The 71,141-nt window shown below is 47.0% G+C and overlaps 3 protein-coding genes, 1 non-coding gene and 1 pseudogene across 4 annotated transcripts; 3 read left to right on the top strand and 2 right to left on the bottom strand.

Moving 5' to 3' along the window:
- Window positions 1-5,515: 5,515 nt before the first annotated feature.
- LOC115322419 lies at window positions 5,516-6,100 on the bottom strand (annotated as a pseudogene).
- A 38,153-nt stretch (window positions 6,101-44,253) lies between these two features.
- LOC120848322 lies at window positions 44,254-45,206 on the top strand. Its single transcript, XR_006076555.1, has 4 exons — window positions 44,254-44,317; window positions 44,539-44,632; window positions 44,745-44,924; window positions 45,037-45,206. It is a non-coding gene; the product is annotated as an uncharacterized LOC120848322 (transcript).
- A 366-nt stretch (window positions 45,207-45,572) lies between these two features.
- On the top strand, window positions 45,573-46,231 carry LOC121047983. The gene is made up of 3 exons (XM_040503761.2): window positions 45,573-45,721; window positions 45,968-46,049; window positions 46,114-46,231. The coding sequence occupies exons 1-3, from the start codon at window positions 45,586-45,588 to the stop codon at window positions 46,229-46,231; spliced, it is 336 nt and encodes a 111-aa protein (XP_040359695.1). The 5' UTR covers window positions 45,573-45,585.
- Window positions 46,124-51,249, top strand: LOC115309486. The gene is made up of 8 exons (XM_040503919.2): window positions 46,124-46,473; window positions 46,549-46,722; window positions 46,973-47,075; window positions 47,153-47,236; window positions 47,309-48,053; window positions 49,087-49,235; window positions 49,294-49,471; window positions 50,080-51,249. The coding sequence occupies exons 1-8, from the start codon at window positions 46,303-46,305 to the stop codon at window positions 50,099-50,101; spliced, it is 1,626 nt and encodes a 541-aa protein (XP_040359853.2). The 5' UTR covers window positions 46,124-46,302; the 3' UTR covers window positions 50,102-51,249.
- Window positions 51,250-53,378: 2,129 nt separating this feature from the next.
- Window positions 53,379-54,545, bottom strand: LOC115326151 (P2X purinoceptor 7). The gene is made up of 2 exons (XM_029986893.4): window positions 54,282-54,545; window positions 53,379-54,122 (listed from the first exon to the last, which is right to left on the bottom strand). The coding sequence occupies exons 1-2, from the start codon at window positions 54,536-54,538 to the stop codon at window positions 53,966-53,968; spliced, it is 414 nt and encodes a 137-aa protein (XP_029842753.3). The 5' UTR covers window positions 54,539-54,545; the 3' UTR covers window positions 53,379-53,965.
- Window positions 54,546-71,141: the final 16,596 nt, after the last annotated feature.

Here is a 71,141-nt window from a genome sequence, read left to right as displayed (position 1 = left end):
GAAGGATGCTAATTAAAAAACCGTTTACAACTCCCTGTAACACCGAATTAGAGCGCAGCTCTTGAAAAGGAGGAGGGAAGGGTACTGGGGGGGGGGGGGTTGAAGTGACCCGGGGGGGGGGTCACGTGACGATGCCGATGATGTCATCAGTGACGTCACTGATGACGTCATCAGTGACGATGACGATGCGGACTCCGATGACGTCATCACGATGATGACGAAAACGATGCGAATGCCGGTGACGCCCATCAGTGACGTCACTGATGACGTCATCAGTGATGATGACGATGACGATGCGGATGCCGGTGAGGTCATCAGTGACGTCAGTAATGACGTCATCAGTGATGATGACGATGACGATGCGGTTGCAGGTGACGTCATCAGTGACGATGACGTCATGGGGAGGTCACGGGACTTCGGCGGGGGTCACGTGACTTTGGGTGTCACGTGACCCTGGGGGAGGGGTCACGTGGCCTTGGGGGTCGCGCGACCTTGGGGTGACCTTGGTTACGCCGACGCCGACGCCCACGCCGCTCAAGCTGGGAACGGGCCCCTAAGAGCTGCGCTCTAAAAAAAAAAGAAATGTGATTTGAACTTTTCGAGTTGCCCAGCTCTTAATTACCATCACCAAACGCGGCACCGCGATACTCCTTCATACGGGCTGTTGCCTTTCTGTGGTGTCGCGGCTCTCTTGAGCGAATGAGGTTTATTTTTAGTAGTAGTACTAGTAATTTAGAACAAATATCGGTAATGTTACTTTTTACTTCGACTTCGAACTTTCGTTTTGTCTGTTCAAACGATGAAAACTACGAAGGTGCAGTGATAATCAAAATTCGAGGTTCGAAGTGTGTTGCGAAATACCTCCGACGTACACAAACCTTTCCGTAATGTCCCTGAATACCTATCATCAAACCCACATTGCACCGCGCGGCGAAGGGGGGGGGGGGCAGTGGAGCTGTTCTACTGTGCGGTTGCAAAGGCACGTATTGCTCGGTAAATTTTTTTAAAAGGTGCAATTTTTTATTTCTTACCACGTACGTTCAGAAAGACAACAATCGAAACACATCACACAACCGACACGTACCCTGGTTTGTTACCGTGCTGCCTTTAAGTTCTGAAGTCGCAAAATACTAAACAAGCACGACCAACTTCGTTTACGTTGGGTTTGTTCTTGACGCTTCGTACATCTGATTGCAGTAGAGTGCCAGAAAGAACAAATATACAAGGCCTTGCGTAATCCCCGAATGCTTACATCACTCTCGCGGATATACAAAACAAAATAGGCATATCGACCAAGCAAGAAAAGGCATAGAAACAAAAAAAACGGTTGTAAAGCCGTTATGAGTGACCTAATCAAGACTCACTTGAGAAGATCGTTCAAGTAGTCGTGCACCCTTCCCGTACGTGGGGCATATAGGCCGACTCCGAGGACGAGATACCCAGGTTGATCTTCCTTTCCGGCTCTGTTCTCTTCCTGAAGATTTCTCAGTAGCTGTGGTAGTGCAGCGACACAAGAGGACACTGATATTATCTGCACAATTTGTTCAAAGCACCTCAGATTCATGTTAAATAATCAGTTTATATTCTAACGTGTAACTGCATATCGTCACGCTAACTGTTAGAGTTAACACCATTACACACATTGCAGATTGAACACGTTTCGTGCGCAAAACAAAATTCATGTGGCAAGAATACTTTTTTTTGGCTTCCCGATTTGCGCTGTTGCGCATTGCAAAGTGGAGCGACACAAGAAAGTAGTATCTAACAGAACGTTTCAAAATGCTGCGTAGCGGCAGGCAAATCAAAAGCTAAGAAAAAAAAAATTAAAAGTCAAGTGCTTTCTTCTGCCCGTCAACGACCCGAATCAGGTTCCATGTTGGGAGACAGGATCTTCCATTTGCGCGTTGGGGAGCGAGATGACAGCAGATTAGGTTTTCGTTTTCCTAGCGCTGCGATAGTTCAATAGCCAGAGGCGAATCTTGGAAACCGCAAGAATCGCTTACAAAATCTTCAAAGTTGACGCTGTCATTGGACACTCGCATGTTGCCGTTGATTTTGCTTACTTTTGGTCAACCGCAAGCGAATGTAACACGTTATTGGTGGCTCTTTACGGCGGTCGACCCCATGTCAACGTATATGTGTGTACAAGCTTGAGGCAAACGCACTTCGCATAGCTATGCTTCAGCATGCGTCAACTGAAGGCCTCGGCGCTCAAACGCAAATGTCTGTATTGGTCACCACTAAGGTGAAACCTCATCCTGAATGCCGTCTTGCACATGTACTCAAACCGAAAAAATATGACGTTTCGGTTATGCTTACTGTCACCCTATCCTGTTGATACTGGTTTCATTGCGTTTTTTTTTTACGGTTTTACTTTTTACGGTTTCGGTTACCGGCAACACGTTCCAAAAAAAAAATTTTTTTTCGGTTTCTTTATTAATTTGTTTTAATGAAATGATAGACGGTCGTTCTATAATAAACGCTTTAATGTAGTTCTAGATATCCAACAATGGGACATTCACAGTAACGAGAACTCAAAAACGTCGTGGTACTTCTAATTGGTCAGGAGTTGCACACTTTTCTTGCTCCCACACTTCTTCGCTACATCTATTTGCATTACATAGTTTGATACCCAAGCATACGTGTTACCCCTGCTACTGAGGGATCATCGCATTTTAAATAATAAAAATACAAATACACATCTGTATTTTGTTGTTTGGCAGCGTTTGTACACAACTTAGGCAGCACCGAGTTCTGGCGCCAAAACTTGGCTTGCGTCTGGCAGTTTAGGGCATTAAAAAGCCCGAAGAAGCCAAAGTAGTGCCAAACCTGACCTCCCTTGGCAACAGTCTGGGTATCTTGGCCCTAATTCGCCAAACAAGTGCCAAATTTAGGCTTCGCTGCCGGGTAGTTCGGCTGTCGTCTGGCATCTTCGGGCCTAAATCGCCTAAAAAATGCCAGATTTAGGCCTACTGCCCGGTAGTTCGGCAGATCTTTGGCATTTTTGGGCCAAAATCGCCAAACTAATGCCAAAGTTAGGCTTGACATTTTGATAGTTCGGCTATCACCTGGCACATTCGGGCCAAAATCGCCACAGATGTGCCAGAGTTAGGCTTACTACCTTGTACACTCTCAACAAAAGGATAGTTGTAGGGTACGACCTTTGGGGTAGTAAGAGGCCGTCACAGATATCGCTACCCCCCCTTCGTTATACTAGCAACCTCAAGGGCGGTCACACGGCAAGCAATCAACAGGTAATCAAAGTGAGCACCCCCAAAAGAAACATGGCGGCTGGCAAGCGACAGGGGAGCGATACGAGTAAGGCCTAGCGAGCTGGACTGCTTTTTTTCTAAAATACGATTCTCAAGTGCGTGCGCACGTTCGCTGTCTTCCGTGCGCACTAAAGCACTCCAAAACGCGCCTCGAAGCACCGGCACCGCACTTAGTGGGGGGATTCGCGGGTTTGTCCGAGACTGCTTTCCCGCAGCCGGCTGCATTTGCTTCGCGGCCAGAAAAAATTCAAAGAAGGAATCGTATAGCGACAAATGGAATGATGTCTTTATTGAACAGAGCATCTGCTTGCTGTGCTTGCCGTAAGCGATTCGGCTTTTTCGGTTGACAGCGGCGATGCGAAGCATCACCGATTCAAGCGGCGTCGGTTCCGATCGTTCAACGCTCCTGCTCACCAGTTAGCATTCGTTATCCACTTTCAAGTCCCTGGTAATCCTCACCGCGTCTGTGCACGCACTTGGAGCTGTACACCGCACGGAACACCCGTTCAACCTGCTATGGGACTGATCAGGTGTTGGACTGATCCTACTGGGACGAGAGAGAGGCCGAGAGCCGAACCCGAGCCTCCGTAGGCTGCTCCGTGGAGCCATGGAATGCCTCCATGTTTTTCACCCAAATAAATAGACATATAAACGCGCGACTCTTTGAATTGGGCGGCGACAAGCGCTACCTGACGGATGTTTTTTTACCTAATTAATAGACAAATAAACGCGCGACTTTTTAAATTGGGCGGCGACAAGCGCCACCTAACGGACAACGCTCAAACTAACAAAAAAGAAAAAGTAGCAGTCACTGTGAGCGTTTCGCCAGACATACGCCTATTTCACACCACACTTTACACATTCGCGACATATAGTTACCATACGCATTGTGTACATGAACGCGTTTACAAACAGCACAAGGTACAAACCGTACAAACATGGGACACTGACACTTTCTATTCCTATACACACAGCAAGTTGTCACCACCAGCTTATATACTGCTGTATTTTTTGTAACCGATTAGGCTGGTGACCACTGTCATATTTTGCATAAATACAAAAAGACTGTGCAAGATTTACCCGTATATAATATTTTCCCCTACCGCCCTTAGGAAAGCGCTTTTATCTCTAATGTAATCCACTGCACAAGTGAACTGCAGGTTATAAATAAATTTGAATAGTCGCTACACGTCACGTTTTCGTCAGTTTCGTTTTCTCGCTAGCCTACACTTCAAGTATACAGAAGCCTGTTTAATTAGTTGTATTAATTATCGAAACTAATTTCGGAAATTAAAACTTTCTAGACATGCTGACGCATTTTCTTTTCTCTTTTTACATATTCCGGCTCTGACATATCCGAATGACTTTAGCGGTGGTTGAGTACACGCAAAGTAACGTTGAGTACACTGAGCACGCGGAGGTGATTCTGGCGAAGCGCGTCCACCGGTTCCCCCCGGAGCGTTGTCTGTTTTCTTCTTTTCACTACAATAGTTTCTGCTCAAGTGCGTGTCTTTCAAATGTATGTTCTATGCGCGAGCGCTCGCGCCAAGAGGACAGTGCAGAATTGCGCTTTCGGGCCCGTGCCTTCACCTAAGAACGCCGAGAACATAGTTCTCTGCGCCGCACCTGCTGGCGTCTGCAGCAGGATTTTTTTCTAAAGCAAAAATCTAAAACAAATAGCACTTGTATCTTTGCCAACGCCTTATTTTTGGAAATACACTTAGAATCTTTTATATAGATAAAACGAGCGCGTGCCGGACGGACTGAAATCCTAGTCCCCTTTGGATGACACACACATCCATTTCGGATGACCGACACTTGCCCTAGCGGCCCTGCCATTGCTTGAAGCATTTTTTAAACGCCATTTTGGAAATGGACTTTAGCTGGGCCGTCATATTCCGCATTATATCTTCTTGTGACCCACATAGGGTCCCTTTCGGCGGCATTTTTATCTTTGGGGAAGTGCCAGAAATCGCAAGGAGCGACGTCGGGAAAGTAGAGAGCCTGATGCGTGCTGTGTCTGGCCAAGAAACTCAATCAGATGCAAAGAACGAGCTGGTGCAGTCATGGTGCCACTGTCGTGTTCCAGCTACCCACAGATCCGGTGTCCCGTGCTGCACGGCATTTTAAAGAGTACTAGCAGAAGATACGTTCAGGTAGTAAGTACTCTTTGGTAATGTTTTAACCTTGTAGTGCATACTCGGGATGCATTACCCCAGCAGAGTCAAAGAAAATGGTCAACATCACTCTGATGTTGCTATGCACCTGACATGCTTGTTTTCACACTGGGATGTTGAATGTCTCCCTTGTGATGACTACATCTTGGTTTCCAGATCGTACGCGTTAACTCATGACTCATCACCAGTGATGACGGAGTTCAGGAAGCTGGAGTCGCCATTTATGGAGTCCAACATGTCTTGAGAGACCTCCAGACAGAGTTCCTTTTGCTCCATAGTGAGCAACGTCGGCACAAATGCCAGACACTCTACGTAGACCCAAATCCTCCTTCGAAATTGAATGCACTGAACTGGAACATACTCCCACCTCAGCTGTAGGTTTGTTAATGGTGCTGCGACGGTCCTGCACAAAAAGAGTCCGCACTTGGTTAATCACCTCGTTATTTCGGCTAGTTGAAGGCCTTCCGGAACGTGCGTCGCTTTCCACAGACGTGCGGCCATCTTTGATCCGGTAGTACCACTTGTTAATTTGTGCAATGTCCATGGCACTGTTGCCGAAAGCCTGCTGAATCTTTCTAATTGTTTCCACCCGAGTGTCACCAAGTTGGAACAAAATTTGAAGAAATACATATATTCAAGCCGTAGCATCATCTTAGGAAAAGAAAGAAAAAACGACGAAGACTGATTGCAATTACTCACTCGGAAGCTGACTGCCAGCGACTCATTTTCTGCGGGCCTGATAAAATTCAGTCATTTGCATTAATGCTCCCTTCACCTCTACACCAGAGGATGCTGTCCGCACTTCATTTGTTTCCACGGGACAAATTTAGGTCGGATACCTTTACACACTGCAAAACGCGGCAGGCCAAACCTGAGAGGGCACAGGCACGTAGCCAGAGGGTGCTTAGGCTCGGAGGGTGGGCGGAACGTGCTACCACAGGTTATGCCCTCTTCTTGTCAAAGTGCCTGTCAGTCAAGCGAATGACTTTCAGAATTATTTATGCTTCAAAACAGAGTTCGGAGCTCTCTTCGGCGCTTCCACGAGTTGTTCTTGATCTTCTCTCTTTAAAAGGACCATTCTGTGGTCTGGGGTGTTGCCTGTAGGGTCCAAAGATCTAGACACTGAAGCCGCACAGGGTATGTGCTTGCCTCTTTAAAGGGATACTGAACCGAAATCTGAATTCCGCAAAAAAAGGCTCTAGAAACGTTGAACAGGAGTCTACGAACTCCAAAACATTAGCTGTACATCGATATCTCAAAAGGAATGGCCGCACTTTTGGAAAAGAAGGGCGTGACCAAGCGAGGCCTCTGACATCACAGTCCTCTGGGAGAATTTGAGAATGAGGGGGAGTGGCCTCGCTTCGGTTCACCAGCTCGACGCGGGACGTAGTGAGGAGGAGAGGGAATGGGGAATAGTGACGTGCCTCGTCTTGTCGGCCTCGTCAACCGGGTTCAGTCGGGCACTTTTTTTCTAAAAATATGGGGATCCGTTAGATATCGCTGTACGAGTGATGTTTTAGGGTTTTGCATCGTCCCGCCTATCTGTCCAGCCTTGTTTTGCGAGTTCGAAAATTTGGTTCAGTATCCCTTTAAAGCTTAGTCGAAAGACATCACGTTTTACCCAGAGGCTCCACACCATACGTGTCACTCTCAAAGGTGTCATCTTTATCCAGCCCGATGATGATGGGCTGGATGTGAGCACTAGTGGCATTGCCTTGTTGAAACACTTCTTCCACCCCAACAACGTGCTTCCAAGCATTGCACAAGCTTTCAGCCATGACCAACCCAGCTTCATTGATGAGCTATTGAAATATGGCACATCTCGAGAACTCCCAAGTGACTGTGGATGTGCCTTCCAGTCAAAGTCGCGTCTGAAATTCTGCAAGCCTGCCTCTCTGCCTCTCTTCCCCCCCCCCCCCCCCCCCAATCCGCCTTTACCTACTGTTTGAACGGAATCTTATCCGATATGTTCTCGGTGTATGCCATTGAAGCCCTGAACCCACAATATGACAGACGTCGCACACGAAAAGATGCCATTCACGTGCTCCATCTCGAACCTTAACATCGAGCCATCGACCTCGTAGCTCCACGACGAGACGTGCTACCTTGAAGGGGTGTAATATTACAAGATGAAGATACTGCCTAGGAGAAGACGAGGTGGAGGACAACTAACTCGTGCAGCAAGAGTCCAGCCTTCTGCAACAATCTTCATTCCTATACAAACCACCTTTTCATAGAAACAATATTAATAGTGGAACAGCACCTGGGTCCCGGTGACAAGATGGCATTTCCGGGCTTTCAGTTATGCTGCACATAAAGAGAGCAACTTTTTTTTTATTGTGATCCCATACCTCTCAGTGTGACATAAGTGAGAACGTGAAGCATGCTTCTTAATCAATGCTTGCGGAAATGTATGAGCAAACTTTCAAAATTTCTAAAAAATACAGAAGATGATGCCTGTTCCAATAAAAACCACCACTGTTTTTAATGTGTTTATTTTCAAAATATACAGTACAAATTTAAATCACACGGCTTTCGTTTAAAAACAAATAGCATCAAGTAATGTGATTTAGGTTTAAAACGATGTTCAACTGAAAAACAAGTCTTTATAAGGCACTGCACACATGGTACACTATGAACAGCCTTTACTATAAGTTAACGAAAGCAGGTCTTGAATCACAAGCAGCTCCAGACTTGCAATGCAAGTGTGCCCATTTTTGTGTGCGAAACCCCGATGGCATGCTCAAGAAGGGTGAGTGTATTTTTGATTTCAGCAGAGTATTTGATGTTAAAAGCCCAGAACAGGCACATCAACAACGACACTGCTTGTGTAAGGCTTGCAGCATCAATGGTCAAACCTTCGACAGTGACCGCATACACTGAAGATGTGAGCACGTCCTCACCAGTGTACAGAATACTTGGGTTCATGTACTGGGCGCCCGGCTCTTGTGACAAGGACAAAGGCCATTTCGATGAAAATACCAACATGCAAATCGCTGCACAATTAAAAACTTTCTCGAGTCATTTCATTCTTATTAAAAGTAAAACTTATACTTCTTTCAATTTGGTAATGCTGTTGGGCTAACATGCTTTTAAAGTTTATCCAGACGTTTTGGGAAAAATATGCAAATCAAAACTTGCTGTTTCGGCAAGACAAATGACATTAAAACAATTCCTCAGAAGGTCTTTACAGACAACCTGGTAATTGTTCAGTATGTTATGTCGTCACATATTTTTCGCAAGAGTATAGTTTCGGAAACAGTCCCACACTGCAGTTTATTTTGAAGTAAATGATTAAGCACAAAAGGTTGTATGTATCCATATAAACTTGCTGGATTGATCCTCAACTTTCGAAAGAAAAAAAAATATTTGCAATGTCTACCGTAGTCTTAAGCAAGCGCCCACTCAAAATTCGAGGATAATCACGAAAAATTGGGGGATGGGTGCTTCTGAGGTCCTCAATATGCAAAGGACTTGCTTTTGCATATTTTCAAAATGTTACAAAATTGCGAGACACTTATTGTGGAATGGGTGGATGCTCGCATTTCGCAGTAAATAAAACCCAGTTCGTTTTAAATATTAACTACCATAATTATACAACTGATCTACCCAGTTCACTCAAGCATATCCTTTGTTTCAGGTTGGAAGCTTTTTCGGAGGGTACCTATAAATGCGAAAAAGTACCATTTCTTCAATTGTTGTAGTGTTTTACATCACAACGCTCGGGAGGAGCTCTGCATTTGTTTTTCATCCCATCCTCCCCAAACATCAGGGTTTACAATGTTAGAGATTAGCTTTTTTGTTGGTATGAGAAAGTAGGATTTCTTCTCCCCAAAATAAATATGCGCCTGGTGCGACATAATGGACCTTTTCCGAGAAGCATTCTGCGCACGTGCGAGCGCCTGATGCCAAGCAGCAAAAGACGGCACGAAAAATTGAGAAAATTCAGAAGGAGGCTGTGGATCAGCGAGTAGAACACGTAATTGCAGCATATTTATAATTGTGTTACACAGAAAAAGAAAGTGGACAGAAAGATAAACGCAACACTTGGGTGGACACCACGGATGCCCTTTAAAGTTGCGTTGGGCATGCGCCGCTGCTCAGAGAGCAAAGAAACGGGTAGCGTGGCTCCCATTATAGATTGGTAGCGCAGGTACTTCACTTCCTTGATTTTTAGTTCGTGCAGCCACCGCCTCGTGCCGTCGGTATGTGGAAAAGATCTATTGCTGCAAGCACAACAGCACCCCTGTTATGCACCTTATTCTCATTTAAGCTGACAACAAATTTTGCATTCATTATCACTTTTCACCACAGTAATTGTTCTGATTACAGCTTTCCAGTTCTGTAAGAAAAAAAAGAAAATACTGGCGCATCACTCATTCACAAACTGTCGTGCTCTGTACATTATATACCTGTGAACCCTTTTGTTATTATTTTAAATTAATAAACAAGTTTTATCACTTTCCACTTTCCCAGTTATTTGATGTTAATATCCTAATGGGCTTTTCTCTCTAATAATAAATATCTATTTTAATTGAAATAGGCATGCCGAGCAATTCATACTAGACTCTTCACGAGGTTGTTGCTTCTTTCCTTCAGCAGGCATGGCAGTAAGATCAAGGCACCGTTGGCAAGGAGAGCTGGAGAAAAAAAAAGAAAAATAACATCTTGGAAAATAATGTTTTGCAATCAAATGTTGCCATGGTTATACAATCACAATATACTATCTAGAACCTTTACCAGGTGTTCACTACATTACTTCGTTTTAGCTTTGGCATGTACACCAACTCATGTTTACAAACGAACCGGAGCGCCCCTAGCGGACGCCACTGGCGCCGCGCATGCGCGGTGGATGGTGGGTAAGAAGCCCGCCGTCGCCCATAAACAAACCATCGAATTGCGTTGTTGTCGGCGCCGGTGCGAGTCCCCGTGCTCTTTTTCGCGATAGAATTGTTATTCTACGTACTCCTAACAATGTCTGACTACTTGAGCGGCTTCAGCGAAACTAACAAGGCAAAACTTTGCGTGCATAATGTGACGTGCGGCGATTCATTTCACGTAAACGCCGCAGAATGGGCGCTAAAGCCGGACTCCCACGATGAGATTCTGCTCGCTATTTTTCAGTCGCGACGTCGCTCGGACTGCAAAAGCGTGGACCGTAGCTGAGATGGTGGACGTCGATACTGAAAACCGCAAGTAGAATCGGTCATTACAAGTCGGTGATGGCCACTGGTAACAATGATCAACATCTTCTTATCTGTTTACACTTAGCCTACTTACCCCAACCAACCTTCAAAAGTGTTTTGAGGCCTGCATTTAGTTCTTATCGCAATTACCGGGTCAACGTTTGGTTTACGGGCCGCTGTCGTTTGAACGAGCTGACGACAAAAAGCAGCCAAGTTTGAAAGAGCAGACGACAGTTCGAACACATGCGCAATGGAGTACGGGCAAGAAGCACCGCGTCCCGCGTCAACAAACCATTCGAATGTCACGTTGTCGGCGTCTGTGTGTGTCTGCATACTCTTTTTCGCATTGGAATTGTCGATTCTACGTCGTCATCGCAATGTCTTACCACTTTAATCGCCTGAGCAAAATAATCAAGGCTCGTTACGCCGCTAAACTTTCCGTAAATAATTTGACGTGCGGCGATTCATTCGCATTAACGCCGCAGAATGGACGCCAAAACCATGATGAGATTCTTCAGGCTATTTTCGGTCGCGACGTCGATACTAAAAATCGGAAGCGGGAACAGAGCAAGCGTAACAAGTCGGTGATGGCCACCGGCACCAATGATCAACATCTTGTATCTACTGTTTACACGGAGCCTATTTAAGTCTTTTGAGGCCTGCAATTACTTATTTTTGCAATCACTGGGTCAAAGTTTGGTCTACGGGCCGCTTTTGTTTGAACGAGCAGACGACAAAAAGCAGACAAGTTTGAAAGAGCAGGCGGAAGTTCGAACGATCAGTCGGCCGTGTGAATTTGAAGACTCACTGAACCCGTGGGTGGTCCGGACAACTTGGAGGTTTTCTCTCGTTCACGATGGAACAAAGCAAATACATTTGGCGACCACAAAGTATTGCCCGCACAAGCAATCGTAGTTCGACAGCGTCTGGTTTGCCCTATTCACGGCTACTATCCACGTCCTCGGACGAACGGAGGGGGCAAAAACGCATGAAAACTGATCTTCAAACCTTTCCAGACTCTCTTGGTACAGCCCCTGTCGCAACATTTTGACGAGAAGGCAGGTTTTGTGTCTCGTTTCTTCCAAAGGAACACAGGAATGCATGTCTGGCACGGCGACTTCTGCCCACCACCCCAGACCGGAAGTGCGTCCCGCGCGCCACTGCCGCGGCGTGACGTAGGAGAGTTGAGTTCGTGTATAGTATGTATTCACGCGAGTCTCGGGAACAGTGCCGCCTTTGTGTCCGCGAGAGCAGACAACCACACCGCCACACCAGCACTGCCCGGCGATTTCTCCGCCAACACCATGCACGAACGACGGACGCTTTACGCAGTTGTGTTGTTACAGTGCAGTGGATAGTTGCGGCAACATTATGATGTTGTCTTCGGAAAGTAGTTTTCCACCGTTGGGCCCTTATGGCAGACAGCCAACAGGAACATGTACACTACGAGAAGATGGAAATCTGCAGCGTGGATCCCATCGGTCTGTCGCCGAATGGCCTCATCCAAGACAACAGGTGGAAATGGCTGACATCCAGGACTTCAGTGCAACCCACTTCAAACGATAATGAGAAACTGATCATTTCCAGTCTAGTCGTATCTTAAGTGGGTAGCACTGTACTTGATGTTAACAACAAGTTTTGTTATGTGCAAGGAAGTCTTAAATGCCGGTAACTACAGGCTAATGGGTTCAGGCACTGTCGATGAAAGCAGTAATCGCGGAAAGCGCGATCGTCGTCTCGCAGGTAAGGTAGACCTACGAATATTTACTTTTACAAGTTTAATCATTCTTTGATCTGGCGAAGTAGACTGAACTCGCGGCACTTGTTTTCAAGTACGTCTGTGGCACTTCTTGTTTTTGGCAGACATTATTTCTTTTGACATGTCGACATCTCAAGAGGGCTAGGCCTATCGTGCTGGTCAAGTTCAGCCGCTATAAAGGACTCCCAAGAGAAGACCCAAACGTAAGCTTCCTATTGGAGGAGGCGGAAAATCGGCCTTGAAAGAAATTATACCATTCTTGAGCATGTTTTCGTCTTTTGAGTCGCAGCAACCTCAAAGCTTTCGGGCGCTGTTGCTTGCCAGTGACAAGCAACAGCCCGTACTCTAACCTCATGTTGCTCGCATGGCGCCAACAATTCACAGTATCACTTTACAACGTGCTGTACAGTTCTTAAGGAGAATGATTAGCCTTCTAAAAGTGAATCAAGCAAAGGTGCAGACGTGCTCCAGAATTACGCGAATATCTTAAGTCTACCTCACCTGTGAGACGACAATCGCTCTCTCTGCACTCGCTGCTTTCATCAACGGCTCCTGGACCCCTTAAAATACTCGGTTGAGCGTGACAAAATCTGTCTTCAGGAGGTAATCCGAGATGTCAGTAATTTCCCCCAGTGGCCATAGCTAAGCTCTTGGACGTGCGGCTGTGGAGCGAACGGATCCACACCGCAGATTTCCACCTTCTCCTCATAGCCTGTGCATTCTTTTCCACTGTCCACCATAGGAGCGCAGCAATGGAGAAACCCGTGCCGTAGACAGCATCGTAACATTGCCTAGACTATACACTGCACCGCACCACCGCAACTGCATAGAGCATCCGTCGCTGTCACTTGTGCGTGGTGTTGCATGCAAGAATCACTGGGCAGGGGGGCCGTACAAGCACAGTTGTCTGGTTTCGCGGACACAAAGATGGCACTGTTTGCAGAATGCATAGGTCCCAAGCTGAGCTTAAATACACCTCATTGCTGAAAAAAGTTCTGCTGGAGCCATAGGCTATAATTAGGGCTCCGTGTTTTCGGAGTTTATTTTTCGTCAAATTCGGAGGGTGTTCTTCGGAGTTTATTTTTTGCCGAAGATTCGGAGTTTATCGGAGTTTATATTTGGTTGATTCCCAATTCTCCGAAATTCAGAGTTTAATTTCGCAGTAATTCCTATTCAACATAAACATGTAAATAATAACCGGATGTAAACGTATGCCAGATAAACAATACAATGCGCTTGTACCGATTAAAATTGCTTCAGATGAATTTGACGTTCGTGCCATTGCCATTGGCAATATTAATTTGTCCCACTACAAAAGTGTTGCTTCGATAAACGTCGATACCTTAAAAATCAATAAACTCCCGGGGGCAGTCACTACGAAGCTTGTAGTCATCCCATCTTATTCCATCAATCTAGCCCACGGCCGCGCGAGGTGGAGTGGTTAAGGAGGTAATAGAAAGTTTCAACTGTTTCGTTTCTCTATTTAATAGAATCTCTATGGTGCATAGCTTTCACCGTTAGAAAAGCATACCTTATGCTTTCTCTAAGTCACAAATCGCTTGGCTCAAAATAGAAACCAAAAGATTGGGTTTTTGTCGTGACCCGAATGTATGATGACCTGATGCCCTGAATCAACCTCGACGAAAGAAGCGGCAAGACCCCTTTTGACAACGGTCTGAGATTTGGAAGATAATTATGGTGCCAGTTTCTCAGGACCATTAACTCCGTGCTGATCAAATTGTAAAAAAAAAAAATATATGTCTTTCACTTCATTTTACATTTTTTTCGCGGGGGGGGGGGGGGGGGGGGGGGAGGTGGCATGGGCACATAAACATTTGGAGTTTATCGAATAAATCCGAATAAACCAAAATTTTACCGGTGGGTGTTTTTCGGAGGTTTTCGGATTTATTCGAAAATACGAAGCCCTAGCTATAATGTAAGCAGCATCACAACAGCTGGTTCTGTTGGCACACATAGGCAAATAAGGAAGGGTAGAAAATATTTCTGCCTGTAAACAAAATTAATGCAGAGGTATAGCACTTTTTCTTCAGCTACTTACTTTTACCCTCTTCCGGGCAGTTCTCGGCGGCTTCCAATATTTGTTTTTCCTTTTGTTTTGATGATGACTTCATACGGAAAAGCACATAGAGGGCCTTGGTGCTTCTCTCAAGGAAGGCTGCAAGACCCTCCTGGGCATCTCTCCCTGTCTGGCGTCGGAACTCCTGCTGAATCTGTAATAATAAACTTTGCTCAACTTATTTAAAATATGTCAAAATCATAACAAAAACATTCATAAAGATTTTTGTCCAATAACATAGCATGACAATTAAGGCTATTCATGCTTTTTTGCTCTCGGAGATACAAGATGCGTTACCTAAATGATATATTTTAGTACTATTATTTCAACCATCTAGCTTTGACTTCTTGCAATGTTTGGAGTTCTGCATAATAGTTTCCTCAGCTGCACATTAACATTAATCATATTTCTCTGTTTGATGCCGAAACTTACATTGCTGCCGAGTTACTGGCATATGTAGACAAGTTGTGACTATACTAGCCTTTTATAAGACGTAAAACAAAATGATTAGGAATTGATGTCTCCCATTGGAATATTTTTGGATCATTCTACCTAAATGTATAAATAGCGTAAGAATCCTAAAAACAATCTGAACCGTATATTACTGTGACGGTAATCATGTTCACAGCCTCCATAATCAACCAGCCATTGAGCTGTACAGCAAGGGCATTGTGATAACTTGTCATGGTTCAAGAAAATGCTACAGCTAGTGGCAGCCAACACATCAGGTTGTGAAGTGAAGACCTCAACAGACGTGGAAGATGACTGCTACTATAGTCCGTTTCATAGTTAAGCTAAAATGCTGCCATGGCTAGTTGTGCAAGCACATGGCTTTGTCTAGTACCTCATTCGCATGCGACCACATGCAAATGAGACGCTAGACAAAGTCAAGCTCTCGTGCTACTAGCCTTGGCAACATTGTAGCTTAAGTATGAAATGGAGTGTAGTTGGTCATACAGACAAAATTCATTACAACGGACTAACATGACCTAGCGCAAAACATCCCCCCTTGTATCCAAACTATGCTGTATCCAAAACGGGGAGGTGCAGAAATGGATAATTTCTTACAGAGCAACTTCATGAAGCTTTATTTGCAAATCTTTCAGAAAGAACAGTGTGATGAGAGGCTGCTGGGATTGTCTGAGTGAACATGCAGTAACTTTTCACTGGATCTTAACTATATGCAGGAGTGTACATTTTACTTGGTTTAGCTGTGTAAACGATCCATCTTCGTACTCACTGATTATGTTTCTATCTTCGTATCTGGCCAGGATTTAAGGCAACTACTTTGTCTGCTACTCGGAGACGACTCCTTCGTTAACGATAACAGCTCTTCCGTAGATTTGCATAAAGATAACATTGTGTCGGATTTTAAACAGACCAAGTCAGCCCTCCCTGAAATTGACAAGGACAAGGCCAAAAATCACAGCAAGCTCTTCAGCACGCTTTCTCAGGAGCAATCCATTTACAGGAAATCTCAGCGCGAATGCGCCTCACAGTCACAACAAAGGGACCATCGCAACACACGGCCAGGTAGCTAGCCTCCCAGAGTCGCAAGTGTTTTCCGCAGATGTCACCAGAGACATGCTTCTGCTCGATTCCCTTGTTCTTCATAATTGTACTGATTGTTTGCTTGTACAGGGCCTTTGCGGCATCCAAATGTTTTTACCTAGATCTGCAGTGCTGGTGATTCTCACTTTATTGCCAAGAAATCAATTTTATCCTTTATGCGGACATATCAATGCCACCCTCGTCGAACATGAATAGTGCGCAGACACACAAACATAAAAAAGGGCAAATTGAGAGTTCACTGATTTGGCTAAAGTCCTCCCAAAGATGCACTACATGGTGCACTATGGAAGACTGACTGCGGCCCTTGGACCACTGCGCCAGTACTGGTGCCTTCGTTTCGAGGCGAAGCACCAGTACTTTAAGTCCATGGCTTCAAAAGTAAAAAATTTCATCAACATTTGCAAAACCCTTGCGACTCGGCACCAACTCCTGCAGAGCTACAAAATGAACTCTCCCAAGTTCCCTCTATGCCCGAGAATGCTGTGTGCCCGAGCTGTTGACAAAGCTAGCTTGCCAGCTGCTGCCCAAAGCTTGCAGTGCAAAGCAGATCTCTTGGAAGCAAAAAGCGTGTTTCTAGACGCCGGAGGCTACAGGGTAGAAGACATTCTGGTGGTAGGTACCAGAGAAGTCCCCCAGTTTGCGCAGGTATGGGACATTTATGTCTCAAAGAATGATGCTTTCCTACTGCTTGAGAGACTTGCTACAAACTGTTTTCACCAACACATCTGCGCCTATGAGGTGACCAAAACAGGGGTGCTTCAACTCTCGAAATGTGGTCCTGACAGTGCCGGCCCTACATCATCAAGCGCCCGGGGCGAACTGCGACCGTGCCCCCCCCCCCCCCCCCCAACTCCCTCTTTATACACTCCTAGCTATCGACATCACGCTGTTCGTAAACATGTGAGTATGGCCCACCGTGGTATGGCCAACACGAGCATTTTGTCAGACGAGAAACGATTCCCAAAAACGAACGACGATCGAGCATATAGCGTCCTGTCGGGCGCCATGTTCAAATAAATCAGAAAAGAAAGGTTCGAAAAAAAGGGGGGGGGGGGCGGTGGCGCCCCCCTTTTGATGGCGCCCATCCCTAAGGCCGGCCCTGGGTCCTGAACTGGAGGCCTCACATCAGCACTTGGACCTGTACAGTGGTGGACGCGTGTGTCTTCGTTATGACGTATTATTTTAAACAGCCAGTGCCCATTCAGAGCCTGTAAATATGCTTATTGTATTAGTGTTACATGGCAAAGTAAATGGTTCCTTTCGAGGTATGCTGTCCACATTTGAAATGAGACGAGCACTGCAGTATAAATAATTGCGCTAACCTGCGGTGGGAAACTCCCTTTGCCTACAGTGCCTGTACAATCTGCTGATCAAGTGGGTTAATAGTTTTGTAATTACTAGCCGCACACTGTCGCCGCGAAGCGGCGTGAACGCAGGCGGGGGGCTGGCTTAAGACGCTCCCCAGTGACACACGGGCCGTCCGAAAAGGGTGACCCAAATGGCGTGAGCATTTGGTTCACCCTTTTCCGTCGAGGTGCACGACATAGGGTACTCTTCTCAATGGAACCTCCTCGAGAAATTCGATTAATGTGCGGGGCAGACATGTGGGAGTTTCTCGTACGACCTCTTGAACGTACGACCGGTTGAACGAACATTCACGCTGGGATGTTGTTTGTCGTGCAACCGTCCCAAAACTGTGAGCACATATCAAATATGTTCGATCAAATGTGCCAAATGAGTCAGTGAAGGCGAATCCTATATCCCGAGACAGAGAAATACTGAAATACACGGACATGATCCCAGATATTTGTGTACGTTCGTCCTGTCCGGCCTCAGTCGTAGTGTTCAATGCTTCACACTTCACTGCACTTCAAGGCAAAAATAATGGGTATGACAGGCGTGGAAGTTCGGCAAAACCGAGGAGGCCATTTGCAACTTATCTGCACGCAAAACTGACCGAGCACAAGTTTAATGAGAAGACACTCTTTACTGAACCGCATAATAAAAGACGACAAGGGTATCCTTACCTCGTTCCGGCGAACATTCAAGTCAACTCACGCCCGTGCGTAGCTTCCTGTGCTTTGCTAGATATTTGGTTAAATTCCTTGAGCACGACGCCAGCTGCCAGCTGTTTTCTGTTGTAGTACGTACACGGTAAAACTGGTAAAACCGTAAAACCACTGACAAAACAAGCGTTGGGTAAAACCCGCGACGGAAGCAAGAAGAACAACCGCGAAACTTTTTATTTGTCTCGTGTTTTAGTACGTGCCTACCAAGGTTGCCTGTACTTGTTTGTTTTCTGCCAGTTTAGGCGAAGTGAGCCACACGCCTGTTTCGGCCGGTTCAAAATTGAATAAATGGGACCAACGGCACAAAGAAAACAAGTTTCAAGTACTTTTTGAGATTTTTGAAGTGACTTTTACTATTGAACGACTGCATGCACTTGAATGTTCAATTCAAGAGTTTATAAAACGTGACAACCCCAGGCTTGTCACCTGCGAACAGGGTAGTTACGCTCGATGGCTCGAGCCCAGTGGGTCGTTAAGTAAGCCTGTGGGGTCGTTACAGCCGTCAAAACGCATGATGACGACGGGGGGTGCTCACTTTTTCTTAGAGTGTAGTTCGGCAGAGCTTTGGCATTTTTGGGCCAAAATCGCCGAACTAATGCCAAAGTTAGGCTTCACTTTTTGACAGTTCGGCTGTCACCTGGCACATTCGGGCCAAAATCGCCAGAGATGTGCCAGAGTTAGGCTTACTACCTTGTAGTTCGGCAGAGCTTTGGCATTTTTGGGCCAAAATCGCCAAACTTATGCCAAAGTTAGGCTTCAATTTTTGACAGTTCGGCTGTCACCTGGCACATTCGGGCCAAAATCGCCACAAATGTGCCAGAGTTAGGCTTACTACCTTGTAGTTCGGTTGAAATCTGGCATATTTGGGCCCAAGTCGCCAAACGAGAGCCCAAGTTAGGCTTCGCTTCCCGATAGTTTGGCTGTGATCTGGCAGCTGCGGGCCAAAGTTGCCAAACAAGTGCCAGAACTAGGTTTAGTGCCTTGGAGTTCGGCTGATGAAATATTTGATGTACGCGGGTGGTCTTCATCTTAATTAAATAGAAATCAAGTTTTTTCGGCTGGAAACTTTATCCTATTTTGGGTGTCTCTTGATTTCTGCAGTCTAAAGGTTGGCTGAATGTTTTGACGCGGCTGGAGCAGGCTTTGCAAACGCAAATAAATTGTGCCAGAGGTTGCACTCGCGCGTAGGTACACAAACCAATATCGGGGCGCGCCGTGAGACTGGTTCGACATTATGGCGCGTTCACACCGGCGATGCGATCTAGTCGCGCCATAACTTTCATCGCAAAAGCGACCATCGCGGGCAAAAAGTGACGGGTTTTGAGCAGTCGCTTGCTGACCCGACTTTTTGCGATGCACTCTAGTCGCGGAGAGGCCGAGCCAACCAACGGCGTTCGGAGCGAGAGTTTTTGAGAAGCGACTCGCCAACGAAGGCGTTGGACTCGCTCATCGCGCACGCCAAATTGACAAAACTAATTACTTTTATTTATTTATCTTTTTTTTTTTTTGCGATGCGATTTAGTTGGATCGCGCGACTGCTTACATCCCCGGTGTGAATCCGCCTTTACAGAAAGTGCTGCCATTGAGCTAACACTGCGCAAGACGGATGTACGCACGTTTCCACAAGAGATATCATTATTAGGCGGCGCATTGCAAAAGCGAGCGTGGCTCTGTGCGTGTCTTGCATTGTGACTGAGCACTGTCAAATCCTAGCGATAACAAAGAGCGGAAACGACCGGGGCTCCTTGGCGCGGCTCCCGCATCACACTTGGGGAATGAAAATAAAATCCCGGAAATTGTACTATTTTAGCGTGTTGATACTTTTTCAACATTAAAAAGTGGAGGCACAAAAGGGACATTACAGACAGGACAATCTGAACTTTCAAGGCCGCTGTACAAACGGGACGTTCTACAGAGAAGAACCTTCTCTCCCGAAGCTAGGGGACGGGGAGGGAAAGGGCCATCGTTGGGTGGAAAGAGCGTCTAGAGAATGGGATTAGCCTTTGGGGCGAGCCATCCTCTCGAGAGGGAGTGGGGACGGAACAAAGCTGCCGTGGGGGTCAGATCCGAGGAAGGGCACGTTAGAGAATTTGAAAAAAAGCTGCTTGATTAGCCGGACGACCCAGTGCGGTCTACTGGTTCTAGAAGGTGACTCGGATGAAGAAAACTCGTTTTGCTCGAAAACTCTAAAAGCATTCTGGACGTTAACTCTTGCCACAAATAAAAATAGCACATGCATGAAAAACTACGAAGGCAACTAAGCTTTCTCCTATGATGGGAGAATGCGTGAGCATTACAGGCAGAGTTATCTTGGCGCAACTTGCAATAAAGAAAGAAAGAAAAAAGTTATGTTGGCGCAACGGACAGCGCGCTAGTTTCACGATCAAGCGGGCCTAGCTTCGAAACCGGGCTGGTTTTTTTTCTCGTGTTCTTTTTTTATTTCGTTTATTTTTTTATATTTTTTTTGTTTGGTCACGTAACAAGAAAAATCACATGAACAGAATTTTTTTTTTGGCCACGTCACCAGATTTTTTTCTTATTTCTCCTTTTCTTCAGTCTTTCTTTCTTTTTTTTTCCTTTTTTTCGGTTTACGCTTCCTATCGCAAAACTCTTTGCACCTTTCGCGTTAAATTGGCGTTAGCCAAATCATTTTATTTATGGCAGGGAATTCTGCCGTACGTACCTTATGTTACTATTACCAACCCTGGCTTGCGATTTCTGCTATCCAAAGGACTGGACTATGCCCTTGCTCCACGGTACGTTCCAAAACCTGACTTCATAATTAAAATTGAAGAGAAACTCAGACATGTGCACGATGTCACAGGGGTAAATCTCGCGAGAAGCCGCGTTGTCAGTGTTTCGAACAATGTGAAACCGGCCGGGTCAAATTTAGATCAACAAGAACGCATTACTCTTAATGAGTTGAAGTCAGACAGCTCCATCATGATTTTAAAGGCCGACAAAGGAAAAGGAACCGTTGTGCTTGATAGGAATGACTACATGAAGAAGATGTATGAAGTTATAAATGACAGTCGCTATTTCGTGAGGCTATCAAGAGATCCCGCTGCTAAGTCCGAAAGAGAGTTAGCTGACCACCTTCGAGAGCTGAAAAAGAAAGGACGCATCAGTGACGACCTATACCGTCGTCTCTTCTCCTTTGACGCCGCGACACCCAAGATGTATGGACTCCCCAAAATTCACAAACCGGGTTGCCCCCTACGCCCGATTGTATATGTTATTGGTTTATCCACTTACAGCCTTTCCAAATATCTGGTTATGATTCTGAGCCCTCTTACGGGAAACAATGAGTTTAGCGTCCGGAATTCCCGTGACTTTGTTGAACTTATACGCGCTCAGACCCTGCTCCCGCACGAGGCTATGGTATCCTTTGATGTGATTTCATTATTTACGAATGTCCCCAACGCCCTGGCGGTTGATGTCGCCCGTGACCGGTTGTTGGCAGACCAGTCGTTGTCCACTCGCACAACCCTCCTTGTTGATGACGTTATACTCCTTTTGCGTTTTTGTCTCAACCAGTGTAATTTTAGTTTTAATGGGGACATATATCATCAGGTCAGCGGATGCCCTATGGGGAGTCCAGTTTCCGTAACCGTCTCGAATCTCGTCATGGAATATGTTGAGGAAAAGGTAATGTCTGGCATTGATTTCCCCGTGAAGTTCTACCGTCGCTATGTCGATGACACTTTTGTGATAGTTAACAGAAAGAACGTAACCGATTTTCGCCGCAATTTGAATAGTGTCCACCCCTCAATTCAGTTCACCTGCGAACATGAAACCGATAGTACCTTGCCGTTTTTATATGTTCGTGTCCATAGAACTAGTGAATCTTTCTTTAAGATGGAGACATCCGTATATGGTAAACCATGTGACAGACAAAACTTCCTTGACTACCACTCTCATCACCCTACTCAACACAAAAGCTCAGTTGTAAGATCGTTGCCTTCATCGTTCAGAAACAGTCCCATCTAACTCAACATTTAGCGATCAAGAACTTAGCCATGTGCGGGAGGCTTTGAAGAAACGTAACTACCCCGACCGGTTTATCAATCGCGTTAAGAAACAAATGCCCCGTCGGCGCCCGGATCGAGCCGAACGAACACGTGACGTCGTGTGCATCCCGTAAGTTAAGGGGGTTTCGGAGGCATTGGGACGCGCCCTTAAGCCGTTGGGGATACGAACTGTATACAAACCCTACAGAACAATTGCCAATGTTATCTCCAAGCCAAAAGACCCGACCCCGCCAGAGGCAGAAAGGGTCGTGATCTACCAGGTGCAGTGCAAGGAATGTGACGCTTCCTACATTGGAGAGACGGAACGAAAAAGAAAAACAAGATTAAAAGAACACGCATAGGATGTCGCCAATTCCACGAACGCCACCCGCTTTAAGTCCGAACTCGTCGACCATGCATGGACGTCAGGACACCAATTTGACTTTGACAAGGCGAGGGATAAAAGGTGGGGACTGAGGAAGCTGCTGGAATCTTGGTTCATCCAGAACGACAAACGCGGAAGTGATTCATCGCTGGTAAACAGGAACCGTGGCCCCCTGCCGGACGTGTACACAAACTTTATGCCTAAATAGCCGAACTTTTTTGTGCGACTCTCACTCGCTCTGCGCTCTACTGAAGAAACGTTTAATTAAATTGTTATTTTTGTTATGTCAAGCCGTTTTTGTTATTACATTTATCATGTCTTCGCCCGGCTTCTGGAGTATTTTCGCGCTACTGATTTCACCGGTACGACAGCCATGGGAGGCCACTGCGAGCGAGTGGGGACAGAAATCAAACTTCGACGTAGTTCAACTACTCTACTCAAACTACATTAGTTTAGCTACTTTTTAGAGTAACTTGGTAACTTTCAATTACAACTTGATTTGGGTAATTAGTAGTATAATTTAACTACTTTTTTCAGGTATCTTCTACTCAAATTACTAACGACTTTCGAAATTATATAATGCTAATTTTGCCCATCACGAAAGCTTGAGCGCAGAAATGAATAAGACGCCGGCAGATGAAGTGGCATTCTCGAACAAGGGGCCCCCTTGTTCGGGAAGGCGTCCTTGGGCCAAGGTGGCGACGAGCAGCCAAAACATAACACCGGCACGCACGAACGCAGGAAGAGATGCTTGCTGAACAAGCCTTGGTCGGGTATTGACCTAATCCGGTAATGCACGCAAGCGCTGCGTTTCCAGCTGCAACCGTGAAAGACGGGGACACTCTGAGAGTTGTTGTTTTCGTGCTGTCTGTCTTTAGTGAGTTCTGACTCAAGCGGTAGGTTCCACGGGAGGCGCCACTGGAATGACCTCGCAGCTGAGCGCCTTGTCGTCAGCACATACGCCTTTGCAAAGCCGGACTCTCCCGCGCACAAACCCTGGTACGGATAATTCGTTCATGGGAGCACGTTCCCGCTTACAGCTGCAACTGTATACGAGCGACGATGCTTGTTCACGTAATCCTTCGCGTCCTTCCGACCATCCATGCCTGGGAGACCTCCTCTTTGTTAAAAATGATTCAGGCGAGTCAGAATGTTGTAGTCGCCGGTGAGGATTGCGAGTTACCCTTGGGAGATCCTTTTGTTACACCCAATTTTTTTTTTCAGTAGCGTAGCACTAGCACTACGACGTGCGCGCAGTCGTCCGGATGATCGCATCGTCGTGGCGCGAGACTTGAACCCTTGACGGTCGGGTGCAGTCTCCCAGCGCACTCTCAGAACGTCGTCGGAATGAAGAGGGGCCAGTCATAACAATCTCAACTTGACGAAGAAAAAAAAAAAAAAGGAGGAAAGTTTGTTATTAAAGACCCTCTACTCAAGGCAAACCTCACAAGTTTCGTCATGGACTCCTAAGATGCCGACCCTCGCTTACCCGACCCCGCACGGCCTGTTTCACAAATTCAACGCTGCCGTTCCATCCAGCCCGTCGGCGGAACGTCTATTATCTGGGCTGGGGACGTCTTTAGAAGGAAAAGGGGAAAACTCTCCTATCAAGAACTTTGAAAGGCAATTGCTTCTGCGAGCGAGTAAACTATTTTGGCGAAAACGCAAGCCATAAATAGACTGCATTTATTTTAGGCTCGCAGGGTTTTTCATTGATCAAAACTGCTGTTCATTTTGCTACCACAAATATATAAAAAAGTAACTTCGAAAGTAACTTCAAAGTAACTCGCTACTTTTTACAGTAGTTAGTAGTTTACTCAATTACTATTACGAATGCGTAATTTCTACTCTACTCCAATTACTTTTGGCGCCGATACTCACTAACTTAACTTAACTTCCTTTTTTGAGTAATTTGTACATGTCTGACAGAAATAATGAGGCTTATCGGATGGCGCAAGCCCGAAAAACATAACCACCCCGTCCATAGGCTTATCCAGGAGGGAGATAAACTTCCTGGGGCCAGAGCTGACGTCCCTCGTTTCCGCGGTTCCAAGCGATTAGATGTCTACCCCACGGGATCGTCCCTCATTTCCCTGGCTCTACAAACTCTCCCATGGCTTTCCCACTTTCCAGTGTAGCGTCTTTCACCCTCCCCTCCTTCACCTATATATGCAAACTTCGGGTCAATAAATGTTGTTGCTAGTTGGAAGTCTTCGTTGTCCGTCCCCCCTTTCTATGTATCTTCCTCATGTCTAATGACCCCGTCCATTTCGCTCTCAAGAAAGGAGATTATCTTTCTGAGGCCCTCAATGGAAGCCGAACGCTGACAGACTAGGCAAGGCGACAAGGTCACCGGCAGAAGCGGCCTTTCTTTTTATGCGTTGTTGATTCCCCTTTGACCTCGCCTTTTGCAAATCCTCCCCACCTGCTTTTGTGTCTTCGTGTGGCTGTCACCGAGCGCGACAGCCGCTTTAAAGGCCGACGTACAACCTCGGTTTTCTGCAGGGAAGATAATCCTGTTAGCGCTCCCCTCTCCTAATCTGCCAGGGGAGCCAAGTTGGGACAAGCTTAAAAGTGGAGAGGATATAGGAAAGGAGGGGAAGGGGAAAAGTGGAAAGCGCGAAGTGTGCGTCGGCCTTTAAGCAAATCAAAAGGGTGAAGCGAAACGCGTGACCCAGCGTGACCTCTCTACGTAGGACGCGTAGGACAAAAACGTTTGGACGAAAATTTTTCACGTGACTTTCTCTGTCACGCTGATGGGATCTCTGGGGCTGTCGTTTTCGCCGTTTGCTTAGTTATAGAAATAAGCGGGCCACGTAGGTCCGGTTTTCGAACTGCTCTTCAGTGTTCTGTTGCTTTCGTGCGCTGCAGACGCGCCTGTGTTTTTTCGTCGTATACGGTCGAAATACGTCCATGCCACTTTTTCGGTAACAGCCATTTTTTGCACCGGAGTTCGTGGAATACTTGTGATCTGTTTGTTGGACACGCTTCGACAAAAACTGCTCTTCGCCGACGACGAGACGTCAGTCCTCGAATCCTCGAATGTGTTTGTGGGGTGCCTGAGTTGGATTATGCATCTATCAAGGATTACATGATATCGCTCTTTTATTAGTAAGTGCACTACAAGCATGATTATGATAGTCGTCCTGCTTTCCTCTCAATTTCCGCGGTTTTTGTGTGATGAGTTTTGCTTGGCTTGAGGACAGCGTTAATTGCATTTTATAATTTGCTTTTCATTTTACAGAGAAGTGTGACCTTTGTAAATATGTTGAGAATACACTGTGTGCAATGATAGTTGTTTAATAAACTTCTGGGAGCGATCGAAAAAAGTGAAAGCCGTTTACAACTCCCAGTAACACCGAATTAGAGCGCAGCTCTTGAGGAGGAGGAGGGAAGGGTACTGGGGGTGAAGTGACCTGGGGGGGGGGGGTCACGTGACCCCCAGTACCCTTCCCAGTACCCTTCACTGATTACGTCATCCGTGATGATGACGATGACGATGCGGATGCCGGTGACGTCATCAGTGACGTCACTGATGACGTCATCAGTGATGGTGATGATGACGATGCGGATGCCGGTGACGTCATCAGTGACGATGACGATGCGGACTCCGATGACGTCGTCAGCGATGATGACGATGACGATGCGGATGTCGATGACGTCATCAGTGGCGTCACTGATGACGTAATCCGCGATGATGACGATGACGATGCGGATGCCGGTGACGTCATCAGTGACGTAACTGATGACGTCATCAGTGATGATGACGATGACGATGCGGATGCCGGTGAGGTCATCAGTGACGTCACTGATGACGTCATCAGTGATGATGACGATGACGATGTGGATGCCGGTGACGTCGCCAGTGACGATGACGTCATTGGGGGGTCACGTGATCCTGGGGGTGGTCACGTGACCTCGGGGGGGGGGGGGTCACATTACCTCGGGGGTCACGTGACTTTGGGTGTCACGTGACCTTGGGGGTCCTCTGGGGGTCACGTGACCTTGGGGTGACCTTGGGGGCCACGTGACCTTGGGATGACCTTGGGGGTCGCGTAACCTTGGGGTGACCTCGGCTACGCCGACGGCGACGGCGACGCCGACGGCGACGCCAACGGCGACGCCGACGCCGCTCAAGCCGGGAACGGGCCCCTAAGAGCTGCGCTCTAAAAGATTTGTTTGTCCGTATAAGTGATTGGATATGCAACAAATGACATGCAACGTACATATACTTGCACGACGTTCGGCCAATACGAAGCAGACGCATCGTAGAGTTTTCGCACAATATTGCGCGAACGCTAGGTCGGGGCGAAACAGCTGTACGGCAATACCCGCCGGGTATCAAACGGTGGTACAAAACTGGACATTTGAGCGATATTGGAACCGACTTTCGGCCGGCACTGGCACGATAATGCAAAGTATTGCCGTGCTGCTTGGGAACGGAGGTGATGACATCTTACCATCGTGTTTCCAACGCTTGTTTAATTTATTTCTCTTCTGGGACGCGTGAAAGAGCACTTCTGTGACACACCAGAGATATTCGAAACTTGGGCTGGCCTCTCGGCTTTTTTTGCCACTTTTGGCACTTATTTGGCACTTCAGTGGGTAGCCAGAGAAAAGCCAAACTTCGGCATGCCCAGAATCGACAATTTAAGATTTACTGCGGCAGTTATGGCTCAAGTCTGGCACTTACTTTGGCGCTCTTCTGGCGGACCAGAGAAACGCCAAACCTTGGCACGTCCCAAATACCCAAAATTAGGCGTTGCTCTGGCAGCTATGGCTGAAGTATGGCACCAACTTTGGTGCTCCTCTGGCGGACCCGAGAAAAGCCAAACTTTGGCACGTCCCAAATACCGAAATTAGGCGTTACTCTGGCAGCTATGGCTGTATGGCGCCAACTTTGGCGCTCCTCTGGCGGACCAGAGAAACGCCAAACCTTGGCACGTCCCAAATACCGAAGTTAGGCGTTGCTCTGGCAGTTATGGCTCAAGTCTGGCACCAACTTTGGCGCTCCTCTGGCGGACCCGAGAAAAGCCAAAATTTGGCACGTCCCAAATACCGAAATTAGGCGTTACTCTGGCAGCTATGGCTGAAGTATGGCACCAACTTTGGCGCTCCTCTGGCGGACCTGAGAAACGCCAAACCTTGGCACGTCCCAAATACCGAAATTAGGCGTTGCTCTGGCAGTTATGGCTGAAGTATGGCACCAACTTTGGCGCTCCTCTGGCGGACCAGAGAAACGCCAAACCTTGGCATGCCTCGCATCCCCAGATTAGGATTTACTATGGCAGTTATGGCTCAAGTATGGCACCAACTTTGGCGCTCCTCTGGCGTACCAGAGAAGAGCCAAACTTTGGCATGCCCTAGGATCGCCCAACTAAGGCTATAGTTAGGCACCGTACTTTGGCACTGATGAGTGCCATGGTGCAAAAACCTAACTGCGCCAAAGTTGGGCCCTTATGTTTGCCAGAACTTTGCCCAAGTTGGGCGTTCCTCTGGCGTGCTACCTGGGAACCCTCAAAACATTCCCACTTGGTGGTGGAAGAACCATTCGCACCTTCTCGTCGTTATAGTTTGTTGCGACCTGAGATGTGCAGGAGAGGCTTAGCCCACACTGAAGGAAGAAGGAAAAATATAACCCTTTTCTAGTAAAATACTACTAAGCGGTATGAATTAATAAAATTTAGAGCTGGGGTGGTTGGCGAAGGTCAAACATAATGTAAATGCAATGGCGCAAAACAATGAAGACCAAGGAGAGGAACGAACAACACTGAAAGGTGTAAAAATATGTCCGGTGTTGGCGTCAATATGTTTTGGTTGCGCCACCTCCCGGACGCCCTCCCGTAACGTAGCTGGTGTTATGAGAGCAGACGACGCGCGATGTCAAACCACGAAGTGACTTTTTTAGTTATGCCAATTAAAAACTATTTATTAAAGAAACGTGCATGACGTTTTTGTGACTGTTCATTGTAATGCAGAACAGTACCTCGAAGTTGCTTTTTGTATTAGAAAAAAAGTTTAAAATGCTCAAAAACAACTCTGGAGCTTCACATTACAGCTTGTACGGCCTGCGTCACGACTATTTACATCATCACTGATTCTTGTTTTTTTTTTTACATCTGTGGAGGCTGCTGTGGATAAAGGTCTTGCATTCACCAGAGTGGATGACGTTCTTTCTTCTTAGCTACGCACGCGCGCTCAGTTCTGTTGCAAAGCGTCGCACACTTGTTTTAGATACATTGAGCTTGCCCATAACGACGCTTCTATTCAAGTGTGACTCGACCGTTGCCGGCGACAAAAGGCCCGCATCGAATGCGTGGCGAACAATTCTGTCACAGAACATTTTGCTAGCAGCATGATACAGCGAGTCGGTTTCAGCTAAGTGCTAACTACACGCCTGAGAGGCTCTTGAGATATTCCTTTCTCAGGTTTATTTTGTTAGATTCAAAGTAAAAAAATACACCCTATCCAGCCTGGTAGATGTTGTAATGGAGCGCTGGATAGTCTATTTTAATCATCCAGCTTGTTCTACTGGGGCAGAGAACAGCACATCACCATCGCAGCGCTTCGACACCTCAGCGCCGAAGGTGTTTGTTACCGCGAGTACGTGTACCACGGTTTTAAGCTTTCGTAAAACGTTCTACTACAAATATAACTTCAGCAAATCAACAAAACGCATGACAGGCTTTGCCGCGCGTGAGCCAGACAGCGCGTGAAGCGAGCTGACCAGGCCAGGGATCCAAGATCCGGCTGACTGTCCCAGTTTGTCCTACCGGGGTGTCACAACCAATGACGATTATAGATAGAGAAGCGCCCCCTGTAATTCGCGGACGCTGCCTTTGCCCTATTAAACCTACAACATGTTTGCCATTTGCAAGCATATGCACGTGGTTATAGAATCTCGCCTTTGTCGCTGTCCGATCCTGCGAGGCTAGAAATATTTAGCATTTTCATAGTAGCGCCATTTTTTTTCAATGACATAAAGGCGGCGCTTCTCCTGTAGATATATCGCAACTAGGGATGTCACAAACTTTCGTCGAGCCGGATTTATACGTCGAACCTCAAGGTTCTACTTTTGTTTTCAGTCAGCTCTGCATGATGGTCAATTTACCTCGTTTCTTCATACTGGCTAGTGCAGGTCAGTAACACCGGTGGTTTTGAAAGATGGATGGGCATCTCAGAATTCTAACTTATTAGTTATTACCCTGAAGGCAACACTTACTGAATACACGTAGCGCTTGCAGGATTGATTGACTGATTGATTGGGGTTTCATTGCACGAGGGATACTAAGCCAAAATGCGCCAAGAGTGGAACTATTGTATAAGCGAGGGTTTGGAAGAAGAAAGAGCTATAGTAGCTGACGATGTAATGAAACTATGTATATGATATTGTATAAGTGTATACAGGATGAAGGTGAGTTCGGATTATTAATTAAAATCATAGTCGGTGTATAAGGCCGATGTCCTTAAGAAAATTAAACAGACAAGCATGCGGAATCAGCGGCTGTTCGCCAAGTAAAATAACTGAGTGCACTGGAGTACGTTCTTGATATATTTGCGAAACATTTTTGAAACGATCTTGGTCATACTTCGGGAACTCAAGTATGATGTGTGATATTGATTGAGAAATGTTGCAACGTTCACACTCTGGAGGATCCTCTCCACGCAAGAGATGCCCATGGGTAAGACGCGTATGACCAGTAGCCTTCTTTGTTATCCAGGTTAGTAATAACATTGAATACCCTCCAGTAAAGAGTAAAAACTTCTGTCTGGTACTGCTGCCGTCCCCAAAAGCAGTTTTGAAGCGTTTTTTTTTTTTTTGATTTGTTGAAGCTTTGTGGCGATGTGGAAGAAAATCCTGGTCCGACAAACGCGGAACTGAATGCGACGATAACAACCCTACAGTCTGTTGTTGAACAGTTGCAGACTGAGTACAATGAGTTAGCCCAAAAGACGAAGTACCTTTTAGAAACGCGTACTGATACAGACAAAAAGGTATCAGAGTTGAAAGAACGAGTATGCACGCTTGAAAGGAAATTGAACGCCTCCCAGTCGGATTTACAAGATGAGCTAGCCCAGAAAATAAGGGAAATTTCAGAAGGGCGTTCTGGTGCAGACAAAAAAGTATCTGAGTTAACGGAACAGCTATGCACGCTTGAAAGAGAGCTTAGGACCTGTCAGCCGTATACACAGGTGGCACAAGATAACGATTCAAAATTGGAAACTGCGCAAGTTGAACTCGCTGTTCTAAAGTCGCGCTGCAATGATGCAGAAAATCGTTCACGTAGATCGAATTTGGTATTCTTCGGACTGGAAGATAAAGATAAGGAAACGTGAACTGAATCGGAATCTCGCATTATCGATCTTTGCGACAAAAAAATGGGCATAAAGATAAATCCGGACAATACTGATAGGGCACATCGCATTGGAGCGTTCAACAGAGCTAAAAAAGGCCCATTGTAGTTAAGTTTTGTTTTAGAGCGCAGCTCTTAGGCGCCCTTTTCCGGCTTGAGCGGCGTCGGCGTAACCGCGCGGTGCATTATGGGTAAATTTTTCCGAAGGAACCCGAGGTCCTCCCGAGGTCCTCCCGAAGGAACCCGAGGTCTTTCGGGAAGACCTCGGGTTCCTTCGGGAGGACCTCGGAAGGACCTCGGGTTCCTTCGGGAGGGCCTCGGGAGGAGCTCGGGTTCCTTCGGGAGGACCTAGGGGGGGTCACGTGACGATGACGTCATCAGTGATGATGACGATGACGATGCAGATGCCGATGACGTCATCAGTGACGTCACTGATGAAGTCATCAGTGACGATGACGATGGCGATGCGGATGCCAATGACTTCATCGGCATCCGCATCGTCATCGTCATCATCACTGATGACGTCATCGTCACGTGACCCCCCCAGGACCTCGGGTTCCTTCGGGAGGACCTCGGAAGCACCTCGGGTTTCTTCGGGAGGACCTCGGAAGGACCTCGGGTTCCTTCGGGAGGACCTCGGAAGGACCTCGGGTTCCTTCGGGAGGACCTCGGGAGGACCTCGGGCTCCTTCGGGAGGACCTCGGGTTCCTTCGGGAGGACCTAGGGGGGGGGGGTCACGTGACCTGGGGGGTCACGTGACGACGTCATCAGTGATGCTGACGATGCCGATGCCGATGACGTCATCAGTGACGTCACTGATGACGTCATTAGCCATGATGACGATGGCGATGCGGATGCCAATGACGTAATTGGCATTCACATCGTCATCGTCATCATCACTGATGACGTCATCGTCACGTGACCCCCAGGTCACGTGACCCCTCCCCCCTAGGTCACGTGATCTCCCAGGTCACGTGACCCCCGAGGTCACGTGACCTGGGACCCCCCCCCCCTTCCGAGGTCAACTGATCCCCCAGTACCCTTCCCTCCTCCTCCTAAAGAGCTGCGCTCAAATTCGGCGTTACAGGGAGTTGTAAACGGCTTTCATTTTTTTTAAACACAAAGAAGCGGTCCTATCTTCCGGATACAGGCTTAAAGATAGTGGCTTCGCTGTTAGTGATGAATTTTTTAGGCCAGTTCAGCTGGCAAGAAGGAAACTACTGGAATTTGCGAAAAAGCAAAACAGCCGGTTCAGGTTGCGAATGGACCGACTACATATCAACGACAGGTGCTTTATGTTTGATCATGAATCTGACAATTTGCGTGAGGTCGACGATATCCAGTCTAGAGAACTTACCGATATTCCATCGACATCAAACCAGGCACCTATCTAATGGCTTAAACGTAAAGTATAACGGCGCAAACCGTTCAGCATACCTAGGCAATTCCAATCGTCGTGACATACAAGGGGCAAACAGGACTGTTGTGAACACGAGAGACACGGACGTGGGCACAGTCATGATTATTAACTGCCGCAGCATAAAAATAAGGTGGACGAATTCATGGGTTTAATCGAAACGGTCAGACCCACGATTGTCGTGGGGACGGAATCCTGGTTGGATGACACTATGCGATCAAAGGAAGTATTTCCAGATACTTATGCTGTTTACTGAAAGGATAGAAATTCGCACGGCGGAGGCGTGTTCGTCCTTAGGGAAAAAGGTGTTCCGACTACACCTTTGCCAATACCAGATATAACTATAGAAACAGCGTGGTGCCAGATGTGTTTAGACTGTAAATATTTATCGGTTGGTGTATACTATCATCCTCCAAACGAGAACAGTGACGGCTTAGATGAACTAGCTGATTTGATCCTTGCGGCCTCAAAAGAGTATGTCCTTCTGGGCGGAGATTTTAACATTCCCGATTTAATTTGGGAGGGCGGCAAGGCGACCTACTCAGGAAGCACGCTTCATACTAAATTGAGCGTCATTGTGGAAATGTTTGACTTAACACAATACGTCATGGAGGGAACGAGGCTGTTAAATGTATTGGATTTGTTGTTATGAAACCTACCGGCGGCCATAGACAATGTTTGTGTGCTACCGGGCATTTCTGATCATAAGATTGTGACAGCTGATTTTGTTTATCCGAAAATAAATAAATATAAATGTGAAGCAAGAAAAATATTTTATTACGATAAAGGACGATATGATACCATAAGAAGCGAACTTGTTAGTTTTTTTTCGTATTTTTTAGAACAGTCCGATAACGTTAGTATTAATGCACTCTAGAACATGTTCAAATGTAAAATTCATGACCTAGTTGAAAAATACACTCCCTCCGGAGTAAAATCCTCAAAAACTAAAAATAAGCCCTGGGTGACAAAGAGGTCAAACAGGTTATCAAACGAAAAAAAAAGTGAAAGCTGTTTATAACTCCCTGTAACGCCGAACTGGAGCGCAGCTCTTGAGGAGGAGGAGTGAAGGGTACTGAGGGGAGGGTAGACCCCTCCTCCTTCTCGTCCTCCTCCCCTCATTTTTATTATGCTCCGGGGGGTCACGTGACTTTGGGGAGGGGGGTCATGTGACCTCGGGGAGGCGTGACCTGGGGGCTCACGTGACCTTGGGGTGTCACGTGACCTTGGGGAGTCACGTGGGATCGCCTTGGGGGTCACGTGACCTTGAAGTGACCTTGGGAGGGGTCACAGAACCTCAGGGGTCACGTGACCTGGAGGGGTCACGTGACCTCGGGGGGTCACGTGACCTTGGGGAGGGGACCACGTGACCTCGGGGGTCACATGACCTCGGAGGGGTTACGTGACCTTGGGGTGACCTTGGCGGTCACGTGACCTTCAGGGGGTCACCTTGGGGGTCATGTGACCTTGAGGTGACCTTGGGATGGGTCACGTGACCCCCGGTAACCTAAGTCACGTGACCTTGGGGGACCTTGGGAGGGTCACGTGAGTTTGGGGTGACCTTGGTTACGCCGGCGGCGACGGCGACGCCGCTCAAGCCGGAAACGGGCGCCTAAGAGCTGCGCTCTAAAAGAAGAGCATACCTTCGATATAAGAATAGGGGGGGCGAATTCAACAGGGTGAGATTAGAAAACATAAATACTCTTTTTAAAGCTACAATTAAAAGATCCAAAGACGCGTATTACGAGCTGTTAGAAACTAAACTTAAAATGAACCCTAGAGAATTTTGGAAGTTTGTAAAAGCAAATAAGAAGGACGATACATCTGTTCCTCCTCTTTTAGTAGGCGATGAACTTATCGAGAATGAAAAAACAAAGGCAACGCATCTAAATAAATATTTCGAATCTGTTTTTTCTAAGGCTGCTACAACGTGCTGTCACCCAAACCTGCGACAAAAAATTAAACATGTCATGTCACCCATTGAAATAACATATAATGGTATAGCCTCGCTGTTGCGAGAACTTGATGTCCAGAAAGCAATCGGACCGGATAACATCTCTCCGGTTATATTGAAAAACTGTGCTCAAGAGTTGGCAAATTACTTGTGTGTTCCTTTTAATAAATCTCTACTGGAACAAAAGCTTCCATCTGATTGAAAAATGGCAAATGTGGTGCCAATACACAAGTCAGGAGCAAAAAACTGTGTGGAAAACTATAGACCTATTTCTTTGACGTGCATTTGCTGCAAACTAATGGAACATGTCATTAATAGTAATCTCACTGCTCATCTAAACGTCGAAAAGTTTCTTATTCGAGATCAACACGGATTTCGTACTGGAGCATCGTGTAACACAGTACTTGTTGATGTCTTTCATTTTCTTGCTGGAGCCATTGGCGCTAGAGACGAAGTGGATTGTTTGTTTTCGGATTTTCGAAAGGCATTTGACCTTGTAGATTATGATTTGTTATTTTATAAACTTAGCTTACTGTCACTGCATAGCAACGTAATGGCTTGGATTATAGATTACCTAAGTGGACGAGAGCAATGTGTCGTGCTCGGTGGGGAAACATCTGAGTATGTAAAAGTCGAGTCTGGTGTCCCCCAGGGCTCGGTACTGGGTCCTCTGCTCTTCCTGATCTATATAAACGACATTATTTCTGGCATGCAATCATATATTCGATTATTTGCGGACGATTGTGTTATTTATAGATTAATTAATGATTTTAACGATATTAATACTTTACAGAGTGATCTAGATAAAATTTCTGTATGGTGTAAAAATTGGAGAATGAACCTAAATGTTAAAAAGTGCGTGCATGTTAAATTTACTAAGAAAAGAAATACCACTACTTCCGTGTACATGATAAATAATGAAATAATTAAACCTAGCTCAAATGTAAAATATCTAGGTGTTATGTTATTTAATGATTTAACGTGGAAGGGACATGTTGAAATGATAGCCCTAAGGGCAATATGAATGCCTAATTTTGTACGGAGAAATTTTCGGCAAGCCCCGAGAAAAATTAGAGAAACTTTATACTTTACATATATCCGTCCGTGTATGGGATACGCCTCAGTGTTCTGGGATCCCCACCAAAATTATTTAAGAGAAAAACTTGAAAAGGTACAAAATAAATGTGCTAGATTTGTATTAAACTGTTACGAACTTGGAGCGAGTGTCACTGACATGAAACATGCCATACATTGGGAGAAACTCAGTGAGCGTAGAAAATTGTTTAGGATGAAATTTTAGATGATATCTACAACAATAGAGTATTAATTAACAAAGATGTGTTTTTACATGAACCGTTTTATCTGTCCGAGAGAGCAGATCACCCCATGAAGATTAGACCGTACTCTTGCCGCACCGACACCTTTGCTTTTTCTTTCTTTCCGAAAACCATAGAAGAGTTGAATAGGTTGCCGAAAGATGTGCTTGCGGCAAATTTGTTTTTTTTTTAATTTTCAATTGTGTCGTGTTTTTATAAACAGTATATTTTTATTTAATGTCATTATTGATATATAGAAAGTGTTTTTTTTGTGTATTACTTGTGTTCTAAACAAAAGTGTTTGTATGAAACCCACCCCCTGCAATAATGCCTCACGGCGAAGCAGGTTTTTTTTCTGTAAATAAATAAATGCCACCTTATAGAGGCGTTCCCGATGATGGGCGCTCTCACACTCACTTCGAAAAGGTTTTACAGTACGCAGTTTGTTATGCGTTTCATTATTGCATTCGCGTTGCCACTTAGTTCGAATGCAACACTTCAAAGGGATGTGGTATTTCCTTATTTATTTTGTATGGTATTTTCTGCATGTCAATTTGCCTCTCATTCGCAGAATTTGCAGCACTCTCAGCCTTTTCATTACCTGAGATGCCGAGGTGGCCTGGGACCCAGCAGAAAATTATCTCAATCTGCTTGTACGAGGCAGCGATAACTTTATTTTGTAATTCTAGAACAAGTGGATTTCTAATGCGCTTCAGTGATGTTAATGCTCTTAATGAACTCAAGGAATCTGTGCAAACAATTGAGCGGCGAAGCCTTTTCTTTGTTGCATAATCAACAGCTAACAGCAGGCCATAGAGCTCAGCATTCAGTATGGTGGCTGCATTGTGGATTATTTTGATTTGTTTCACAGATGGCGCTCTCATAGCGCAGCCAACCATGGAGTATGTATTAGTCCCATCTGTATACAGACCTACGTACTGTTCATATTGATTTTGTAGCTGAAAGAATTCCTGCCTCATGACTTCATTTGGTGTATCTTTTTTGGAATGTTTAGTCAGTGGAAGATCACAAATAATGATATAATAATCCCACGGGGCTACAGTGGTTAAGCATTGAACTACTGGAGGCCTGGGATCTTGTTCAACCGACGCAGCATAATTCATATTCCTAGTTGCAAAAGGAGGAACAACGGTTGGTTTATTTTCAAACGTTCTCTGGAACCTGATGTTTTCGAGGTTATCGCGGGTAGGGTGCTGAGGGACAGAGCGAACTGGAATAGAATACTTAAACCCCAGAGCAAACCTCCTACTTTCAAGGGATGGCTCATTAGCTTCTGCATACAGACTAAGTACCGGGGATGTGAGAAATGCTCCAGCAGCCAATCGCAGTCGCTGGTGGTGAATGGGGTCCAACATCTTTAGGACTGATGCTCGGGCAGAGCCATACGGAATGCTCTTATAATCAAGCCTGGAGCGAACAACTGCCCGGTATATGCGTAACAGATATAGTCTATTGGAGCCCCATTTTACATGTGATAGAACCTTAAATATATTTAGCGATTTGAGACATTTGAGTTTTAAGTTCCTAATATGTGGAACAAAAGTCAATTTCGAATCAAATACCAGTCCCAGAAACTTGTGTTCACTTTTTGTGGCTATTGGTATTCCATAGATTTGTAAAGAAGGCTCTTGCAAAACTCCATGCTGGCGAGAAAAACACCCACAGGCAGTTTTATCTGCCGAAAATTTAAAACCGTTTGTGTCAGCCCATTTTGTAACTTGTTAATTGCCAGTGGGACCCAACGTCCACATATTGAAGGATTACAGGACGAGACAGAAATTTGAATATCATCTACATATATAGAATATTGCACGGAAGGAGGTATAACACGAGCAATCGAATTCATCTTTACAATGAAAAGGGTTACGCTAAGACATCTCCCTGGGGAACTCCATTTTCTTGAAAAAACTCACTGGAAAGGGTTGTTTTCAATCTTACATAAAAAGTGCGACATTACAAGTAATTTTGGATAGCACCTAGCATTCTACCTCGGACACCAAGACCAAACAAATCCTTCAAAATTCCAAAACGCCAGGCCGTATCATGTCCATTCTTTAAATCAAAAAAGACTGAAAAACGGTGTTGCTTATTCACAAATGCCTCCCGCACAGTGGTCTCCAATCTAACCAGGTGATCGACCGTGGATCGAAACGAACAGAAGCCGCACTGATATTTGTCTAGAAGGTTGCTTTTTTCTATGTAATGCATAAGTCTTTTGTTTATCATTCTCTCCAGTGTTTTTGAGAGACAACTCCTTAGTGCTATCGGTCTGTAACTGGAAGCACATGAAGCATGTTTGCCTGGCTTAAGCAAAGGAATAACAGTGGGAAAAGACAAGCGCCAAAAGACTAGGACAAGGTAAGAAGACGACGACACAAGGCGCACTCGCAACCGAAGATTTATTTGTGGAAAAACATAGTCTTATATACACTTTTAAAAACACCCACGTCACTTTCCGCGTGCCCACTCTTTATCCAAGAATAGACGTTCTTTTTCTGACAGAGTAACTGAAGGCTCGCTTATGCACTCATCTGCACCCTTCCTTATTGCATACGCCTCATGAATTTCCCTTGTAATCCTTTTGCTGTATCGCCCCAGGATTGCCACGTCATTGAAAACTGGTGTGCACTCACATCGGTTGCAATGCACAGTCAGGTGCCCCGAAGGTGACTGTTTTAAGGAAGCAGCATGCTCTGTTGCGCGATCATTTACACAACGCCCAGTTTGGCCTACGTAAGACCTCCCGCAAGAAAGCGAAATATCATACACAACACCAGTGTGACATTCTACAAACTTATTCTGCTGTTTTTTCTTACACGCGTCACTCTTCCCTTCGGGATCATTAATTTTTCTGCATAACGCAGAAAGCTTTTTAGGGGCTGAAAAAACGACAGGAACGTCGTAACGTTCCGCCACCTTTTTTAAGTTATGAGAACCTGCGTGAATGTAAGGCATTACAGCGGTTCTTATTTTTTGACGTTCAGGAACGTTTCTTTCCGCACCCCTAAATTTCTTTTTGAGGCCCTCTGCAGCTTGAACAATGGATCTCAGCGGAAAACCCGCACTTGCGAGCCGATCTACCTGTAGAAGGAAACTCCTTCCCATTTCTTCAGGACAGGATTTGTTCAGAGCGGCTCCTAGGCACGAAGAAGCAATACCTCTTTTCACTAACTTGGAGTGGGCAGAATTAAAAGGGAGTACTGCTTTCTTGGAGCGAGGCTCGTAAGCCCAGCACACATGGTCATCTAAGAATTTTAGTTTTAAATCCAAAAATTGTAACGAGCCCTCCGTGGTCCTCTCATGAATGAATTTTAACCGATGAGAGCAGGACGTGAACAGGCCGATTACGTCAGCCACCTTGTTATCAGTGAGTTTGTTCCCTGGGAGGGCGATGACCAGATAATCATCAACATACCTGTATATTTTAAAAAGGCTATCACCTCCGAGCTTCTCAAGAATAGCGCGGTCGCAGTGTGCCAAAAAAATGTCGCACAGAATAGGCGCAACCCGCGAACCGATGCAGATACCCCGTTTTTACAAAAACACCACTCCACCAAAGGAGACATAGGTGTGGTCAAGGTAAAAAGATGAGAGTTCAACGAAACCTTCAACACTTAGCCCGCAAGTGCTACGAAAGGCTGTTTCACCACTGCTCTCGATGCAACTTCTAACAGTGTTAAAGAGGACGGCATGCGGAATTGAATAAAAGAGATCCTCAACATCAACAGAAAAAAGCGTCGCACTTCCCTCTACACCCTTCTTTCAAAATTCAATCACTTCTTCTGAATTACAGACCAAAAATTCATCCAGCAGTTTTAGGCTTGATAGGTGGGTGCGGAGAAACGAAGATACCTGGATCTGCCACGTATCTCTTTCAGTAACGATTGCTCTAAAAGGTACATCTGCCTTGTGGGTTTTTGCCGTAAAAAACCCTGTCTCCTTTGGTGGAGAGGTGTTTTTGCAAAAACGGGGTATCTGCATCGGTTCGCGGGTTGCGCCTATTCTGTGCGACATTTTTATATTTTTTTTTTTTGGCACACTGCGACCGCGCTATTTTTGAGAAGCTCGGAGGTGATAGCCTTTTTAAAATATACAGGTATGTTGATGATAATCTGGTCATCGCCCTCCCAGGGAACAAACTCACTGATATCAATGTGGCTGACGTAATCGGCATGTTCACGTCCTGCTCTCATGGGTTAAAATTCACTCATGAGAGGACCACGGAGGGCTCGTTACAATTTTTGGATTTAAAAATAAATTCTTAGATGACCATATGTGCTGGGCTTACGAGCCTCGCTCTTAGAAAGCTGTACTCCCTTTTAATTCTGCCCACTCCAATTTAGTGAAAAGAGGTATTGCTTCTTCGTGCCTAGGAGCCACTCTAAACAAATGGTGTCCTGAGGAAATGGGAAGGAGTTTCCTTCTACAGGTAGATCGGCTCGCAAGTGCGGGTTTTCCGCTGAGATCCACTGTTGAAGCTGCAGAGGGCCTCAAAAAGAAATTTAGGGGTGCGGAAAGAAACGTTCTTGAACGCCAAAAAATAAGAACCGCTGTAATGCCTTACATTCACGCAGTGTCTTATAACTTAAAAAAGGTGGCGGAACGTTACGACGTTCCTGTCGTTTTTTCAGCCCCTAAAAAGCTTTCTGCGTAATGCAGGAAAATTAATGATCCCGAAGGGAAGAGTGACGAGTGTAAGAAAAAACACCAGAATAAGTTTGTAGAATGTCACACTGGTGTTGTGTATGACATTCCGCTTTCTTGCGGCAAGTCTTACGTAGGCCAAACTGGGCGTTGTGTAAATGATCGCGCAAGAGAGCATGCTGCTTCCTTAAAACAGTCACCTTCGGGGCACCCGGCTGTGCATTGCAACCGATGTGAGTGCACACCAGTTTTCAATGACGTGGCAATCCTGGGGCGATACAACAAAAAGATGACAAGGGAAATTCATGAGGCGTATGCGATAAGGAAGGGTGCAGATAAATGCATAAGCGAGCCTTCAGTGACTCTGTCAGAAAAAGAACGTCTATTCTTGGATAAAGAGTGGGCACGTGGAAAGTGACGTGGGTGTTTTTTAAAAGTGGTTATAAGACCATGTATCCATAAATAAATCTTCAGTTGCGAGTGCGCCTTGTGTCGTCGTCTTCTTACCTTGTCCTAGTCTTTCGGCGCTTGTCTTTTCCCATTATGAACCAACTGGCCCAACTCACCATTTTGTTGGAATGACAGTGGCCACCTTGCAAGACGACGGGAACTGACCCTTCGACCAAACACGGTTGAATAAGTACAAAATGAGTTCAAGCGTTGAGGGATGTAGGTGGCATAGCATAGTGTAGTGAATACCATCAGGGACAGGGGCAGTCTGCTTGGGACTATGCAATACTGCCTCAAATTCATGTAGTGTAAATGGTACATTATAAGGTTCTTGATTGCCTCCTGAGGTACTTATAGACGTTTTCTCAGCGTGGAGTTTATGCCGAATGAAAGCTGACGTATAATGATCAGAGCTTGAGACATACTCAAAATGCTCTCCTACAAGAATAGCTTGCTCCTCAATACTTTTGGGGCAGATTCCATGTCTAGTCAAAAGAGGGATAGAATATGCGCGGTAGCAGCCATTGATCTTATGAAGTCGGTCCCATACCTCTTTGCACGAAACAATGCTGTTTATGGAAGATGTGTATCCCTTGAAGCTATCTCGCTTAGACTTCCTGCAAATCGACCGAGCGCGAGATTTCATTATCCTAAAGGTGATGAGATTAGTTTGTGTAGGGCATCGGCGGAAAATTCCCCAAGCTTTGTTCTGTTTCTTTTTTGCTATGCGGCAGTCGTTTTTCCCCCATGGTTTCGGTTTCTTGGGAAGATGTGCTGATGTCATGGGTATGGCAATGATTGATGCTTCTAAAATATGCTTGGTGATATGCTCAGTTATGCGATCAATGGAGAGCTCATGGAGAGATGTACACACCAAAAGGGATGCTTGTTTAAAAACTGACCAGTTTGCTTCGTCAAGCTTCCAACGGGGTGTACGCATTGGAAGTGTAACCGGTCGCCCAATGCGATTTAAAATTATGGGAAAATGGTCACATCCAAATGGCTTAGGATTGACCCCCCATGAGAAGAGAAAGAACAATGTTGGGTCACAAAGCGAAAGGTCAATGGAGATAAATGAGCGGGTTGGAGCACTAAAAAATGTAGCCTGCGAGTTGCTGAACAAGCATGACCCCGTAGAAGAAATAAATCGTTCAATCATTGATCCTCGCGTATCACATCTTCCACTACCCCATATAGGGTTATAAGCATTAAAATCTCCAAGGATTCAAACGGGTCGTGGGAGTTGGTCATACAGACACTCAAGTTCGTCCCGAGTAAGAGGATGATTAGGACGTATGTAAATGGAGCAAACTGGCATCAAGCGTAGAAAAATGTTTGAACAGCAGTAGAGGCTTTAATACACGACGTTTCGGGAAGAGACTTCCCTTCTTCAAGTGTGCAGAAAATAGAGTTTCAAGGCGCTTTTAGAGAGACCAAGGAGAGGAGGAACATTGAAAAAAGCGGAAGAAAAAGGTCATATAAATAATAGCACAAGTAAAAACACTTGAGCATGAAAAAACTACATTCCAACAAAACACACATAAAAAGAAAAAATAGAGAAGTAGTAGTTTTAAGGGTAACACGGTCGCGGCACTCGTTAGCGAAACCAAGAAAATACATCACAGGCAACGGCCTCCGTCAAGTTAGAGTTAGAGCTCCAGATCCAGAAAAATAACAACATACAGGGGTGAAGTCGAGTGAGCCCAAGCCAGTATAACGCCGAAGCAAACGAAGGTCATAAATAAGCCCGAAGTGTGTGTAAACGGACACCAGAAATGTCACACGTGGGTGGCACCGCTCAACAGAATACCGAGAAATTCTCCTTAAAACGCCTCCCAACACAATCTCCCTCCTCCCCGCAAAAAAAAAAAAAAAAGGAAGAGGAGGGAAGTTACCGGGCGACGTCCCCACATCCCAATGTTTCTAGCTCTCCCCTCAAAGAGCTTTAGCTCTCCCCCGCTCTCCTCTGCGATGGGGGAGGTGGTTTGCCTGTAGTATACTAAAAACTAAAGACCTACAACAGCCTATACAAGTTTCCTTTTGAAATGTTCATACCAAGCGGGGTTAGGGTTTTAAATTTAGATATATAAAAGGACTCTATTTTTGCGCGTAATAACATTTTTGAGACTGCTTTCCACGATGATAATTTTTAGGTGCGTATGAATGTCGTGGTCGTCGGAGTTAAAGGGCCCCTGAAAAGGAAAAAAAAGTTTTTTTTAAACAGTCTGGTTGGGACACGCGTGTCAAAAAATAAATTTTACGCAAAAAAAAAATTTTTAGAGCAATATTGACGGCGAGAGATTTATTTGAAGTTTTGCGCGCAAATTCCATGGTCATTCAGCTCGGCTTCTCATTGGTAGTGATGGTCATTCAACTCAGCTTCTCATTGGCCAATAGAATGAGTGACAGCTTAGATGTTGGTTTTAAAATCTTCGTAATTTTTTGAAATCGCCTGTTGAATTACATATTTTTAGGTTTAAGAAACAGTCCATTGAATGAACGTCGTAATTGTTTCCAAACGTTCTACAAAATCGTAACTTCCGTTCGGATATCGGAACAAACAGAAGCTTCGCCATTTTGTTTTCTGTCATGGTCGCCGTCTCGTAACGCGTCTCGCGTACGTCGTGTACCTCGGGTGGTTTTATAGTTTTATCGCGTTTATATGTGAAGACCTCCTGAAGAGAGCTTGTTGCTTGTGTTAGTTAGTCATCGTAAGTACTTAGGAAGTTGCGCGGGGTGCCAGGTTTTTTTGTTTTTCTGCTCTTTGCGTGATTCGTGTGTCCCGTTTACCCCATCTTTTATCTGTTTGCTAGTGCGCGCCAGTGCCAATATTTTTTTTTTTTTTTGAGATGTTGGTTTTTGTAAAGCGGCGGCGATGTCGGTTTCCGTAAAGCGACGGCGCTGTTCCGTCAGTTGCTGCAAGCCTAGTGATCGCGATGCCGAGTGTATCAGCAGCCTTGCTGTCCCAGATCATTTGAGAGCTACTTGGTTGGAGGCAATCGGGGGTTCGTCTAGCGACACAGTTCTTCGGGTATGCTCGCGACATTTCGCTCCGGATGCTTTCAAGACGCGCACAAAGGTCACGGGACGTCTGCAACTGAGACGCGGGGCGATCCCTACGCTGTTCTTACCGACGGCAACAGCAGCAAGTGCAACATCATTGGTAAGTGACTCAGTCAAACTTCATTGTCTACTTCGCTATGATAGAGCTTCTAGTATTACATTGTCGCTTTTTCAAACTGTTGTGCGTGCAACTGCAAATCGTTGTAACGCTGCTAACTGAGGTTCACTGCGTAACTTTTACATAAGGTAGAAGTTGCAAACACAGCTTACCATCAGTGGCCTTCTGTGGCAACCAGATTCTCCACTAAACGAAATATCAATAATACATCAATACATCTTCTTTTATATGTATTCCAACCAGCTGCCAAGGGGATCAAAACTGAAAAGGCTAGCAGCTGCGTCTCGCAGTGACAGCCCTGCTGGAGGCTCCATTTCAGTGAGTTTTCTACCGCTTCCCAGTGTGCAATGTATATTGGGTGCAAGCTGCATGTTCTACTACAATTATCTTGCGCGCAGCAACCGGCAGAAGCGTGGCAAGGGCAAGCGGCTGCACATGGATCCTGCGATGCTAGTCAAGGAGCTGGACCAGATGTACGAAGCCTTTGTACCATTCTGGTGACATTTTTTACTGTGGCCATTCAACCCTTTCATTGATTTTGAGAGCAGATTTTTATATGCATCAGGCACACAGACAGCAGCTGCAAATGTTTACTTTTCTGTAGGTTGCTCAACTTCTCAGCTGGCCCAAATAGAGTTGACTCTGTGTGCAGGAGCATTATATTGCACTCAGCCTCCCTTGCATTGTGTTGTAGGCTTACTGCTCCCGGTGTTCTGCCCCTCGTGCAACCGTTGGCACACAGACGGACACTACAGGAATTGGCACCGTAGATTGTGTGACACCAGTGTGTGAGTATGACAGAGTATTTAATTAACTTAATTATTTTGGCAATGCATCAGCATGTTGACAGCCTTTTCTGTAGACTTCATACTAAGCTTGCATTATGTATTGCATCTCTAGCGTCATCGGTCGACCAAGGGTGCAACGCCGCTGTGCTCGCACCACAACCAAATGCAGGGTCCCCAGGAGCGCCCAGACCAGTCGAACCTGCCACAGCTACCAAGGCTCGGGTGCTGTTGCCAGTCCCCGGCACGACAGGCGCTACAGGAACGGCCACTGTTGACCCTCTGACACCAGTGTGTGAGTATGACAGAGTATTTAATTAACTTAATTATTTTGGCAATGCATCAGCATGTTGACAGCCTTTTCTGTAGACTTCATACTAAGCTTGCATTATGTATTGCATCTCTAGCGTCATCGGTCGACCAAGGGTGCAACGCCGCTGTGCTCGCACCACAACCAAATGCAGGGTCCCCAGGAGCGCCCAGACCAGTCGAACCTGCCACAGCTACCAAGGCTCGGGTGCTGTTGCCAGTCCCCGGCACGACAGGCGCTACAGGAACGGCCACTGTTGACCCTCTGACACCAGTGTGTGAGTATGACAGAGTATTTAATTAACTTAATTATTTTGGCAATGCATCAGCATGTTGACAGTCTTTTCTGTAGACTTCATACTAAGCTTGGATTATGTATTGCATCTCTAGTGTCATCGGTCGACCAAGGGTGCAACGCCGCTGTGCTCGCACCACAACCAGATGCAGGGTCCCCAGGAGCGCCCAGACCAGTCGAACCTGCCACAGCTACCAAGGCTCGGCTGCCATCGCCAATCCCCAGCACGGCCCCCGGCTTCGGAGCCCCGAACGAGCCTACCAGTGAAGTCGCTAACCGTCGCAGCTCCACACCCAAACCATCTGAGGACGACCAAAGTGCAGAGCAGGTAAGTTCTGGCGATGAGCCGAATATGCCTTGGTACGCAGAGGACAACGATGGGCTGGAGGACATGTCAGATAACTCCGGTGACTCGGACAGTGAAACAAGTTCCGACATGGAAGAGGGCTCAGACCTCTGCTTTCAAGCTGCGAGCGACGTGGGCCTGGGTGAGGAGTTCCGCATGACTCGTACAATGCGAGAAGGGGCTACTTCACCGGAGGTGTTTACACAGAAATTTGTTTAAAGAAGGATAAGCATCCAGGTTACTTTGCTGGTGTGACTGCTCTGAGATGATAGCTGGGCAAAAATTTAGCATTGGAAAAAAAATCTGTCAGAAGACCACTGTCTCAGCAGTGTTTCCCATACTAATGCTATGCCAGCTCCTAATCACTTCAAATATCCTTACATTGAAGACGATGACACGGAGGACGACTATGATGCGCCTGGTGAACCCGACAGCTCCTACGTGCTCTCTGCAAATGAGAGCTTCCTGAGGTAACAGTCTTCGAAAAATTCCAGTGTGTATTAAAGTTGAATTTACATTTCTAGTGATCAACAGGACCGTGAAGAGGTGCCACCCCAGAAAGAGGGCAAGTACATTGTTTTTGAGGGGCAGCTCCTGGAGCTCTTCCGGGTGTGCCACACGTGTCTTGCTCCTTGCCGCAACACCACTGTAGTGAAAGGCAGTCTGCTGACAGTGACAAGCACCTGTGAGAACAAGCACACGAGAAAGTGGAGGAGTCAACCGATGCTGGGGGGCAAAGGAGCAGGAAATGTTCTTTTTTGTGCCGGCATTCTCTTTTCAGGTGCCCAGGTCGCGACTACCTTCAGGGTGCTCGAGTCACTTAACATTGCGATGATCACGGAGCGCATGTACTACTACTACCAGAGTGGTTACCTGCTGCCTGTGGTGAAGCAGGTCAGCTAGTACTGAAAGCGGTTCTGAAAATGAAATGACAGTCTTACCCACTTAAATGCCATTATTGCTTGCCAGGTGTACGAACGACGCAACAGCGAGCTCTTGGAAGAACTACGAGGCAAGAACCTTGATCTGGCTGGCGATGGCCGCTGCGACTCTCCGGGGTTCAGCGCCAAGTACTGCACATACACCTTCCATGAGGCGAGCACCAAGAAGCTGATCCACATTGAGCAAGTGCAAGTTCGTGAGGTAAGATTTACTAACCAAGGCAAAAGTGGTTACTGTAGGACTGATATATCTCTTATTTACAATCCCTCATCTTTTGTTAAATTGTATAGTTTAAATGTATTTAGTCAGTGCAATGAGCATTTATGGGTGAACCAAAGAGAGTGGTAGACACGACAGACCTTCTGTCTTTGCCGGTTGATGCAGCTAACAACAACAGATATGGCATTGACAGCGACTGCTGAACCATTAAATGTATACATATTGTAATCAGACAGCTGAAGTGCCCTCGAGCAACGCCATGGAGAAGGTGGCCTTCCTCCGCGGCCTTGCCAAGCTCAAGGATCAAGGCTTCACCATTGCCTCTTTCATGTCAGGTATATAAAATTTACCAGAAGAATTTCGAATCTGCCTATGCTTTTGGGCTCTCTACCACGCAATCCCTCTTCTGCAGACCGCCACCCAGGTGTGCAGTGCCACATGAGAACCATGGAGAGTGGCACAAAGCACTACTTCGACACGTGGCACATCTCCAAAGGTTTGTTGTGCACATTGTTGTTTGCCTACTGGGTTCCTACATGCTGTGGATAACAGATGCCCCCTTTCCAAGGCGTGAAGAAGAAGCTCCTCGCAGCAAGCCGGAGTGGCCCTTGCAAGGATCTGGAGGTGTGGGTGCAGCCGGTAAACAACCACCTGTACCACTGTGCTGCACTGGGGGAAGGAAATGGCCCACTCATGGTAAGCATGTGGATGAGCCTCCTCAACCACGTGGTCAACAAGCATGACGGCCACGACGGACCCTACCACGAGTGCCTGCACCAGCCGCTCTCCGATCGCGCTTGGCTAGCTGTCGGTGAGTTAACTATTTTGTTCATTGTTCACCATAGCCGTGCTGCGATTCTGATGTGGTGGGGTGAGGGGAGGGAGAATGGACATGCCTTGATGATGTCACATAGCTGTATATGTACACTGCAGAACACAGTAAGCACAAACATGGCATCCGCGCTTTTCCATGTTTTCCTCAAACAGGGTATTGAAAAGCGGTCAGTTTTGCTGCCTAACTTAGAGCCCCTAATGAGCAGCTTTCGCTGCACTATTAGTTCCTATGAGAACCTTTCAGGTCTGAGAAAAGCCGGCAACAACTTGTTCGGGTTAACACTGTCACGCTCTCTACATTTTTCAGGTACACCAGCTTACGAAAAGCTCAGGAGTATCGTTGCAAGCCCGCGGCTTCTCAAGGATATCCAGCACCTGTCCCCCGGAACTCAGACGTACTACGTGGAAGCCTTCAACAGCCTGCTGCTAGGGTTCGCCTCCAAATCTCGGGTTTTTTCACCAGAAGGGATGGAAGCAAGGTAAAGCTAAACTGGCCTAATGGTTCCTTCCTCTATTCAGTTGACCATTTCTCAAAAAAATTTGCTATAGTATATTGTCACAAAATCTTCCTTATCAAATGTGAACAAAAAATTTCGAAAGCGTTAGGCGGGAGACGACGAAGTGCTAGAAGAGGGCACACAGCACTTGCTTTCAGTTCCTGACCAACCGAGCACGGCTGAACTTCCCTTGTGTATACGAATACATTTTATAGGAAGTTCGTTACGAAGGGCAGAACAATGTATGGCCGTATAAAAGTATCGCAACCGGCGGCGTAGATTCACCGAGCTCTCTATTTTGCGTGTGCCGACGACGTTTTTTGTCGCCTTTTATAACAGTAGCTGCCTTTGCACCGCCAAGCGAAGGGCTCGATCGCGTTGCATCACTTCGAACAGCAGCACTGATATCTACAGTCACCCGCTTTTTCTTCAACGACCTTGTCAAGGCTTCTTCAATACCGGCGTCAAATAGAAGCGATCGTGCTCGCCATCGCCTGCTTCCAGTTTATTCGGAGACCGTCTGGCACAGGGACGGAAGCAGAAACTGTGCAGAAGCGGGTTTGGAGCCGCGGGTTTTTTTGCCGTTCAGTAGGACTCCGACTCGAGTCACTCCGTTCGGAGGCAATGGAGGCGCTACTGAACGCGCCCAATGCTGTAAAGCTTGCAGTGCAGTGTATTGAAGATGGCTTGCTTGGGAAGTTGCTAGTAAAATATCTGAAATAATGCCAACGTGCCCTCGGCTCCCTGAGGCCCCACGACCCCCACTTTGCGCACTTCTGCTGTTGTGCATTGCTTGTAATTGGGAGGACAAGCCTGAGCAGAGCAAGGTCAAAAGTTCCGTTGGTTGTTTTCAAGCCAGCACCCTGTAAACAAGGCTTCATAATTTATCATCAAGTTTGGACTAGCTTTTCAAATTTGAATGTGCTACTCCATTTAGTGTATGAAATTTGTGCCCTGTTGAAACCTTATACTCTTGCGTTAATTCGGCCCCATGCTGTGTCTGTCTTTATTGTAGGACCTTGGTGGCTGTGCTTCATTTCAACGAAAATGTCGGGCGTGAGCAAGCCACAACCAGGGAAGGGGAGCTTTGCTTCAAGATCGCAACACCCAGATCACGGAAGGGCCACTCAACGGCACGCCCGAAGCCAGCCGACGCAACTTTTCGTATGTTATTGTGGAAACAGTGGGTGACAAAACCGTGACACGAGATATCGACTTGCAGAGTACCGTGACGAGCTCCTGGACGAGTTAATGGTCTGCCTGGGGAAATGGCCCACCTTGAAGGAGGCCGTCGCTGCGAATCCGCCGGACCATCCGCCGCCCATGTGTGCCAGCTATCCAAGGCCCCCCAAGAGCGAGCTGATTGTGGCAAGACGAACCCGGTTTGCCTCTCATGCCGGGTATGTTCACACGAGTAGTGAACATTTCTGGTAGCGTGGCTGCTTGATTAACAGCAAAAATATAACAAAAGCGTAGCCCCCCCTTCATCGAAGTGAAGGCACAGATGATTGTTTTGTGTTTTAATGCGAAAGCATTAACTGGTCTCATGGAGCGAGCTGACCGAAACGCAAAAAACGGCTCCTAGTTTCTGCCGCGACCCCAATAAGAGCGATTCGCCTTCGGTTCCATTGACTGGCGTGCATCGACGGAGCTCCCATTGGCCGCTGCGGCCTCCGAGATCCATGGCCTCCGAGTTCCCGAAGCGCGCGCGCGCTAGTACGTGATAGAACTCCGGCGCGAAAGACGAGCCGTACGCCATGTTTGAACAAAAGCCAAGCAAGAAGATGACAATGTTTATTAGGATGGCGTAATGTGCGATAACTGTACAAGAAAGACTAAGATCGAGTTTTTTCAGTACGCAGCAGACGACAAAGGGAGCGGCTTGCATGCTTTCGCATTTACAACTCGTAAGAAATGCTTAGGTGTACCTCGAGTTTTTTGCCTTCCACAATAGTCGGTGGCTGCTGGCTATTGTGTGGTGTAGCTCACACTGAAATTTGCACTGCAGATCATCTCAGAAGCTCATCTGAACCACCTACGGCACTCTCTTCACTGCAACCAGTTACTTGTTTATGGCATAAGGTATGCTACGGATGGAGCAGATTTTCTTTTTCCTGCAAGGTGCATGAGTGTATTGTCTGTCTGTGTAACATGTTTTCACTGAAGTAGAGGAAGCGACCCAACTTTGCAAGGCAAGGTTTGTAGCATGCCTTTTTTTGGTGTCACTGTCAGTCGTATTTATTCAAATAAATTGTTACTTTGTTGCTTTCTTTACAGCAGAGGTAAGTTCTTGTTTGCTGCCTGTGTGTGTCTTTTTTTATGTCGCAGGCAGACCCCAGGTTCACAAGAGGGCTCTCCTCCCCGCTGCCAGCCGTTAGTCACTGGCCATGAGGTAGGGAAGATAACGAAGCATATTTTTTATCCCTGCAAGCTGCAGGTGCACGCTCGGAACCTGAACGTTCCCTTGGAGCTCAAGGGCGGCCAGTCTCTTCAGCATGCATTGTTGCCTCGCTTTCTGTCTAGTCACATTTATTCGAATAATTTGTTGCATTGTTGCTTTCTTTACAGCAGAGGTAAGTTCTTGTTTGCTGCCTGTGTGTGCCTTTTTTTATGTCGCAGGCAGACCCCAGGTTCACAAGTGGGCTCTCCTCCCCGCTGCCAGCCGTTAGTCACTGGCCATGAGGTAGGGAAGATAACGAAGCATATTTTTTATCCCTGCAAGCTGCAGGTGCACGCTCGGAACCTGAACGTTCCCTTGGAGCTCAAGGGCGGCCAGTCTCTTCAGCATGCATTGTTGCCTCGCTTTCTGTCTAGTCACATTTATTCGAATAATTTGTTGCATTGTTGCTTTCTTTACAGCAGAGGTAAGTTCTTGTTTGCTGCCTGTGTGTGCCTTTTTTTTATGTCGCAGGCAGACCCCAAGTTCACAAGAGGGCTCTCCTCCCCGCTGCCAGCCGTTAGTCACTGGCCATGAGGTAGGGAAGATAACGAAGCATATTTTTTATCCCTGCAAGCTGCAGGTGCACGCTCGGAACCTGAACGTTCCCTTGGAGCTCAAGGGCGGCCAGTCTCTTCAGCATGCATTGTTGCCTCGCTTTCTGTCTAGTCACATTTATTCGAATAATTTGTTGCATTGTTGCTTTCTTTACAGCAGAGGTAAGTTCTTGTTTGCTGCCTGTGTGTGCCTTTTTTATGTCGCAGGCAGACCCCAGGTTCACAAGTGGGCCCTCCTCCCCGCTGCCAGCCGTTAGTCACTGGCCATGAGGTAGGGAAGATAACGAAGCATATTTTTTATCCCTGCAAGCTGCAGGTGCACGCTCGGAACCTGAACGTTCCCTTGGAGCTCAAGGGCGGCCAGTCTCTTCAGCATGCATTGTTGCCTCGCTTTCTGTCTAGTCACATTTATTCGAATAATTTGTTGCATTGTTGCTTTCTTTACAGCAGAGGTAAGTTCTTGTTTGCTGCCTGTGTGTGCCTTTTTTTTATGTCGCAGGCAGACCCCAAGTTCACAAGAGGGCTCTCCTCCCCGCTGCCAGCCGTTAGTCACTGGCCATGAGGTAGGGAAGATAACGAAGCATATTTTTTATCCCTGCAAGCTGCAGGTGCACGCTCGGAACCTGAACGTTCCCTTGGAGCTCAAGGGCGGCCAGTCTCTTCAGCATGCATTGTTGCCTCGCTTTCTGTCTAGTCACATTTATTCGAATAATTTGTTGCATTGTTGCTTTCTTTACAGCAGAGGTAAGTTCTTGTTTGCTGCCTGTGTGTGCCTTTTTTTATGTCGCAGGCAGACCCCAGGTTCACAAGTGGGCTCTCCTCCCCGCTGCCAGCCGTTAGTCACTGGCCATGAGGTAGGGAAGATAACGAAGCATATTTTTTATCCCTGCAAGCTGCAGGTGCACGCTCGGAACCTGAACGTTCCCTTGGAGCTCAAGGGCGGCCAGTCTCTTCAGCATGCATTGTTGCCTCGCTTTCTGTCTAGTCACATTTATTCGAATAATTTGTTGCATTGTTGCTTTCTTTACAGCAGAGGTAAGTTCTTGTTTGCTGCCTGTGTGTGCCTTTTTTTTATGTCGCAGGCAGACCCCAAGTTCACAAGAGGGCTCTCCTCCCCGCTGCCAGCCGTTAGTCACTGGCCATGAGGTAGGGAAGATAACGAAGCATATTTTTTATCCCTGCAAGCTGCAGGTGCACGCTCGGAACCTGAACGTTCCCTTGGAGCTCAAGGGCGGCCAGTCTCTTCAGCATGCATTGTTGCCTCGCTTTCTGTCTAGTCACATTTATTCGAATAATTTGTTGCATTGTTGCTTTCTTTACAGCAGAGGTAAGTTCTTGTTTGCTGCCTGTGTGTGCCTTTTTTATGTCGCAGGCAGACCCCAGGTTCACAAGTGGGCCCTCCTCCCCGCTGCCAGCCGTTAGTCACTGGCCATGAGGTAGGGAAGATAACGAAGCATATTTTTTATCCCTGCAAGCTGCAGGTGCACGCTCGGAACCTGAACGTTCCCTTGGAGCTCAAGGGCGGCCAGTCTCTTCAGCATGCATTGTTGCCTCGCTTTCTGTCTAGTCACATTTATTCGAATAATTTGTTGCATTGTTGCTTTCTTTACAGCAGAGGTAAGTTCTTGTTTGCTGCCTGTGTGTGTCTTTTTTTTATGTCGCAGGCAGACCCCAGGTTCACAAGAGGGCTCTCCTCCCCGCTGCCAGCCGTTAGTCACTGGCCATGAGGTAGGGAAGATAACGAAGCATATTTTTTATCCCTGCAAGCTGCAGGTGCACGCTCGGAACCTGAACGTTCCCTTGGAGCTCAAGGGCGGCCAGTCTCTTCAGCATGCATTGTTGCCTCGCTTTCTGTCTAGTCACGTTTATTCGAATAATTTGTTGCATTGTTGCTTTCTTTACAGCAGAGGTAAGTTCTTGTTTGCTGCCAGTGTGTGCCTTTTTTTATGTCGCAGGCAGACCCCAAGTTCACAGGGGGTTCTCTCTACAATTACTTTTCTTCCATGCACATAAGCTGTGACTGATTATTTGTATGTTCTTGTGCCTGCCCTTGTTTTGTCTCTAGTTTGAGTGGCTATACTATGCATGTTCTCACATCCCCAACATCCCCCCCCCCCCAAAAAAAAACCAACCCTCCCAGTGCCAGTGATGAAACAATAGACCACTATGCAATGGAGCCTACAATGCAGAGGCCAATATTCTGAGGCTTTACTAAAACAACCTCCCTTTTTATATACTAAACACCCCTTCCCCAGCATATATGTAAAACATTTTCATTTTGATAATAAAGAATACGTCACAAAACGATCAGCTTGCAACTTCTTTTATTTCTATAGGCCTCAGCACAGCAACACTGCATTCCTGTTGCGTAAAATACACCAGTTCACTCTGAAGGTACAGTAACATGACTGGAGTACAAGTCCAGCGGAAGACACCAATGGCATGCAGGCACAGTAGCAGCTTCTTTGTTGCGGGCTTAGTGGAGGGGGAAATGCGGTCTATGAACCGTGCTTAGGGGGGAGGCAAACCTTCATGGGGGTTTGATAACTTGCTAGTGCAGTAAAAGTTAACTGTGGCTAGCCCTAGCGAAAATTGCAATAAAGGTTTTTTATCTGTATTCGGTGTATTGGGTTATGGTCCAGTAGGAATAGGTCGTCCAGTAGATCCTAGCGGAACCAACGCGGAAAGAAAGTCGCCTGCTTCTTGGGCATGAGTTGCGGTGACGTGAGGACGGCGCCGAGCTCAGATTGGCTTTGTCAGAAAGAACAGTGGGTAGACCTCAATGCTAGATGCTTAGAGGTCTACCCACTATTTTCTTCAATAAGCCAACAAGTTCTCGGTGCACTGACATTATAACTCCCTGTGTGCATGAAGCAGAAGAGCTTGTGCTCTGTATACGTTTACAGAGCGGGATACGCAAACCCCCGATATACTTCAGACGGATAGGCAGTTCGGATGGCTTGGATGACACAGGAGGGCAGGACTTTCCTGTTGCCTTTGCCAAGCCGCTGCCATATCCACCTGGAGAACTGACGGTATGCCACATACCTGTATTTCCTGTTGGAAGGAAGAGAAGTATGCATGCATAAAATTGTCACAAAATTATGCGATCTCGGGGAGAATTAGTCAACTGAATATCAACCAGCAGATTAGACTAGGCCGAACTTGCAGATAAAAACATTCATGCAGGCCTACATTCTGCATATTCAACCTTACTTATGGGCCGTTCTCTGCCTGAGGAGTTCCCCGTCGTGCAGCTCCATTGCCCTCATGCCATAAGCAATCTGGAGGACGACAGGGTTCAGGATGGCACCAAAAAAGTCTTTGTGGCGCGTGATGCACTTGTTGCCGGCCTTGGCGGTGACCTGGCTGACCTCTTGACAGCACAGGCACTCTCGCGTCGTGGGCATCACAACGCAGTGGCCGCAACTGCACCTTGTAGCATACAATATCGTGCCAGTCAATACCAGCATAACACATTTATCGCCATCCTCGCCAGTTACGGTAGCCAAAGGGACAGTTAGTGGCTGATTAGTGAAGGCACGCGACACCGCACTCACCGTTTAATAAAAAAATATCAGTTACCACTGCGTGTCCTCGCGGCGGCTTGAAGGGTCGTGCGGCTCGGACGAGCTCGTCGAGGCACCCGCTTCGCCGCCTTCCGCGGCAGATTCTTCGCGCGCGGTTGTCTCGCGGTGATCGGCGCGGACGCCTTCCGGCTGGCGAGGCGTGTCCTCGTACGGGCGAAGGCCCAATTCCTGGCAGCGTTGAAGCAACCGACGCTTCAGGTCAGGGTCCATTGCGACGACTATGTACTGTCTAGTCTGCACGACCACGGCACCACGGTGACCACGGTACGTTCACGGTACGACGTGGTACGGCGTGCGACCGGCAGATACAGGAAGTAGCAATGGCTCTCGTACGGGGCGCAGCCAAGCAGCCAAGCCGATCCACTACGAAGGGGCGGGGAGTACCTCTCCTCCGCGCGCCCGAAATGCCGAGAGAGAGAAGTAGTGGAAAGGAGGTGACTACCGACTAAATTGCGTCTGGCGCAGCCAATATTGCTCTAAAAAATTTTTTTTTTCGCGTAAAATTCATTTTTTGACACGCGTGTCCCAACCAGACTGTTTAAAAAAAACTTTTTTTTCCTTTTCAGGGGCCCTTTAAAGTGTTTAGCTACTGGTGTTTGTCCTTTATTTACAATGTCAGACTTATGGAAATAAAATCGCTCTTTCATATAATTTTTAGTTTCTCCTATGTATTGCTTCTTACGCAGCGTGCAGTTAATATTATATATCACATCAGGGGTTTTGCAGCCGATATGCTGTTTAATATTTACGTAGAATATTTACGCTCGAATACGTAGAATATTTACGCTCGAAATTTTATCAGCGGTCGAAACGAACGGGCAAAGTTGGGAAGGAGTGTTGAGGCAAGGACCGCAACCACCGCATGAATTGGGTTTTTTTATATGCGAGAGACATAACATCCTCCCAAGATTCCGATGCTTACGAAATGTGACAAATGGAGATTCGGGAAATATTTTTTTTAAGTTTATCGTCGGCATGTAGGATGTTTAAATGGCGTTTCAATATGAAATTCAGGCTTGATAGGTTCGAATAGTAGTTTATAACCAACGGAACCCTTGTTTCGTTGGAGTGAAGCTGTCGTGTGGATTCAAGGAGTGTGCTACGTTCCAGAGCGGATGCCTTTCTTGTGGCGTCGTCGAGAATAGATGCAGGATATTTTCTTTTGAATAGTGTATTCTTCAAGGACGTTACGTTTTCCTTAAAGTTCGATTCTTCAGAACAAATTCTACGCACCCGGAGGAATTGGCTGTAAGGTATATTATTTTTTTGACATTTCGGGTGGTAGCTGTCATAGCGCAGAACCTGACGTTTGTCTGTAGGCTTTCTGTACAACTCCGTTATCAAATGGCTTCCCATCTTTTTAACGTTAACGTCGAGAAAGTTCAGAGAGTCTGCTGAGTAATTACAGGTAAATTTAATTGTACGGTTGCAACCGTTGAGGTAACTTAGAAAAGAGAGGAGTGCATCTTCAGTGTCATTCCAAATGATAAATATATCGTCAATATACCGAAGATATATGGCGGGAATCTTGGCGTAAGTCCACACAAAGGTCTCCTCAAACTTGCCCATAAAAATATTAGCGTAATTTGGGGACATTCTCGACCCCATGGCTGCGCCTTGAATTTGCAAATAATGATCATCATCAAACATAAAGTTATTGCAGTCTAAAATTAATTCCCATAATCGCAGAATACAGCTACTGTCTGCGAGAGACGAAGGGTGAAGAAAAAGGAATTCTTCCACGGCTGCCAGTCCCTCATTACGTGGGATGTTAGTGTACAAAGAGCTCACATCGATAGTGACCAGAATGCTCTCCTGTGATATTAAGCCGGATCCGTTCATATGGTCGATATGATTAAGAAAGTGAGTGGTGTCCTTTACGTAGGATTGTAGGAGGGGGGTATATGTTTAATACCGTGGTCTACAAATTCTGAATTTCGTTCGATTGGTGTGCCTATGCCTGATATAAGGGGCCTCCCTGGATTGTTGGGCTTGTGAACCTTGATGAGCATATAGAAGACACCTGGATGAGGGTTTTTTGACTGAAGGTAATTATATTGATCGCCGTTAATATTATTGGAATTACGCAGATCTTCAAGTGTTTTGTTAATTATAATACTAAACCGCCGTCTAGGATCGTCAGGTAGACGTAGATAAAAATTTCGGTTTTCAAGCTGGGTCAATTCCTCCCGCATCAGATTTCTACGTAAATAATAAACAGCATATCGACTGCAAAACCCCTGACGTGATATATATTATTAACTGCACGCTGTGTAAGAAGCAATACGTAGGAGAAACTAAAAATTCTATGAAAGAGCGATTTTATGGCCAAGAGTCTGACATTGTAAATAAAGGACAAACACCAGTAGCTAAACACTTTAACTCCGACGACCACGACATTCATACGCACCTAAAAATTATCATCGTGGAAAGTAGTTTCAAAAATGATATTACGCACAAAAATAAAGAGTCCTTTTATATATCTAAATTTAGAGCCCTAACCCCGCTTGGTATGAACATTTCAAAAGGAAACTTGTATAGGCTGTTGTAGGTCTTTAGTTTTTAGTATACTACAGGCAAACCACCTCCCCCATCGCAGAGGAGAGCGGGGGAGAGCTAAAGCTCTTTGAGGGGACAGCTAGAAACATTGGGATGTGGGGACGTCGCCCGGTAACTTCCCTCCTCTTACTTTTTTTTTTTTTGCGGGGAGGAGGGAGATCGTGTTGGGAGGCGTTTCAAGGAGTATTTCTCGGTATTCTGTTGAGCGGTGCCACCCACGTGTGACATTTCTGGTGTCCGTTTGCACACACTTCGGGCTTATTTATGACCTTCGTTTGCTTCGGCGTTATACTGGCTTGGGCTCACTCGACTTGACCCCTGTATGTTGTTATTTTTCTGGATCTGGAGCTCTAACTCTAACTTGACGGAGGCCGTTGCCTGTGATGTATTTTCTTGGTTTCGCTAACGAGTGCCGCGACCGTGTTACCCTTAAAACTACTACTTCTCCTCTTTCTTTTTATGTTTGTTTTGTTGGAATGTAGTTTTTTCATGCTCAAGTGTTTTTACATGTACTATTATATATATGACTTTTTTCTTTCGCTTTTTTGAATGTTCCTCCTCTCCTTTGGTCTCTCTAAAAGCGCCTTGCAACTGTATTTTCTGCACACTTGAAGAAGGGAAGTCTCTTCCCGAAACGTCGTGTATTAAAGCCTCTACTGCTGTTCAAACATTTGTCTACGTTTACGACTTTCTTGGTGAAGACTTGTTCATTAATACAGTTAATGTCATCAAACGGTCAGACAAAACACGAACTGCCACAGCCTCCAATGTAGTATTAAGGGGTACCTCAACGCATGGAGTAGATTGCTGAACCATTATTGCTACCCCACCTGAGGTGTGGGAAGAGTGGAGACGGTCTTTTCGAAAAACATGAAAGTGCCTTAAAAATCCAGAATGGTTTTGATTTAAATGGGTTTCTTGAAGGCAAAAGATGAATGGGTGATGATGGTCTAACAAATAGCACACATCACCATAGTTATGAAACAATCCTCGACAGTTCCATTGGAGGAGGACTTCTTCCATCGTATGTAAGGTGGTATTTTTCAGAAACTGCCTAGCTGAACTTAGCAGTCAATTTTATTTCGATGTGCGTTTTTCTTTTTGGACGTATCTTTCTGCCTACCTGTAGTATCACAGGTGGCCGAGGGTAATGACTCTGAACTCTAGTGGGGCCTGTCCTCCTGGGACTGGGGCCCGCCCCCCCCCCCCCCCCCCCATCGGTTCATCTGGAGCCGCTGCTGGAAGACCCTTAGGGTTCTCCAGCCCAGGCGGCTGGCCATGTATACGGGAGCCACCAGTGGCACGAGAGATACCACGGCATTTAGGTGGCAGGGCTGCAGGGGGTGCACAAGGCACAGTCCCCTGTGCTTGGTTTTTAGTGGATCCCGACGGACCGCCATCCACCTTTCGGATCGAAGGCGGAGATGCTAGCACCGCTCCAGCTGAGGTTGAGGGGGACAAAAAAGGGTCACACAAACCGTCCAAGGACGTCTGTGTTCCCGTTGAAGCTGTTGGCCGTGCAGGTCCCCGGCGCACGGCATCAGCGTAGGAGCCCAATGATTGAAACGAGTAGCGTTTCTTGGCCTCTGGGTAACTGATGTTTTCTTTTGTTTTGATAGTCAAGATCTCTTTCTCCTGCTTCCACAGAGGGCATGCACGTGAGTATGCTGGATGGGGTCCTTTACAGTGTGCACAACACAGTGACCTTTCGCACACATCAGCTTCTTGCTCCGTGCTCCCACATTTTGCGCATGTGTGTCTTCAACGGCAGCTGCGTGAGCCGTGCCCAAACCGCTGGCACCTAAAGCACCTTTGAGGGTTTGGGATATACGGCCGAACGCGACAGTTTATGTAGCCAGCCTTTAAAGACGCAGGGAGACAATGACGCTCAAAGGTGACTGTGAGATGTTTAGTGGGAGTTTCTGATCCATCTTTCCGGAACATGATCCTCTTTACGGCAACTACTCCAGAAGAGCGGAGGGCTTTAAGGATCTCTTCTTCGCTGCTGTGCAGCAGGTCGTCCTCAGAGATGACCCCACAAATGGTGTTTAAAATGCGGTGAGGAGACACTGTGACTTTAAATCTCCAATGGTGTTCAAGGTGGGCAAAGCAAGGTTTTGTTTCTTCGAGTTTACTTCCACAAGCAGATCTCCGGAATACAGTTTTTTTTTGCATTTTTATCGTCTCCAAGGCACGAGCCACGGGCTTTCGGAACAGCAAAAGGTTACAGCTTGGACATTGGACGCTGATCATTTTCTGAATGAAGTACAAAGAACTTCGTAAACATGTCTGATTTAGACTCTTCAGCTATGACAAGAGGTTCGGGGCGCAGGCGCTTGCCTAGTCGCCATGAACCGGGTTTCGGTTTGGGAGGAGGATTTATAAAAACCCAAAAAGACTTCGGCACCTGTGGCGCACCACCCACCACGGAGTCACACAAGGGGACAGGCAACACCTCATAACAGTACGGGCTTTTCTGAGAATGCTGCTCTGCCAGTGCTACCAAGACGCTACAACCAAGTGTGGTTTAGACGAGAGTATTCATTGCCACCTAAGGTTTGCCCTTGCCGCCAAAGAGGGGAGAAAAAGAAGCAAGAGGAATGAGAAAGAAATGAAGGAAACAGTACAGGTAGAAGTGAAAGATCGGAGGGGATAGTAGAAGAAAAGGCGACTTGACCTAATCATCCTGGCCGGGCCTTACCACGACTCCCGTCTACGAGAAGCAGGGGCCGAAGTGGTGTATTGTCTCACCCGGGGGGCCCCGAAGGGTCCAAACCTACCCCGGGCTCGACCCAACCACCAGGATGCCCTTTTTCTCGGACACGTGGAAGCCACGCACAGCCATACGTGGGCGGGCAAACCCGCATGGCTTGGGTTCCCGTGGTGACGCCACTCACCAAACACCTGCTTTCACAGGTGCCCCCTGCGGGGCACTTGCAGGAGTGTGGCTGATTAAGAAATATAGACTTTTTTATGGTAAGCTCCATCATGTATCCCAACCAAGTGTTTTTAATCCTAAATTTAGATTCAATTTAAATGTATTACGTGATGCACCACTCGCTGCGTAAACTCTGTCAAATGGTCACATTTCAAGGTCCCTCCTAAAGAACATACTCGAGAAAAAACTAATATTCCAATTTTTTTTATTTATACTGGTTAATATTGGTTACCGGTAAATAATTTACGGTCATGGTTGACTTTACTGTTTTCATGAGTTTGAAATAACGGTTTCGCCCCGGTTCCGGTTACTAAACAAATTTCGTCCCTAAACGGTTTTCGGTTTCGGTTATGGTTTGAGTCCCTGGTTTTGCGTCTTACTTGACTGTTTGTAACTCATTTTTGTGTTCTATTCAGCCGCAAAGATAACGTGAAATTGAAAAAAACTATTTTTAATTTTACATTCATTTATCAGTATTACGTTTTTTTACATATTAGTTTATTGCTTAGATTTTAATAGACCACAGTTTGTCAATATAGCTCTTTTCTCGAGTTGTATCGTACCAAGGCCCACGATGATTTGGATATATCGTTTTTATAACATATTTCACACCGCCTTGTTAGGGCATCATATAAGAAGGAGAAACAAATTGTGATACAAAATACAACACGCGACAACCCTCTGATCACAAAGACAAATGCAAGAATTACTAAAAATGTAAAACAAAATCACTATTGATGAATACAATACTAGGAAATTATCACGCAAACATGCCTCATACTTGAGTACCATAACGTAGTAATTTAGATGATGTTTTCTTCAATTTCGTTCTATCTGTGATTTCCACAATACAGTGTGGCAGGAAATGGCGAGCTACAACGGGGGGATAAAAAATTGGTTAATACAACTTTTTTTAGGCGTAAGCGAATTTTATGACGATCATACTGTAAAACAGAAATGAGATAAGGGTAACGTAATAACCGCTCTTTAATGGGATCATTAACATATCAAATGTTGGGAGTGTACGCGAGACAAGAAACCTTCCGTCTGGAGTCCGGTGAATGCGAATTCGCTGTATGTGTTAGGGCCGCTACGCTCGCAAATGGTGAATAGTCTTTACATTCGAAACGATATATAATCTTGAAGAGGAGCTGATACGATATCAGCCTACACATATGAGACATGACGAATGATTTCAAAGCTAGACGACGAGCTTCTGTATATGTTAAAAAAAATCTGTTCTTCTAATGAGCACCAATGACCGTCTTGCCTTATATGCGATGTAATTAATATGTTCATGCAAGCTTAATATATCAGAATAAACAACTCCATCGTATTTATATTACTTAACTTTTTCAACGAGTATACTTGATTGTGTAATTGCAACACATTGAGGTTTCGGTCCTTGATACAATCATACATATGCTGATGTTTCGGGTTTAATGGCGCAAGAGCAACTTAGGCCATATTGCGCGAAGGAAGTTATTTTCAAGAGCCTGGCAGTTAGTTCTAAACTTAGTTATCTAGCTAAATCAGGTACAAAATGTCAATTGAACGCAGGAAACTTAGAACGCGAGAAACGGGTACCAGAGGTCTATCGCCAAGCTGCAAATAAGGATGAAATTGAAAGGTGGTTTCTGAAAAGTTCAAGAAAATATCTACGACGCTGATGATCCGAAAATCTACAATTCCACATGATGTGAAGAACAGTTAACTTTTTCCCACACTTTCACAAAGCTTTACTTCTTCACCGCAGACCAAGTGCAGGTGAGTCAATCGGGAATGACCAATTCTCAAGCGGCACAAAAGGGCTTCCGAATGGCGGTCTTTATCGGAGGAACTATGCCACACTTATAAGTTGGGCTTAATAACATGAAGCTTGTTATCAATCTGTGTCCCACTCCAGTTGCCATAACTTATTAATTGAGCTGTTTAAGGCTGGCTTCAGTTCTTGATATTGCAGGCCAAAAAATGTTTCCGTGTAGTTTTTCGCAGAAAGTGCAATGGTGGTCTGCATTCTCATTACCAGGAATGCCCGCATGATTGGGAACCGAGCAGAAATTTAGAAGTTTTCCTGGGTGGAAATCTTTCCTCATCTGAAAATAAAACTTTTGCACAAGAACGTTCTTGCTGTCTGCTAAAGATGAAAAAGCAAAGAGAAGACTTTAGGAACCAACAAACAGAACTGCTTTGGTAATGTTATTTTCTAGAAAAATACTCAACTGCCATAAGGATACCATACAATTCAGTAGTAAAAATAGTTTCTAGAGGGTTGAGTTGGCTAACTTTACTGAAAGTGAGAGAGTAAACTGCACAGCCTGCGCAGGTAGATGTTTTCGAGTCATCAGTGTGAAAGTGGAGATGGACACTATATTTCTTCTCAAGCTCTGTGAACTCCCGCACGGAAACAAGAGGAGGAACAACCTTTTTGCTGTACTTTGAAAGTGTCCAATCACAAGAGATAATCCACAAGTCCTAAGGAACAACCCTATAGGCCTGTCTCAACAAACGAAGCTTCTCAAAAGGAAAATACAACGACCTTGCCAGGCTCTCAGCCCAAAGACTCAGGGGCCGAAGAATGCTGGGCTTATTCTCAAAAGGCACAATGATGCCGAGGTCTGCAGAGCCGAGAAGGAAGGGTTGTGCGGATCACTATAAACTTTGTTGGCGTAACAGAGACTAAGATATTGTCTGCGTCGCTCAAGGGACATCTGATGCCCTTTCAGCATACAAACTCAGGAAGAGCGACGTTCGAAAAGCACCTGTGGCTAGACGCAGCCCCAGGTCTAACATGGTCAAAGCAGATGGTCGTGCCGACGCATACTCCACTGCACCGTAATCCAACCGGAACCGCACTAGAGTGTTATAAATTCCCAGTAGGCATCGTCTGTCAGACCCCCAAGTTGTGTGCGACAGCACCTTAAGAATATTGAAAGATCGAAGGCATTTTTGTTTTAGTTCTTTCAAGTGGGGTACCAATGTTAGCTTCTTGTTAAGTGCCACGCCTAGAAACTTATACGCCTCCTTTACAGTGAAGGAAAGGTTATTAAGATGTAAGGTAGGATCCGGGGACAACCCGCGACGCAGCCGAAAACAACACATACGGTTTTGTCCGGGGAGAAACGAAACCCACTTTCTGCTGCCCACTTACTCATCCTGTTGATTGTCAGTTGCAGTTGACGTTCGCAACTATGGAGATTGCAAGAAGAAACCAAAATTTGCATATCATCCTTGTACAAAGAGTAAGATACTGTCGGTGGTATCACCTTAGCCAGGCTATTGATTTTAACTGCAAAACGTGTGACTCTAAGCACGCCTCTCTGAGGGACACCACTCTCTTGAGAAAACACATCCGATAAGGTGGAGCCCAGGCGGAGTTGGAAAGTACGCCCCATTAAGAAGTTTTGTATTCATCGCAACATGCGACCCCGAACACCGTAAGCATACAGATCCCGTAGGATCCTATAGCGCCACGTTGTGTCGTACGTTTTTTGCAGATCAAAGACGTCATAGAGACAGAGCTGGCGGTGTACAAATGCCTTACGAATAGAGGTTGTAAGGCGGACTAAGTGGTCAAGGGTGGAACGTCCAGCTCGAAAACCGCATTAATTACTGTCAAGCACATTCTCAGTCTCCAAGAAATTAACAAGACGTGGAATAATCATTTTTTCGTAGGTTTTTTCCAAGCACCTTGTGAGCGCAATGGGACGGTAGCTAGTTGGTAGAGAAGAATCCTTGCCAGGTTTCAGAAGAGCGATTACATGAGCCCTTTTCCAAATCTCGGAGAATGCAGAGCAGCACCACAGGGAGCAGCTATATAAGGTCAGCAAACTGCCTAGAATCAGGTGACAGGTGCCTTAGCATCTCATAATGAATATTGTTTGGTTTAGGAGCAGAGTGTTTCTTTAGACTGAGAGCCACTTCGAGCTCAGACAGTGTAAAAGGCCTGTTGCACAGAGCGTCACGAGCACCAGACGGAAGGATTGTCTATTTCTCTGCTGTTGAACTGAACTTTTTAAAAGCTTCACTGCAGTTGTGTAAACAAGAAACGTCTGGAAAATGCTTTCCAAGATTAATTCGCTGAATCTTTCAGAGACGTTGAAGATGATGCAGGGAAAAGAGAAATTCTGAAGGGTAAGTAACCACCCCTAACCTTTCTAAGTCAATCCCACGCTTGTTTTGCCTTTACAAAACTACTCATGGACGTCACATATTTTCTCCAGGAGCTTCCATTTGCTTGGCGTCTTGTCCAGCGAGATTTAGTTCTTTTTTTCTTAAACTCTAGCAAGTTTTTAGAAGTTGCCTATTTGTGAAAGGTGCACCAAGCTTTGTTCTGGGACATTCGTGTTGTTTTACAGTCATATTCCAACCATTGCTTGCATCTCTTAGGAAGACGACCAGACGTTTGAGGATTACTTCCTGTGGCTGCACTTATTATGAACTCTCTGACTTGCAGTGTTGCTTCATCTTGGTTCATGGTTGAGAGTATAGAATCAATCAGTGCCTCCAATTGAAAAATGAACCAATCCGCCTGGTCCAGTTTCCACCTGGGCATTCGCGTTAAGAGTCGGAAGAGAGAGAGTTTTTTTTTTCTAAAAAGCTCCCAAAAGGATTAGTAAGAACCTTCGATGAAAAGCATGAAAGTAATGAAGGTGAAGTAATAGAAAGGTTCATAGATGTAAATGAGTTGTGAGCTGAACTAAAAAAGTAGGTTCTCTCCCATTGAAAATGCAAGAGTTAGATGATAATAAAAACCGCTCAATTACTGGGCCTCGAGTGTTGAGGCGAGTACTGCACGTCATTGGGTGATGGGCATTTAAATCTCCTAAAATTAAGAAGAGCTGAGGAAGCTGCCCTACTGGCGCTTGGAGTGTGCGAAGTTGGAATGTAACGTTTGGTGGTAAATAAATGGCCACAATTTTTAAGAGGCGATCTAAAAGGCGAACCGCTACAGCTTCGTGTGGTGTGCATATAGAAACCTCCGAGCAGGCAACCCCACTCTGCACGACCACTGCGACACCACCACAACTGGAGTTAGACGGTCTTTGTGGAACACTTGATGACGTTGCAAAATCCTTACATGATGTGTTTAATGAGTTTCTTGTAAATAGAGGGCAGTAGGCCGAAGATCATCCATGAAATAATTATCATCACCGATGTTGGGTAAGAGATCTCGACAGTTCTAATGCATAAAATGCAAGTTTCTCGAATAGGCAAAAAGTACATGAATAAATGAATAAAGAGGAAGAGAGAAAAAAAAATTAATGCTCGCGATTAAAGAGGTAAATTGATCTAATCTGTCTGGAAGCAGTCGCAGGTTTCTTCCCTTTAGATTTACGGCTTGTGGTTTGCCACTCTATGTCTTCGTAATCAGACGCAGGAGTAGGCGGATCGATAGCCATGTCCATCGCCTCTACCTGCTCAGGAAAGACTTTGGGTCTAGAGATTTGTTTAGGCCCGCAGCACGGGGTGAAAAACCCCGTCCACGACCGCCCCCCACTGAAGATGCAGGGAGGATACTGGGCGTGATATTGCCGCGCGCCAAGTAGGCACCGCAGCCGTAGCACAACGGTTATTGCGCTTACCTCCCACGCGAAGGGCCAGGGTTCGATTCCTGGCCGCGGCTACGCATTTTTGTTTACACTGTAATGTGATGTTCTAGTGAATTCGAGAACCGTCTAGCTGATTCGAGGTTAGAATGTTCTCCGCGTCGAACCTTCTACATGGAACGCTCCAGAAGCCAACGCGTGTACAAAAGCGGCTCCGCCTGGCAAGTAGGATTCAGTCTCGCCCCAGCGTTCGACTCTGCTGCCACGCCGACTTCGACGCCCGCGACGCTCTATTATTATCTTTTGAACTCTTTTATTTTTGGCACAAGTTCGCCACATTAAACGTTTATTTCTTCCTGTTTATTTGTTATTTTTGGTCACTACCCGTGACATTTTGGTGGAGGTGCGGGGTACCGCATGCCCGTGCAGCGTTCCCCTCCAAGGACCCGCAGTGCAAGTCCGATTCCCGGCTCGGTGAGAAGACCACTTACCGCAGAACCTGAAATTCGGACCAGCCGCCGCACCAAGGGAGACGATCCTGTGTACGGTTTGCTCCTGGACAAGCTCAAGCCGCAGAAGACGACGATGGCCAACCAGTCGCAAGCCCCCGCCGCTTCTCCCGTCGTCTACATGCCCGTCGCACCGCGGACGGCTGCCCCCTTCCACGGTGAACTCTACGAAGACGTCGAAGACTGGATTGACCAGTATGAACGCGTTGCCCGCCACAATGGCTGGACCGACGAGCAACGCCTGCACAACGTCTACTTCTCGCTTGAGGGAACCGCCAAGCACTGGTACGAGAACCATGAGTCCTCTTTGACGTCGTCGGACATCTTCAAGACCGACCTGAAGGCTACGTTCGTCAACCACCACCGCCGAGAGAGAGCCGAGGACCTACTGCGAACCAGGACCCAGGGCCCCAATGAAAGCGTCACGAGCTTTGTGGAAGACGTGCTCCGCCTGAGCTCCCGCGCCGATCCTCAGGCCACCGAAGGAAAGAAGCTGCGCATTTAGATGCGGGGCGTGAAGGACGACATCTTCGGAGGCCTCGTCCGCAACCCGCCGGCAACCGTCGACGCCTTCGTCAGCGAGGCGACAAATATCGAGCGCGCCCTCCAAGCGCGCTCTTCCCACTACCCGCGGCAGCCAAGCGTCACTGCAACCGCGCTGCTTAGCGGTGAAAACGTGCCTGGTACGGGCATCCGCGAAATTATCCGGGAGGTTGTCCGGGAGGAACTGCGAAGGTTGCTGCCAACCACCAGCCGTCCGCCAACCATTTCCATCGCCGAGGCTGTCCGAGAAGAAGCGCATCGCGCGCTCCAACCAGAGGTTGCCGTCACCAGGGTGGCACCGGAGGAACCGACGTTGAGCTACGCCGCTATGGCCAGACGACCGCCGCAAGCTTCCCGCCAAGCCACGGCGCCACCCCGAAGAGACGCCCCAACGCCGCAGTACCCCCCACGGCAGGAAGATCAGGCGCACGTTCCCCCAGAGCGACCTGCGCCGAGGAAGACAGACGTCTGGAGGACGGCCGACCGACGCCCGCTGTGTTACCACTGCGGGGAAGCTGACCATGTGTACCGCCGATGCCCATACCGACGACTCGGGCTGCGCGGATTCCACCCAAGCGACCCGCGCCCCCGGTATGGTGAGCGCCCTCGGGAGATCGACGAGTACCTGCGACGACCCCAGACCCCCGAGCCTGTGTCACGCCGAGAGTTCCGGTCGCCGTCACCGCGACGTCCAGCTTCGCCGATGCACCGACCCCGACGTGAAAGCCTGTCACCCCTCGCTCCTCGCCGGGGAAACTAGGCGCGGCAACCCCTGGAGGTGGAGTTGCCGAAGACGACCGACGCCAAGATCCTCCACGAACATCAGAGGGCTCCCACTCAAACGCTACCAGAAATCGAAACGACGCCCCTGCAACGGTGTCCAATAACCTAAACGTCGTCATCGACGGCCACGACGCATCAGCGCTCGTGGACACCGGAGCAGACTACTCAGTCTTGAGTGGCAGGCTCTCCCGCCGCCTTCGAAAAGTCACCACGCCGTGGGATGGACCACAAATACGAACCGCCGGAGGGCACCTCATCACACCAGTCGGGAGATGCACTGCTCGCGTCGAGATCCACGGTGAGACGTGCCCTGTTAAGTTCGTCGTTCTGCAAGACTGTTCAAGAGACGTTATCCTCGGAATGAACTTTCTCTGCGAGTATAGCGCCGTCATCGACCTCGGGGCAAACCAGCTGACGCTGCGAAAGCCTGTTTTACCGTCGGTGGAGACCAACACGACGTCAACCGCGATCCGAGTTATCGCCGACCATGTGAACTTACCGCCGCGGTCGAGTGTTTTCGTCCCCGTCCTAACCGACGCAGCCATGCACGGTGAAGCTCTTCTGGAAGGCAACGTCCAACTGCTCCTTAAGAAAGGAATTGGCGTCGCACGAGGCGTAACGGATCTCCAAGAAGGACGTACAACTGTTCTTGTAACGAACTTCCGAGAGGAGCCGCAGCACCTAACGAAGGGTACCACTGCGGGCCACATTGAGGAGCTTCAGGCGCCAGTCGTGGTCACCGCAATCTCCGTAGAAACCTCGTCGTCACAGCAGAACAGCACGCCGCCGCCGCTCGACATCGACCCCGAGCTCCCAGCTACGAAGCGCCGGCAACTGGTTGATCTCCTTGCCGAATACAGCGACTGTTTTGCCACGACATCGAAGATTCGCCAAACACCAATGGCGAAGCATCGGATTGTTACCGACGACGACGCACTTCCTGTCCACCAGTCGCCGTATCGAGTCTCCTTAAAGGAAAGGAAAGTGATTCAAGATCAAGTCCAGGAGATGCTCGACGACGACATCATTCAACCCTCAAGAAGCCCATGGGCGTCCCCAGTTGTCCTTGTAAAGAAGAAGGACGGAGCCCTGCGGTTCTGCGTGGACTATCGTCGACTGAACGCTGTGACGAAGAAGGACGTCTATCCGCTCCCCCGCATGGACGATACGTTAGACCGACTGCGCCACTCCCGATATTTTTCGTCGATGGATCTGAAGAGTGGCTACTGGCAGATTGAAGTCGACGAACGCGACCGGGAGAAAACTGCCTTCGTCACTCCCGATGGACTGTACGAATTCAAAGTGATGCCGTTCGGGCTTTGTACTGCGCCAGCCACCTTCCAGCGTGTCATGGACACCGTGCTGGCACGTCTGAAATGGCAGAGCTGCCTCGTCTACCTCGACGACGTCGTGGTATTTTCACGAGATTTCGACGAGCACCTGAAACGACTTCGAGCCGTGCTTCAAGCCATCAAGACCGCCGGCCTGTCACTCAAGCCAACAAAGTGTCGATTCGCCTATGGTGAACTTAAGTTCCTTGGCCACGTCGTGAGCAACAAAGGTGTTCTCCCTGACCCTGAGAAGACCCGCGCCGTGGCTGCATTTACGCCGCCGTCTGACAAGAAGGCCGTGAGAAGATTCCTCGGACTTTGTGCCTACTACAGACGATTTGTTCGGGACTTCGCCAAGCTGTCTGCACCGCTGACGCTCCTCACGAAGGACGCCGTAAATTTCGAATGGACAGACAAACACCAGCAGTCATTCGATGAGCTGAAACGAAGACTCCAGACGCTCCCGATTCTTGGCCATTTCGACCAGTTCGCTGATACAGAGATCCACACGGACGCCAGTAACACCGGACTTGGCGCAGTGCTAGTTCAAAGGCAGGACGGGGCAGTGCGACTCATCGCATACGCGAGTCGGACGCTGTCTAAGGCGGAGAGGAACTACTCTACAGCTGAAAAGGAATGCCTTGCTGTCGTCTGGGCAATAACAAAGTTTCGCCCATATCTGTATGGAAGTCCTTTTCGCGTGGTCACGGACCACCACTCGCTCTGCTGGCTCGTGAATCTGAAAGACCCCTCCGGACGCCTCGCCCGGTGGAGCCTACGACTGCAGGAGTTCGACATGACCGTTGTGTACAAGTCCGGCCGGAAGCATCATGACGCCGACTGCCTGTCAAGAGCTCCTGTCGAGGCCGGTCCTGCCTGTATCGAAGACGACGATGATGAGTGTTTCCTCGGCGCTTTGGACGTCAGCGACATGGCAGCACTCCAACGAGACGACCCTGAACTGCGAGCGGTCATCGATTACTTCGAGGGACAAGCGAGTTCGGTTCCCCGTGCTTTCTTAAGAATCCTGCATACATTTTCCATGCGGCTAGGGGCGCTGTACAAGGAGAACTTCGTCAACAACAACACAGCATGGCTGTTGGTTGTTCCTGCCAGCCTTAGAGACGAAATATTCCAGGGATGCCATGACGACCCAACGGCTGGACACCTTGGCTACAGCAGGACGCTCGCCAGGATTCGAGAAAAGTACTAATGGCCGAGGCTACCGAAGACCGTTCATCTATACATTCGATCATGCCACGAGTGTCAGCGACGCAAGAAACCGCCAACGAAGCCGTCAGGACTTCTGCATCCGATTTCTCCCCCGTCTATGCCGTTCCAGCAGATCGGAATGGATTTACTTGGCCCTTTCCCATTGTCAACGTCGGGAAACCGCTGGATTATCGTCGCCACCGATTATCTCACACGGTACGCCGAGACGAAAGCCCTTCCAGCAGGCACGGCTGTTGAAGTCGCCAAGTTTTTCATTGAGTCCATTGTCCTCCGGCACGGCGCCCCTGAAGCCCTCATCACAGACCGTGGATCTTCGTTCATGGCCCAGCTGACGCAAGAGATCCTTCGTCTCAGTGGCACCGGCCATCGTCGAACCACTGCATACCACCCACAGACCAACGGGCTGACCGAGCGACTCAACAAGACAATCGCCGATATGATCTCTATGTACGTCGACGTAGAACACAAGACGTGGGACGAGGTGTTGCCCTACGTCACGTTCGCCTACAATACGGCGGTTCAGGAGACCACTGGATTCACCCCTTTCCAGCTGGTACATGATCGGAAGGTCACGACCATGCTGGACGCAATGCTGCCCCATGAGCCATCTGTAAATGAGAGCGACGACGCCCAGGCGGTTGCTCAACGCGCCGGAGAAGCCCGCCAGCTCGCCCGACTCATGATTCAAGACCAGCAACGCGTCGACGCGGGCCGCTACAACCTTCGTCGCAGGGACGTCCACTTCCAGCCCGGAGACAGGGTGTGGGTGTGGACGCCCATCCGTCGCCGCGGCCTCGGTGAGAAACTGCTGAAACGGTACTTTGGACCATACAAGGTACTTCGTCGCCTCGGCGAGCTGAACTACGAGGTGATGCCTGACAGAACAAGAACATCATCACGCCGCCCACCACGACCTGAAGTCGTCCACGTCGTGCGCCTGAAGCCTTACTACGCTCGATAGGACTGTGGATCTTATGTGCTTCAAATGACTCTTTAGTTTGCCGTTCTCTTTATGTGCTTTGTTTTGTGTTGCATCGAAGC

The sequence above is a fragment of the Ixodes scapularis genome, unplaced genomic scaffold (assembly GCF_016920785.2).
Source record: "Ixodes scapularis isolate PalLabHiFi unplaced genomic scaffold, ASM1692078v2 PGA_scaffold7__128_contigs__length_106722199, whole genome shotgun sequence".
Classification (NCBI taxonomy): domain Eukaryota; kingdom Metazoa; phylum Arthropoda; class Arachnida; order Ixodida; family Ixodidae; genus Ixodes; species Ixodes scapularis.
The sequence above is the reverse complement of the archived record's forward strand: the minus strand, read 5'-3'. Positions and strand labels throughout refer to the sequence as shown.

Coding starts and splice junctions, on each gene's coding strand:
- LOC115326151 (XM_029986893.4), bottom strand. CDS start 54,538: ATGCTGGTATTGACTGGCACGATATTGTATGCTACAAGGTGCAGTTGC. Junction 54,123..54,281: donor AGGCAGAGAACGGCCCATAA/GTAAGGTTGAAT, acceptor TCCTTCCAACAG/GAAATACAGGTATGTGGCAT.
- LOC115309486 (XM_040503919.2), top strand. CDS start 46,303: ATGCTGGGGGGCAAAGGAGCAGGAAATGTTCTTTTTTGTGCCGGCATT. Junction 48,054..49,086: donor CCAGAAGGGATGGAAGCAAG/GTAAAGCTAAAC, acceptor TCTTTATTGTAG/GACCTTGGTGGCTGTGCTTC. Junction 49,236..49,293: donor GCCAGCCGACGCAACTTTTC/GTATGTTATTGT, acceptor ATCGACTTGCAG/AGTACCGTGACGAGCTCCTG.
- LOC121047983 (XM_040503761.2), top strand. CDS start 45,586: ATGCCTTGGTACGCAGAGGACAACGATGGGCTGGAGGACATGTCAGAT. Junction 45,722..45,967: donor TGCGAGCGACGTGGGCCTGG/GTGAGGAGTTCC, acceptor CTTACATTGAAG/ACGATGACACGGAGGACGAC. Junction 46,050..46,113: donor GCAAATGAGAGCTTCCTGAG/GTAACAGTCTTC, acceptor AGTGATCAACAG/GACCGTGAAGAGGTGCCACC.